The following is a 67,965-nucleotide window of genomic DNA, read 5'->3' as shown; positions in this document are numbered from 1 at the left end:
ATGTGGGGGAGGGGGATGGGGGGAGGGGGGATGGGGGGAGGGGGGTGCGGGGATGCGGGGGGGAGGGGGATGCGGGGGGAGGGGGATGCGGGGGGAGGGGGATGCGGGGGTAGGGGGATGCGGTGGGTAGGGGGGATGCGGGGGGGAGGGGGATGCGGGGGGAGGGGGGGTGCGGGGGGAGGGGGGGGTGCGGGGGGAGGGGGGAGGGGGATGCCGGGGGAGGGGGATGCGGAGGGAGGGGGATGCGGGGGGACGGGGGTGCGGGGGAGGGGGGTGCGGGGGGAGGGGGTGCGGGGGGAGGGGTGTGTGGGGGAGGGGTGTGCGGGGGAAGGGGGGTGCGGGGGGAGGGGGTGCGGATGCGGGGGGAGGGGGATGCGGGTGGAGGGGGATGCGGGTGGAGGGGATGCGGGGGGAGGGGGATGCGGGGGGAGGGGGATGCGGGGGGAGGGGGATGCGGGGGGAAGGGGGATGCGGGGGACGGGGGTGCGGGGGGAGGGGGGTGCGGGGAGGGGGTGCGGGGGGGGGAGGGGGGTGCGGGGGGAGGGGGGGGTGCGGGGGGAGGGGTGTGTGGGGGAGGGGGGTGCGGGGGGAGGGGGGTGCGGGGGGAGGGGTGCGGGATGCGGGGGAGGGGGATGCGGGTGGAGGGGGATGCGGGTGGAGGGGGATGCGGGTGGAGGGGGATGCGGGTGGAGGGGGATGCGGGGGGAGGGGGGATGCGGGGGAGGGGGATGCGGAGGGAGGGGGATGCGGAGTGAGGGGGATGCGGAGGGAGGGGGATGCGGAGGGAGGGGGATGCGGAGGGAGGGGGATGCGGAGGGAGGGGGATGCGGAGGGAGGGGGATGCGGAGGGAGGGGGATGCGGAGGGAGGGGGATGCGGAGGGAGGGGGATGCGGAGGAGGGGGATGCGGAGGGAGGGAGGTGGCGGGGGGAGGGGGGTGCGGGGGCAGGGGGGTGTGGCGGAGGGGGGTGTGGCGGAGGGGGGTGTGGCGGAGGGGGATGCGTGGGGAGGGGGATGCGTGGGGAGGGGTATGTGGGGGAGGGGTATGTGGGGGAGGGGATGTGGGGGAGGGGGATGTGGGGGAGGGGGATGTGGGGGAGGGGGATGTGGGGGAGGGGGATGTGGGGGAGGGGGATGTGGGGGAGGGGGATGTGGAGAGAGGGGGATGTGGAGAGAGGGGGATGTGGAGAGAGGGGGATGTGGAGAGAGGGGGATGTGGAGAGAGGGGGGATGTGGAGAGAGGGGGTGTGGAGAGAGGGGGTGTGGAGGAGAGGGGGTGTGGGGGGAGGGGGGTGTGGGGGGAGGGGGGTGTGGGGGAGGGGGGGGTGGGGGAGGGGGGTGTGGGGGGAGGGGGGTGTGGGGGGAGGGGGGTGTGGGGGAGGGGTGTGTGGGGGGAGGGGGCTGTGGGGGGAGGGGGCTGTGGGGGGAGGGGGATGTGGAGAGAGGGGGATGTGGAGAGGGGTGGATGTGGGGGGAGGGGGATGTGGGGGAGGGGGATGTGGGGGAGGGGGATGTGGGGGAGGGGGATGTGGGGGGAGGGGGATGTGGGGGGAGGGGGATGTGGGGGGAGGGGGATGTGGGGGGAGGGGGATGTGGGGGAGGGGGATGTGGGGGAGGGGGATGTGGGGGTGGGGGATGTGGAGAGAGGAGGGTGTGGGGAGAGGGGGGGGTGTGGGAGAGGGGGGGTGTGGGGAGAGGGGGGTGTGGAGAGAGGGGGGTGTGGAGAGAGGGGGGCGTGGAGAGAGGGGGGTGTGGAGGGAGGGGGGTGTGGAGGGAGGGGTGTGTGGGGGGAGGGGGGTGTGGGGGGAGGGGGGTGTGGGGGGAGGGGGGTGTGGGGGGAGGGGGGTGTGGGGTGTGGGGGGTGTGGGGGAGGGGGGTGTGGGGGAGGGGGGTGTGGGGGAGGGGGGTGCGGGGGGAGGGGGTGCGGGGGGAGGGGGTGCGGGGGGAGGGGGTGCGGGGGGTGCGGGGGAGGGGGGTGCGGGGGGAGGGGGGTGCGGGGGGAGGGGTGTGCGGGGGGAGGGGGTGCGGGGGGCGGGGGGAGGGGGGTGCGGGGGGAGGGGGGTGCGGGGTGTGCGGGGGGAGGGGGGGAGGGGGGGGTGGGTGGGAGGGGGGAGGGGGGGTGCGGGGGGAGGGGGGGTGCGGGGGGAGGGGGGGTGCGGGGGGAGGGGGGTGCGGGGGGTGCGGGGGGAGGGGGTGCGGGGGTGCGGGGGGAGGGGGGTGCGGGGGGGGAGGGGGATGCGGGGGGAGGGGGATGCGGGGGGAGGGGGATGCGGGGGGAGGGGGACGCGGGGAGGGGGACGCGGGGGGAGGGGGACGTGGAGAGAGGGGGACGTGGAGAGAGGGGGACGTGGAGAGAGGGGGACGTGGAGAGAGGGGGATGTGGAGAGAGGGGGATGTGGGGGGGGGGTTGTGGAGACAGGGGGATGTGGAGAGAGGGGGATTAGAGGGGGATGTGGGGGGAGGGGGATGTGGGGGAGGGGGACGTGGGGGGAGGGGGACGTGGAGAGAGGGGGACGTGGAGAGAGGGGGGACGTGGAGAGAGGGGGACGTGGGGGGAGGGGGACGTGGGAGAGGGGGACGTGGGGGGAGGGGGATGTGAGGGAGGGGGATGTGGGGGAGGGGGGATGTGGGGGGAGGGGGATGTGGGGGAGTGGGATGTGGGGGAGGGGGATGTGGGGGAGGGGGATGTGGAGAGAGGGGGATGTGGGGAGAGGGGGATGTGGGGAGAGGGGGATGTGGAGAGAGGGGGGCGTGGAGGGAGGGGGGTGCAGGGGAGGGGGGGTGCAGGGGGAGGGGGGTGCGGGGGGGGGGGGTGCGGGGGGAGGGGGGTGCGGGGGGAGCGGAGGGAGGGGGGTGCGGGGGGGAGGGGGGTGCGGGGGGAGGGGGTGCGGGGGGAGGGGGTGCGGGGGGAGGGGGTGCGGGGGGTGCGGGGGGAGGGGGATGCGGGGGAGGGGGATGCGGGGGGGAGGGGGGGTGCGGGGGGAGGAGGGGTGCGGGGGGAGGGGGGGTGCGGGGGGAGGGGGGGGTGCGGTGGAGGGGGGGTGCGGGGGGGTGCGGGGGGAGGGGGAGGGGGGGGGAGGGCGATGCGGGGGGGAGGGGGATGCGGGGGAGGGGGATGCGGGGGGAGGGGGATGCGGGGGAGGGGGATGCGGGGGAGGGGGATGCGGGGGGAGGGGGATGCGGGGGGAGGGGGATGCGGGGGAGGGGGATGCGGGGGGGAGGGAGGGGATGTGGGGAGGTGGGATGTGGGGAGGTGGGATGTGGGGAGGTGGGATGTGGGGAGGGGGATGTGGGGAGGGGGATGTGGGGTGCAGAGTAAACTCGAGTGGCAATAGGCTGGGTGGGATATTTAAAAAAAATATATTTCTATTCAAATTTTTTACATATTTTCAACAAACCCCCCTTACAGAAATAGGAAAAAGCAAACACATAAATAAACATCTTATCGCTCTGTCACGTATTCCCCCAATATACAAGCCCCCCATTAAACGATAATAAACACAGTAGTAAACACCAAGTACCCCCCCTCCCTGGGCTGCTGCTGCTGCTGACCTCCTCCTAACGCTCCGTGAGATAGTCTAGGAACGGTTGCCACCGCCTGAAGAACCCTTGCACAGACCCCCACAAGGCAAACTTTACCCTCTCCAGTTTAATGAACACTGGCATGTCATTGATCCAAGCTTCCACACTCGGGGGCCTCGCATCCTTCCAGAGTAGCAAAATCCTCTGCCGGGCTACCAGGGACGCAAAGGCCAGAATACCGGCCTCTTTCGCCTCCTGCACTCCCGGCTCGTCCGATACCCCAAATAGTGCCAGCCCCCAACTCGGCTTAACCCGGGTGTTCACCACCTTGGACACCGTCCTTGCAAAGCCCCTCCAGAACCCATCCAGCTCCGGGCACGCCCAGAACATATGGGTGTGATTTGCTCCTCCCACACCTGTCTTCCGCCTCAAAGAACCTGCTCAGCCTCGCCCCCGTCATATGCGCTCTGTGAAGAACCTTAAATTGTATCAGGCTAAGCCTGGCGCAAGAGGAAGAATTAACCCTACCCAGGGCGTCCGCCCACGTACCCTCGTCTATCTCCTCCCCAAGCTCCTCCTCCCATTTACCTTTCAGCCCCTCCACCGAGGTCTCCTCCTCCTCCTGCATCTCCTGGTAGATCGCCGAGACCCTGCCCCCTCCATTCCACACCCCCGAGAGCACCCTATCCTGGATCCTGAGTGCTGGAAGCAGCGGGAACTCCCTCACCTGCCGTCTTACAAACGCCCTTACCTGCATGTACCTGAAGGCATTTCCAGGGGGAAGCCCGAATTTTTCCTCCAGCGCCCCAAGGCTCGCATACGTCCCATCTCTAAACAGGTCCCCCAGCCTTCTAATTCCTGCCCTGTGCCAGCTCAGGAACCCTCCATCCATTCGGGACAAACCGATGGTTCTCCCGGATCGGGGACCACACCAAAGCCTCTGCCTCCCCCCTGTAGCATCTCCACTGCCCCCAGATTTTGAGGGTCGCCACCACCACTGGACTCGTGGTGAACCTTGTCGGCGGGAGCGGCAGCGATGCCGTCACCAGCGCTCTCAGGCTCGTGCCCACACAGGACGCCATCTCCAGCCTCTTCCACGCCGCGCCCTCCCCCTCCATTACCCACTTGCGTATTATCATCACATTGGCAGCCCAGTAGTACCCACACAGATTAGGCAAAGCTTACCCTCCTCTGTCCCTACTCCGCTCCTGAAACACCCTTCCCACCCTCGGGGTCTTTTTCGCCCATACAAATCCGATGATGCTCCCGCTGACCCGCTTAAAAAAGGCCTGAGGGATCAGGATGGGGAGGCACTGGAATATAAAAAGGAACCTCGGGAGCACCGTCATCTTCACCGACTGTACCCTACCCGCCAGGGAGAGTGGCAGCATATCCCACCTTTTAAACTCCTCCTCCATCTGCTCCACCAGCCTCGTCAAGTTGAGCTTGTGTAGGGCCCCCCAGCTCCTGGCCACCTGGATCCCCAGGTACCGAAAACTCCTTTCCGCCCTCTTCAGTGGAAGCTCGTCTATCCCCCTTCCCTGGTCCCCCGGGTGTATCACGAAGAGCTCACTCTTCCCCACGTTGAGCTTATATCCGGAAAAGTCTTCAAACTCCCTGAGGATCCGCACCACCTCCGGCATCCCCCCCACCACTGTGGGGGAGTGGGATTAGGCTGGGTGGGATATTAAAGGGTGCGGGGAGTGAGGGGGAGAGTGGGGTTAGGCTGGGTGGGATATTAAAGGGTGCGGGGAGTGAGGGGGAGAGTGGGATTAGACTGGGAGAGATATTAAAGGGTGCGGGGAGCGAGGGGGAGAGTGGGATTAGACTGGGTGGGATATTAAAGGGTGCGGGGAGTAAGGGGGAGAGTGGGGTTAGACTGGGTGGGATATTAAAGGGTGTGGGGTGTGAGGGGGAGAGTGAGATTAGACTGGGTGGGATATTAAAGGGTGCAGGGAGTGAGGGGGGAGAGTGGGATTAGACTGGGTGGGATATTAAAGGGTGTGGGGAGCGAGGGGGAGAGTGGGATTAGGCTTGGTGGGATATTAACGGGTGCGGGGAGTGAGGGGGGAGAGTGGGATGAGACTGGGTGGGATATTAAAGGGTGCGGGGAGTGAGGGGGAGAGTGGGATTAGACTGGGAGGGGGATATTAAAGGGTGCGGGGAGTGAGGGGGAGAGTGGGATTAGACTGGGTGAGATATTAAAGGGTGCGGGGAGTGAGGGGGAGAGTGGGATTTTAAAGGGTGCAGGGAGTGAGGGGGAGAGTGGGATTAGGCGGGGAGGGGGATATTAAAGGGTTTTGGGAGTGAGGGGGAGAGTGGGATTAGACTGGGTGGGATATTAAAGGTTGCGGGGAGTGAGGGGGAGAATGAGATTAGGCTTGGAGGGGGATATTAAAGGTCGCGGGGAGTGAGGGAGAGAGTGGGATTAGACTGGGTGGGATATTCAAGGGTTTTGGGAGTGAGGGGAGAGTGGGATTAGACTGGGAGTGATATTAAAGGGTTTTGGGAGTGAGGGGGAGAGTGGGATTAGGCTGGGAGGGGGATATTAAAGGGTGCGGGCAGTGAGGGGAGAGTGGGATTAGACTGGGTGGGATGTTAAAGGGTGTGGGGAGCGAGGGGGAGAGTGGGATTAGACTGGGAGGGGGATATTAAAGGGTGCGGGGTGTGAGGGGTAGAGTGGGGTTAGGCAGGGAGGGGGATATTAAAGGGTGTGGGGAGTGAGGGGGAGAGTGGGGTTAGACTGGGTGGGATATTACAGGGTGTGGGGAGTGAGGGGGAGAGTGGGGTTAGGTTGGGAGGGGGATATTAAAGGGTTTTGGGAGTGAGGGGGAGAGTGGGGTTAGGCTGGGTGGGATATTAAAGGGTGTGGGGAGTGAGGGGGAGAGTGGGGTTAGGCTGGGTGGGATATTAAAGGGTGTGGGGAGTGAGGGGGAGAGTGGGATTAGGCTGGGAGGGGGATTTTAAAGGGTTTTGGGAGTGAGGGGGAGAGTGGGGTTAGGCTGGGAGGGGGATTTTAAAGGGTTTTGGGAGTGAGGGGGAGAGTGGGGTTAGGCTGGGAGGGGGATATTAAAGGGTTTTGGGAGTGAGGGGGAGAGTGGGGTTAGGCTGGGTGGGATATTAAAGGGTGCGGGGAGTGAGGGGGAGAGTGGGGTTAGGCTGGGTGGGATATTAAAGGGTGTGGGGAGTGAGGGGGAGAGTGGGGTTAGGCTGGGAGGGGGATATTAAAGGGAGCGGGGCGTGAGGGGGAGAGTGGTGTTAGGCTGGGTGGGATATTAAAGGGTGCGGGGAGTGAGGGGGAGAGTGGGGTTAGGCTGGGTGGGATATTAAAGAGTGTGGGGAGTGAGGGGGAGAGTGGGATTAGACTGGGTGGGATATTAAAGGGTGCGGGGAGTGAGGGGGAGAGTGGGATTAGACTGGGTGGGATATTAAAGGGTGCGGGGAGCGAGGGGGAGAGTGGGGTTAGGCTGGGAGGGGGATATTAAAGGGTGCGGGGAGTGAGGGGGAGAGTGGGATTAGACTGGGAGGGGGATATTAAAGGGTGCGGGGAGTGAGGGGGAGAGTGGGGTTAGGCTGGGAGGGGGATATTAAAGGGTGTGGGGAGTGAGGGGGAGAGTGGGGTTAGGCTGGGAGGGGGATATTAAAGGGTGTGGGGAGTGAGGGGGAGAGTGGGGTTAGGCTGGGTGGGATATTAAAGGGTGTGGGGAGTGAGGGGGAGAGTGGGGTTAGGCTGGGTGGGATATTAAAGGGAGCGGGGAGTGAGGGGAGAGTGGGATTAGACTGGGTGGGATATTAAAGGATGCGGGGAGCGAGGGGGAGAGTGGGATTAGACTGGGAGGGGGATATTAAAGGGTGCGGGGAGTGAGGGGGAGAGTGGGATTAGACTGGGTGGGATATTAAAGGGTGCGGGGAGCGAGGGGGAGAGTGGGATTAGACTGGGAGGGGGATATTAAAGGGTGCGTGGAGTGAGGGGGAGAGTGGGGTTAGGCTGGGAGGGGGATATTAAAGGGTGCGGGGAGTGAGGGGGAGAGTGGGGTTAGACTGGGAGGGGGATATTAAAGGGTGCGGGGAGTGAGGGGGAGAGTGGGGTTAGGCTGGGAGGGGGATATTAAAGGGTGCGGGGAGTGAGTGGGGTTAGGCTGGGAGGGGGATATTAAAGGGTGCGGGGAGTGAGGGGGAGAGTGGGGTTAGGCTGGGAGGGGGATATTAAAGGGTGTGGGGAGTGAGGGGGAGAGTGGGGTTAGGCTGGGAGGGGGATATTAAAGGGTGCGGGGAGTGAGGGGGAGAGTGGGATTAGGCTGGGAGGGGGATATTAAAGGGTGCGGGGAGTGAGGGGGAGAGTGGGATTAGGCTGGGAGGGGGATATTAAAGGGTGCGGGGAGTGAGGGGGAGAGTGGGGTTAGGCTGGGAGGTGGATATTAATGGGTGCGGGGAGTGAGGGGGAGAGTGGGGTTAGACTGGGAGGGGGATATTAAAGGGTGCGGGGAGTGAGGGGGAGAGTGGGGTTAGGCTGGGAGGGGGATATTAAAGGGTGCGGGGAGTGAGGGGGAGAGTGGGGTTAGGCTGGGAGGGATATTAAAGGGTGCGGGGTGTGAGGGGTAGAGTGGGGTTAGACTGGGAGGGGGATATTAAAGGGTGCGGGGAGTGAGGGGGGAGAGTGGGGTTAGGCTGGGTGGGATATTAAAGGGTGTGGGGAGTGAGGGGGAGAGTGGGGTTAGGCTGGGAGGGGGATATTAAAGGGTGCGGGGAGCGAGGGGGAGAGTGGGATTAGGCTGGGAGGGGGATATTAAAGGGTGCGGGGAGTGAGGGGGAGAGTGGGGTTAGGCTGGGAGGGGGATATTAAAGGGTGTGGGGAGTGAGGGGGGAGAGTGGGGTTAGGCTGGGTGGGATATTAAAGGGTGTGGGGAGTGAGGGGGAGAGTGGGGTTAGGCTGGGAGGGGGATATTAAAGGGTTTTGGGAGTGAGGGGGAGAGTGGGGTTAGGCTGGGAGGGGGATATTAAAGGGTTTTGGGAGTGAGGGGGAGAGTGGGGTTAGGCTGGGAGGATGATATTAAAGGGTGTGGGGAGTGAGGGGGAGAGTGGGGTTAGACTGGGTGGGATATTAAAGGGTGCGGGGAGTGAGGGGGAGAGTGGGGTTAGGCTGGGTGGGATATTAAAGGGTGTGGGGAGTGAGGGGGGAGAGTGGGGTTAGGCTGGGTGGGATATTAAAGGGTGCGGGGAGCGAGGGGGAGAGTGGGGTTAGGCTGGGAGGGGGATATTAAAGGGTTTTGGGAGTGAGGGGGAGAATGGGATTAGACTGGGTGGGATATTAAAGGGTTTTGGGAGTGAGAGGGAGAGTGGGGTTAGGCTGGGAGGGGGATATTAAAGGGTGCGGGGAGTGAGGGGGAGAGTGGGGTTAGGCTGGGAGGGGGATATTAAAGGGTGTGGGGAGTGAGGGGGAGAGTGGGATTAGACTGGGTGGGATATTAAAGGGTGCGGGGAGTGAGGGGGAGAGTGGGGTTAGGCTGGGAGGGGGATATTAAAGGGTGTGGGGAGTGAGGGGGAGAGTGGGGTTAGACTGGGTGGGATATTAAAGGGTGCGGGGAGTGAGGGGGAGAGTGGGGTTAGGCTGGGAGGGGGATTTTAAAGGGTGTGGGGAGTGAGGGGGAGAGTGGGGTTAGACTGGGTGGGATATTAAAGGGTGCGGGGAGTGAGGGGGAGAGTGGGGTTAGGCTGGGAGGGGGATATTAAAGGGTTTTGGGAGTGAGGGGGAGAGTGGGGTTAGGCCGGGAGGGGGATATTAAAGGGTGCGGGGAGTGAGGGGGAGAGTGGGGTTAGGCTGGGAGGGGGATATTAAAGGGTGTGGGGAGTGAGGGGGAGAGTGGGGTTAGGCTGGGAGGGGGATATTAAAGGGTGCGGGGAGTGAGGGGGAGAGTGGGGTTAGACTGGGTGGGATATTAAAGGGTGCGGGGAGTGAGGGGGAGAGTGGGGTTAGGCTGGGAGGGGGATATTAAAGGGTTTTGGGAGTGAGGGGGAGAGTGGGGTTAGGCTGGGAGGGGGATATTAAAGGGTGCGGGGAGTGAGGGGGAGAGTGGGGTTAGGCTGGGAGGGGGATATTAAAGGGTGCGGGGAGTGAGGGGGAGAGTGGGGTTAGGCTGGGAGGGGGATATTAAAGGGTGCGGGGAGTGAGGGGGAGAGTGGGGTTAGGCTGGGAGGGGGATATTAAAGGGTGCGGGGAGTGAGGGGGAGAGTGGGGTTAGACTGGGTGGGATATTAAAGGGGGTGGGGAGTGTGGTGGGAGAGTGGAGTTAGGCTGGGTGGGATATTAAAGGGTGTGGGGAGTGAGGGGGAGAGTGGGGTTAGGCTGGGAGGGGGATTTTAAATGGTTTTGGGAGTGAGGGGGAGAGTGGGGTTAGGCTGGGAGGGGGATTTTAAAGGGTTTTGGGAGTGAGGGGGAGTGTGGGGTTAGGCTGGGAGGGGGATATTAAAGGGTTTTGGGAGTGAGGGGAGAGTGGGATTAGACTGTGTGGGATATTAAAGGGTTTTGGGAGTGAGGGGGGGAGTGGGGTTAGGATGGGAGGGGGATATTAAAGGGTTTTGGGAGTGAGGGGGAGAGTGGGGTTAGGCTGGGAGGGGGATATTAAAGGGTGCGGGGAGTGAGGGGGAGAGTGGGATTAGACTGGGTGGGATATTAAAGGGTGCGGGGAGCGAGGGGGAGAGTGAGATTAGACTGGGAGGGGGATATTAAAGGGTGTGGGGAGTGAGGGGGAGAGTGGGGTTAGACTGGGAGGGGGATATTAAAGGGTGCGGGGAGTGAGGGGGGAGAGTGGGGTTAGGCTGGGTGGGATATTAAAGGGTGTGGGGAGTGAGGGGGAGAGTGGGGTTAGGCTGGGAGGGGGATATTAAAGGGTGCGGGGAGTGAGGGGGAGAGTGGGGTTAGACTGGGTGGGATATTAAAGGGTGCGGGGAGCGAGGGGGAGAGTGGGATTAGACTGGGAGGGGGATATTAAAGGGTGCGGGGAGTGAGGGGGAGAGTGGGGTTAGGCTGGGAGGGGGATATTAAAGGGTGTGGGGAGTGAGGGGGAGAGTGGGGTTAGGCTGGGTGGGATATTAAAGGGTGTGGGGAGTGAGGGGGAGAGTGGGGTTAGGCTGGGAGGGGGATTTTAAATGGTTTTGGGAGTGAGGGGGAGAGTGGGGTTAGGCTGGGAGGGGGATATTAAAGGGTTTTGGGAGTGAGGGGGAGAGTGGGATTAGACTGGGTGGGATATTAAAGGGTTTTGGGAGTGAGGGGGAGAGTGGGGTTAGGCTGGGAGGGGGATATTAAAGAGTTTTGGGAGTGAGGGGGAGAGTGGGGTTAGACTGGGTGGGATATTAAAGGGTGCGGGGAGTGAGGGGGAGAGTGGGGTTAGGCTGGGAGCGCGATATTAAAGGGTGCAGGGAGTGAGGGGGAGAGTGGGGTTAGGCTGGGAGGGGGATATTAAAGGGTGTGTGGAGTGAGGGGGAGAGTGGGGTTAGGCTGGGAGGGGGATATTAAAGGGTGTGGGGAGTGAGGGGGAGAGTGGGATTAGACTGGGTGGGATATTAAAGGGTGCGGGGAGTGAGGGGGAGAGTGGGGTTAGGCTGGGAGCGCGATATTAAAGGGTGCAGGGAGTGAGGGGGAGAGTGGGGTTAGGCTGGGAGGGGGATATTAAAGGGTGTGGGGAGCGAGGGGGAGAGTGGGGTTAGGCTGAGAGGGGGATATTAAAGGGTGTGGGGAGTGAGGGGGAGAGTGGGGTTAGACTGGGTGGGATATTAAAGGGTGCGGGGAGTGAAGGGGAGAGTGGGGTTAGGCTGGGAGGGGGATATTAAAGGGTGTGGGGAGTGAGGGGGAGAGTGGGGTTAGACTGGGTGGGATATTAAAGGGTGCGGGGAGTGAGGGGGAGAGTGGGGTTAGGCTGGGAGGGGGATATTAAAGGGTTTTGGGAGTGAGGGGGAGAGTGGGGTTAGGCTGGGAGGGGGATATTAAAGGGTGCGGGGAGTGAGGGGGAGAGTGGGGTTAGGCTGGGAGGGGGATATTAAAGGGTGCGGGGAGTGAGGGGGAGAGTGGGGTTAGGCTGGGAGGGGGATATTAAAGGGTGTGGGGAGTGAGGGGGAGAGTGGGGTTAGGCTGGGAGGGGGATATTAAAGGGTGCGGGGAGTGAGGGGGAGAGTGGGGTTAGACTGGGTGGGATATTAAAGGGTGTGGGGAGTGAGGGGGAGAGTGGGGTTAGGATGGGAGGGCGATATTAAAGGGTGCGGGGAGTGAGGGGGAGAGTGGGGTTAGGCTGGGAGGGGGATATTAAAGGGTGTGGGGAGTGAGGGGGAGAGTGGGGTTAGGCTGGGAGGGGGATTTAAAGGGTGCGGGGAGTGAGGGGGAGAGTGGGGTTAGACTGGGTGGGATATTAAAGGGTGTGGGGAGTGAGGGGGGAGAGTGGGGTTAGGCTGGGTGGGATATTAAAGGGTGCGGGGAGTGAGGGGGAGAGTGGGATTAGACTGGGTGGGATATTAAAGGGTGTGGGGAGTGAGGGGGAGAGTGGGATTAGACTGGGTGGGATATTAAAGGGTGTGGGGAGTGAGGGGGAGAGTGGGATTAGACTGGGTGGGATATTACAGGGTGCGGGGAGTGAGGGGGAGAGTGGGGTTAGGCTGAGAGGGGGATATTAAAGGGTGCGGGGAGTGAGGGGGAGAGTGGGGTTAGGCTGGGAGGGGGATATTAAAGGGTGCGGGGAGTGAGGGGGAGAGTGGGGTTAGGCTGGGAGGGGGATATTAAAGGCTGCGGGGAGTGAGGGGAGAGTGGGGTTAGGCTGGGAGGGGGATATTAAAGGGTGTGGGGAGTGAGGGGGAGAGTGGGGTTAGGCTGGGAGGGGGATATTAAAGGGTGCGGGGAGTGAGGGGGAGAGTGGGGTTAGGCTGGGAGGGGGATATTAAAGGGTGCGGGGAGTGAGGGGGAGAGTGGGGTTAGGCTGGGAGGGGGATATTAAAGGGTGTGGGGAGTGAGGGGGAGAGTGGGGTTAGGCTGGGAGGGGGATATTAAAGGGTGCGGGGAGTGAGGGGGAGAGTGGGGTTAGGCTGGGTGGGATATTAAAGGGTGCGGGGAGTGAGGGGGAGAGTGGGGTTAGGCTGGGAGGGGGATATTAAAGGGTGCGGGGAGTGAGGGGGAGAGTGGGATTAGACTGGGTGGGATATTGAAGGGTGCGGGGAGTGAGGGGGAGAGTGGGATTAGACTGGGTGGGATATTGAAGGGTGCGGGGAGTGAGGGGGAGAGTGGGGTTAGGCTGGGAGGGGGATATTAAAGGGTGCGGGGAGTGAGGGGGAGAGTGGGGTTAGGCTGGGAGGGGGATATTAAAGGGTGCGGGGAGTGAGGGGGAGAGTGGGATTAGACTGGGTGGGATATTAAAGGGTGCGGGGAGTGAGGGGGAGAGTGGGGTTAGGCTGGGAGGGGGATATTAAAGGGTGCGGGGAGTGAGGGGGAGAGTGGGGTTAGACTGGGTGTGATATTAAAGGGTGCGGGGAGTGAGGGGGAGAGTGGGATTAGGCTGGGAGGGGGATATTAAAGGGTGCGGGGAGTGAGGGGGAGAGTGGGGTTAGGCTGGGAGGGGGATATTAAAGGGTGTGGGGAGTGAGGGGGAGAGTGGGGTTAGACTGGGAGGGGGATATTAAAGGGTGCGGGGAGTGAGGCGGGTAAGTGGGATTAGACTGGGTGGGATATTAAAGGGTGTGGGGAGTGAGGGGGAGAGTGGGGTTAGACTGGGAGGGGGATATTAAAGGGTGTGGGGAGTGAGGGGGAGAGTGGGGTTAGGCTGGGAGGGGGATATTAAAGGGTGCGGGGAGTGAGGGGGAGAGTGGGGTTAGGCTGGGAGGGGGATATTAAAGGGTGCGGGGAGTGAGGGGGAGAGTGGGGTTAGGCTGGGAGGGGGATATTAAAGGGTGTGGGGAGTGAGGGGGAGAGTGGGGTTAGACTGGGAGGGGGATATTAAAGGGTGTGGGGAGTGAGGGGGAGAGTGGGGTTAGGCTGGGAGGGGGATATTAAAGGGTGTGGGGAGTGAGGGGGAGAGTGGGGTTAGACTGGGAGGGGGATATTAAAGGGTGCGGGGAGTGAGGGGGAGAGTGGGGTTAGGCTGGGAGGGGGATATTAAAGGGTGCGGGGAGTGAGGGGGAGAGTGGGGTTAGGCTGGGAGGGGGATATTAAAGGGTGTGGGGAGTGAGGGGGAGAGTGGGGTTAGACTGGGAGGGGGATATTAAAGGGTGTGGGGAGTGAGGGGGAGAGTGGGGTTAGGCTGGGAGGGGGATATTAAAGGGTGTGGGGAGTGAGGGGGAGAGTGGGGTTAGGCTGGGAGGGGGATATTAAAGGGTGTGGGGAGTGAGGGGGAGAGTGGGGTTAGGCTGGGAGGGGGATATTAAAGGGTGTGGGGAGTGAGGGGGAGAGTGGGGTTAGGCTGGGAGGGGGATATTAAAGGGTGTGGGGAGTGAGGGGGAGAGTGGGGTTAGACTGGGAGGGGGATATTAAAGGGTGCGGGGAGTGAGGGGGTGAGTGGGGTTAGGCTGGGAGGGGGATATTAAAGGGTGTGGGGAGTGAGGGGGAGAGTGGGGTTAGGCTGGGAGGGGGATATTAAAGGGTTGTAAAATGGTGCACTTCGGGAGAGTGAGCTGCCGTGTGAGAATTCTTGGTGACAGGCACATTGGGCGGGATTCTGCACTAACCGGCGGGGTGGGCGGTACCGGCGCGAGGTGTGGCGTGAACCACAGTCGGGCTGCCCGGAATGTGCGGAAACTGCTGCACCTTCAGGGGCGTGGCCGCGCCGGCGGTGTTGGCACCGCGCCAACCGGCGCTAACGGGCCTCCGCCAGCCGGCGTCATCACAGCGCTGGGGGGTTCTCCTCCACGCCGGCCATTACGGACAGGGAAAGAGGGAGGGAGCGCGGGCCAGGCCAGCGCGGGCCAGGCCACCGTGCCCCCCCCCAGTGATTCTCCAGCCTGGCGGGGGGTCGGAGAATCCCGCCCATTATTTTACAGTGAGTTTACACATCTGGCGAAGCAGTAAGAAACCCCGAACACCACCTACATGTGGAATGATTAGATCCTCTTTGATGTACATCAGCTGTTCGACTCCCGCTGACCTGCAGGAAGAACATGGAGACGGGTTTAGCGAGAGCTGCCTTTCCAGCACTGTAACCAAAGACACCTGATTCAGATTGTGACGACTCTACAGCCCCAGGGACTGGCCCTCTGGCCTTGTGTCGTTGTCCCTGTCCCCACGCCTGCTACTTCCCATCCCCTTCATCGATCAGGTTACCCCCTCTTCACTTCCCCTTCCTGCAGAAAAGAGTCTGTTCAATCTTTCCTGATAGTCACAACCTCTCTGTTCTGGGATCGTCCTTGCACGAGGGGCGGGATTCTCCGCAGTCGGCGCGATGTCCACCGACCGGCGCCAAAAACGTCGCAAATCAGTCCGGCATCGCGCCGCCCCAAAGGTACGGAATCCTCCGCATCTTGAGCGGCCGAGCCCTAACCTTGAGGGGCTAGGCCTGCGCCGGACTGATTTCCGCCCCGCCGGCTGGCGGGAAACTGACTTTGCCGGGCGGCGCATGCGCGGGAGCGTTAGCGGCCGCTCACGGCATCCCCGCGCATGCGCAGTGGAGGGGGTCTCTTCCGTCTCCGCCATGATGGAGACCGTGGCGAAGGCGGAAGGAAAGTGCCCCCACGGCACAGGCCCGCCCGCGGATCGGTGGGCCCCAATCGCGGGCCAGGCCACCGTGGGGGCACCCCCCAGGGCCAGATCGCCCCGCGCCCCCCCCCAGGACCCCGGAGCCCGCCCGCGCCGCCTTGTCCCGCCGGTAAGAGAGGTGGTTTAATCCACGCCGGTGGGACAGGCATTCCAGCAGCGGGACTTCGGCCCATACAGGCCGGAGAATTGCCGGGGGGGGCCCGCCAACCGGCGCGGCGTGATTCCCGCCCCCGCCGAATATTCGGTGCCAGAGAATTCGGCAACCGGCAGGGGCGGGATTCACACCAGCCCCCGGTGATTCTCCGACCTGGCGGGGGCGTCGGAGAATCTCGCCCGAGGTTTGTCAGGCGGATTAAGGGTCACTTAACGAAGGTGAGTAAAGTGGAATTGAGGTGCAGATGGGCAATGATTAACCAAATGATCCTCCTCCTGTTGCTGTGTAACAGGCTCGAGAGGGGCTGAATGGGCCTCCTCCTGTTCCTGTATAACAGGCCCAAGAGGGGCTGAATGGGGCCTCCTCCTGTTCCTGTGTAACAGGCTCGAGAGGGGCTGAATGGGGCCTCCTCCTGTTCAATGTGTAACAGGCTCGAGAGGGGCTGAATGGGGCCTTCTCCTGTTCCTGTGTAACAGGCTCGAGAGGGGCTGAATGGGCCTCCTCCTGTTCCTGTGTAACAGCCTCGAGAGGGGCTGAATGGGCCTCCTCCTGTTCCTGTGTAACAGGCTCGAGAGGGGCTGAATGGGCCTCCTCCTGTTCCTGTGCAACAGGCTCGAGAGGGGCTGAATGGCCTCTCCCTAATCTAAGGTAGCAGGTATGAAAAAGCTGAATGGAATAGTACCTAAATCTTCCCTGCAACTTTCCCAGTGCCTCTAAATCCTGTATCTGTGGTGCTGAGACTAGAACCGCGCTAGAACCAGTGTTCCAAGTGGGATACGGGGACCAAAATTGTGCCCAGTATGATGAATGTAGGATTTTCAGATATATTGTATTGTTTGTATTTGGTGCAGTCAGGGTTAAAATCCTGAGTTGGTGTGCGTATGTGTGACTGCTGCGGTCATGTTTTTATAAATCCTGGTTTGAAAGGCAGCTAGACCTTTTGGAAACGGAGGCGAAATTAAAGCATCATAAAAGTAAGTTCATAATTTATTCCAGCCAGGGATATTGTTTGCTGAAGACGGACTAATAGAATTTTGTTTATATAAAGAGTGTTCCTTGAGGAGTAAATAATTAGAGACAATGGACGCGAATCTATGGCTGCATTGGCTCTTCTGTGAGCGCAATGCGGCTGGGAATTCCAGGGGAGGCCTCCAGCGAGTCTCCGACAGGTTCAGCGACACCCTGGATGCTCCAATGTTCCATGAGAAGTAGGTTGTAAACCAACTTACAACCTACCTGCGTGGAATCCACTGGCGTACCCAGCAAGGCTGCATTCGGGCGCCTATCAGTGCTGGGTCCACACAAACACGGACCAGGCGGAATGGCATCCGGGGTCCCCCGGGCCAACGGAGACCCCAGGGTGATCAGGGTAAGTGCAGGGTCAATCCCTGACCCTCCCCCTGGAACAAGGGCACCTTTACACTGCCACCCTGGGATAGGGAGACTGGACTGCGCAGTATTCCAAGTGGGACACGGAGACCGGAACTGTGCACAGTATTCCGAGTGGGATAGGGAGAAAGGAACTGTGCACTGTATTCCGAGTGGGATACAGAGACCGGAACTGTGCACAGTATTCCAAGTAGGATAGGGAGGCGGGAACTGTGCACAGTATTCCAAGTGGGATAGGGAGACGGGAACTGTGCACAGTATTCCGAGTGGGATAGGGAGACGGGAACTGTGCACAGTATTCCAAGTGGGATAGGGAGGCGGGAACTGTGCACAGTATTCCGAGTGGAATAGGGAGACGGGAACTGTGCACAGCATTCTGAGTGGGATAGGGAGACCGGAATTGTGCACAGTATTCCGAGTGGGATAGGGAGAAAGGAACTGTGCACTGTATTCCGAGTGGGATAGGGAGACGGGAACTGTGCACAGTATTCCGAGTGGGATATGGAGACGGGAACTGTGCACAGTATTCCGAGTGGGATAGGGAGACGGGAACTGTGCACAGTATTCCGAGTGGGATACGGATACCGGAACTGTGCACAGTATTCCAAGTGGGATAGGGAGACCGGATCTGTGCACAGTATTCCAAGTGGGATAGGGAGACCGGAACTGTGCACAGTATTCCAAGTGGGATAGGGAGACCGGAACTGTGCACAGTATTCTGAGTGGGATAGGGAGACCGGAACTGTGCACAGTATTCCAAATGGGATAGGGAGATGGAAACTGTGCACAGTATTCCAAATGGGATACGGAGACAGGAACTGTGCACAGTATTCCAAGTGGGATAGGGAGACCGGAACTGTGCACAGTATTCCGAGTGGGATAGGGAGACCAGAACTGTGCACAGTATTCCAAATGGGATAGGGAGATGGGAACTGTGCAGAGTATCCCAAGTGGGATACGGATACCGGAACTGTGCACAGTAATCCGAGTGGGATAGGGAGACCGGAACTGTGCACAGTATTCCAAGTGGGATAGGGAGACGGGAACTGTGCACAGTATTCCAAGTGGGATAAGGAGACCAGAACTGTGCACAATATTCCAAGTGGAATGCGGGGACAGGAACTGTGCGCAGTATTCCGAGTGGGATAGGGAGATGGAAACTGTGCACAGTATTCCAAATGGGATACGGAGACAGGAACTGTGCACAGTATTCCAAGTGGGATAGGGAGACCGGAACTGTGCACAGTATTCCGAGTGGGATAGGGAGACCGGAACTGTGCACAGTATTCCAAATGGGATAGGGAGATGGGAACTGTGCAGAGTATCCCAAGTGGGATACGGATACCGGAACTGTGCACAGTAATCCGACTGGGATAGGGAGACCGGAACTGTGCACAGTATTCCAAGTGGGATAGGGAGACGGGAACTGTGCACAGTATTCCAAGTGGGATAAGGAGACCAGAACTGTGCACAGTATTCCAAGTGGAATGCGGGGACAGGAACTGTGCGCAGTATTCCGAGTGGGATAGGGAGACAGGAACTGTGCACAGTATTCCGAGTGGGATAGGAAGACGGGAACTGTGCACAGTATTCCGAGTGGGATAGGGAGACTGGAACTGTGCGTAGTATTCCAAGTGGGATAGGGAGACGGGAACTGTGCACAGTATTCCAAGTGGGATAAGGAGACCGTAACTGTGTACAGTATTCCAAGTGGGATAGGGAGACAGGAACTGTGCACAGTATTCCGAGTGGGATAGGAAGACGGGAACTGTGCACAGTATTCCAAGTGGGATAGGGAGACAGGAACTGTACACAGTATTCCGAGTGGGATATGGAGGCCGGAACTGTGCACAGTATTCCGAGTGGGATAGGGAGACTGGAACTGTACGCAGTATTCCAAGTGGGATAGGGAGACCGGAACTGTACGCAGTATTCCGAGTGGGATAGGGAGACTGGAACTGTGCACAGTATTCCAAGTGCGATAGGGAGACAGGAACTGTGCACAGTATTCTGAGTGGGATAGGGAGACAGGAATTGTGCACAGTATTCCAAGTGGGATAGGGAGACCGGAACTGTGCACAATATTCCGAGTGGGATAGGGAGACAGGAACTGTGCACAGTATTCCAAGTGGGATAGGGAGACCGTAACTGTGCACAGTATTCCAAGTGCGATAGGGAGACAGGAACTGTGCACTGTATTCCGAGTGGGATAGGGAGACAGGAACTGTGCACAGTATTCCAAGTGGGATAGGGAGACCGTAACTGTGCACAGTATTCCAAGTGGGATAGGGAGACAGGAACTGTGCACAGTATTCCAAGTGTGATATAGAGACTGGAACTGTGCACAGTATTCCAAGTGGGATAGGGAGACTGGAACTGTGCGCAGTATTCCGAGTGGTATAGGGAGACCGGAACTGTGCGCAGTATTCCGAGTGGGATAGGGAGACGGGAACTGTGCACAGTATTTTATGTGTGGTCTAACCAAGACTTATATTTCTAGAAGTTGTTTGTTTTTCAGTTTGAGCCGTGTTAAGTGAAGCTGAGTTTCCTGGTTTTATGGGTTGTTAACACGCCATTAGTTAAAATGTTTTGTTAATCCGGACTCCTCGATTGTCTACCCCGAAACACTAGATTTTGGTGTAGTACCTTAATTCACTGAAATCTTTGCGCAGGATCTCCAATCCTTTCTGGAGGAATTGTTGTATCGTGTTCCCTTTCTTCATCTGGGAGGGTTAAAAGGAGGGAGAGAGATTACAGCGTCGCTGGAGATGAGACGGTCATTAATCTTCAGAGAGAGAGAGAGAGAGATGGAGAGAGAGAGGGAGAGAGAGGTAGATGGAGAGGAAGAAAGATAGAGAGAGTGGAAGAGACAGAGTAAGAGACTGAGGTGGAGCGAGAGAGATAGAGGCGGAGAGAGAGAGAGAGAGACAAAGGCAGAGAGAGAGAAACAGGAGGAGAGAGAGAGAAAGAGCTGGAGAGAGAGAGATAAAGAGACGGAGAGTGAGAAACAGAGGCAAAGAAAGAAATAGCGGCGGAAAGAAAGACTGTGACGGAGGGAGAGAGACAGGCGGAGAGGGCGGCAGACAAGTGGAGAGGGCGACAGGCGGGCGGAGAGGGCGACAGGCGGGCGGAGAGGGCGACAGGCGGGCGGAGAGGGCGACAGGCGGGCGGAGAGGGCGACAGGCGGGCGGAGAGGGCGACAGACGGGCGGAGAGGGCGACAGACGGGAGGAGAAATGGTGAGTGTCACAGAGAATGCGAGAAAGTGTGTGGAGAGTGCGAGAGAGGCTGTGAGAGAGAGGGCGAGACAGAGAGGGTGAGAGAGAGAGGGTGAGAGGGAGAGGGCGAGAGAGAGAGGGCGAGAGAGAGAGGGCGAGAGAGAGAGGGCGAGAGAGGGAGGGTGAGAGGGGGAGGGTGAGAGGGGGAAAGAGAGAGTGCGAAAGAGAGAGGGCGAGAGAGAGAGGGAGAGAGAGGCTGTGAGACAGATAGTGTGAGAGAGAGAGAGGGTGAGAGACAGAGGGTGAGGGAGAGAGAGAGGGCGAGAGTGGGCGAGAGAGACAGAGGGTGAGAGAGAGAGAGAGGGCGAGAGAGAGGGCGAGAGAGAGAGAGACGGCGAGAGAGAGAGAGAGGGCGAGGGCGAGAGAGAGGGCGAGAGAGAGAGGGCGAGAGAGAGGGCGAGAGTGAGAGAGGGCGAGAGAGAGAGAGAGGGCGAGAGAGAGAGAGAGGGCGAGGGCGAGAGAGAGGGCGAGAGAGAGAGAGGGCGAGAGAGAGGGCGAGAGAGAGAGAGGGCGAGAGAGAGAGAGAGGGCGAGAGAGAGAGAGAGAGGGCGAGGGCGAGAGAGAGGGCGAGAGAGAGAGTGCGAGAGAGAGAGAGAGGGCGAGAGAGAGAGAGAGAGAGGGCGAGAGAGAGGGCGAGAGAGAGAGAGGGCGAGAGAGAGAGAGACGGCGAGAGAGAGAGGGCGAGGGCGAGAGAGAGGGCGAGAGAGAGAGAGGGCGAGAGAGAGGGCGAGAGAGAGGGCGAGAGAGGGAGGGTGAGAGGGGGAGGGTGAGAGGGGGAGGGTGAGAGGGGGAAAGAGAGAGTGCGAAAGAGAGAGGGCGAGAGAGAGAGGGAGAGAGAGGCTGTGAGACAGATAGTGTGAGAGAGAGAGAGGGTGAGAGACAGAGGGTGAGGGAGAGAGAGAGGGCGAGAGTGGGCGAGAGAGACAGAGGGTGAGAGAGAGAGAGAGGGCGAGAGAGAGGGCGAGAGAGAGAGAGACGGCGAGAGAGAGAGAGAGGGCGAGGGCGAGAGAGAGGGCGAGAGAGAGAGAGGGCGAGAGAGAGGGCGAGAGAGAGAGAGGGCGAGAGAGAGAGAGAGGGCGAGAGAGAGAGAGAGGGCGAGGGCGAGAGAGAGGGCGAGAGAGAGAGGGCGAGAGAGAGGGCGAGAGAGAGAGAGAGAGAGAGGGCGAGAGAGAGAGAGAGAGGGCGAGGGCGAGAGAGAGGGCGAGAGAGAGAGTGCGAGAGAGAGAGAGAGGGCGAGAGAGAGAGAGAGAGAGGGCGAGAGAGAGGGCGAGAGAGAGAGAGGGCGAGAGAGAGAGAGACGGCGAGAGAGAGAGGGCGAGGGCGAGAGAGAGGGCGAGAGAGAGAGAGGGCGAGAGAGAGGGCGAGAGAGAGAGAGGGCGAGAGAGAGGGCGAGAGAGAGAGAGAGGGCGAGGGCGAGAGAGAGGGCGAGAGAGAGAGTGCGAGAGAGAGAGAGAGGGCGAGAGAGAGAGAGAGAGGGCGAGAGAGAGAGAGAGGGCGAGGGCGAGAGAGAGAGAGAGGGCGAGGGCGAGAGAGAGGGCGAGAGAGAGAGAGAGGGCGAGGGCGAGAGAGAGGGCGAGAGAGAGAGAGAGGGCGAGGGCGAGAGAGAGAGTGCGAGAGAGAGAGAGAGGGCGAGAGAGAGAGAGAGGGCGAGAGAGAGAGAGAGGGCGAGAGAGAGAGAGAGAGAGGGCGAGAGGGACAGGAGACAGGGGAAATGACAGTGAGAGTGACGGAGATACAGAGCGAGAGAGAGGGAGTGACAGTGGGAGAGCTCACATGGGTGAAACAGTAGCAGGAGGGAGGAAGATTTGACATTCCTCACCTTGACGGTTCGTCGATGTCCTGACCCATCCCAGTAACTGAAAGTGATTTCAATCTCCTCACCTAGAACCCAGAATGACAACTAATTACCCAACACAGTCCTTCAAATAACACAGCGACACCCTTCAACCTGGTCTGTGGACAGTGTAGAGGGAGCTTCACTCCGTATCGAACCCCGTGCTGTACCTGTCCTGGGAGTGTTTGATGGGGACAGTATAGAGGGAGCTTTACTCTGTATCTAACCCTGTGCTGTACCTGTCCTGGGAGTGTTTGATGGGGACAGTATAGAGGGAGCTTTACTCTGTATCTAACCCTGTGCTGTACCTGTCCTGGGAGTGTTTGATGGGGACAGTATAGAGGGAGCTTTACTCTGTATCTAACCCTGTGCTGTACCTGTCCTGGGAGTGTTTGATGGGGACAGTATAGAGGGAGCTTTACTCTGTATCTAACCCCGTGCGGTACCTGTCCTGGGAGTGTTTGATGGGGACAGTATAGAGGGAGCTTTACTCTGTATCTAACCCCGTGCTGTACCTGTCCTGGGAGTGTTTGATGGGGGACAGTGTAGAGGAGCTTTACTCTGTATCTAACCCCGCGCTGTACCTGTCCTGGGAGTGTTTGATGGGGACAGTGTAGAGGGAGCTTTACTCTGTATCTAACCCCGTGCTGTACCTGTCCTGGGAGTGTTTGATGGGGACAGTGTAGAGGGAGCTTTACTCTGTATCTAACCCCGTGCTGTACCTGTCCTGGGAGTGTTTGATGGGGACAGTGTAGAGGGAGCTTTACTCTGTATCTAACCCCGTGCTGTAGCTGTCCTGGGAGTGTTTGATGGGGACAGTGTAGAGGGAGCTTTACTCTGTATCTAACCCCGTGCTGTACCTGTCCTGGGAGTGTTTGATGGGGACAGTGTAGAGGGAGCTTTACTCTGTGTCTAACCCCGTGCTGTACCTGTCCTGGGAGTGTTTGATGGGGACAGTTTAGAGGGAGCTTTACTCTGTGTCTAACCCCGTGCTGTACCTGTCCTGGGAGTGTTTGATGGGGGACAGTGTAGAGGAGCTTTACTCTGTATCTAACCCCGCGCTGTACCTGTCCTGGGAGTGTTTGATGGGGACAGTGTAGAGGGAGCTTTACTCTGTATCTAACCCCGTGCTGTACCTGTCCTGGGAGTGTTTGATGGGGACAGTGTAGAGGGAGCTTTACTCTGTATCTAACCCCGTGCTGTACCTGTCCTGGGAGTGTTTGATGGGGACAGTGTAGAGGGAGCTTTACTCTGTATCTAACCCCGTGCTGTAGCTGTCCTGGGAGTGTTTGATGGGGACAGTGTAGAGGGAGCTTTACTCTGTATCTAACCCCGTGCTGTACCTGTCCTGGGAGTGTTTGATGGGGACAGTGTAGAGGGAGCTTTACTCTGTGTCTAACCCCGTGCTGTACCTGTTCTGGGTGTGTTTGATGGGGACAGTGTAGAGGGAGCTTTACTCTGTATCTAACCCCGTGCTGTACCTGTCCTGGGAGTGTTTGATGGGGACAGTGTAGAGGGAGCTTTACTCTGTGTCTAACCCCGTGCTGTACCTGTCCTGGGAGTGTTTGATGGGGACAGTGTAGAGGGAGCTTTACTCTGTGTCTAACCCCGTGCTGTACCTGTCCTGGGAGTGTTTGATGGGGACAGTGTAGAGGGAGCTTTACTCTGTGTCTAACCCCGTGCTGTACCTGTTCTGGGTGTGTTTGATGGGGACAGTGGAGAGAGAACTTTACTCTGTATCTAACCCCGTGCTGTACCTGTCTTGGGAGTGTTTGATGGGGACAGTTTAGAGGGAGCTTTACTCTGTATCTAACCCCGTGCTGTACCTGTCCTGGGAGTGTTTGATGGGGACAGTGTAGAGGGAGCTTTACTCTGTATCTAACCCCGTGCTGTACCTGTCCTGGGAGTGTTTGATGGGGACAGTGTAGAGGGAGCTTTACTCTGTATCTAACCCCGTGCTGTAGCTGTCCTGGGAGTGTTTGATGGGGACAGTGTAGAGGGAGCTTTACTCTGTATCTAACCCCGTGCTGTACCTGTCCTGGGAGTGTTTGATGGGGACAGTGTAGAGGGAGCTTTACTCTGTGTCTAACCCCGTGCTGTACCTGTTCTGGGTGTGTTTGATGGGGACAGTGTAGAGGGAGCTTTACTCTGTATCTCACCCCGTGCTGTACCTGTTCTGGGTGTGTTTGATGGGGACAGTGTAGAGGGAGCTTTACTCTGTATCTAACCCAGTGCTGTACCTGTCCTGGGAGTGTTTGATGGGGACAGTGTCGAGGGAGCTTTTCTCTGTATCTAACCCAGTGCTGTACCTGTCCTGGGAGTGTTTGATGGGGACAGTGTAGAGGGAGCTTTACTCTGTATCTAACCCCGTGCTGTACCTATCCTGGGAGTGTTTGATGGGGACAGTGTAGAGGGAGCTTTACTCTGTATCTAACCCCGTGCTGTACCTGTCCTGGGAGTGTTTGATGGGGACAGTGTAGAGGGAGCTTTACTCTGTATCTAATCCCGTGCTGTACCTATCCTGGGAGTGTTTGATGGGGACAGTGTAGAGGGAGCTTTACTCTGTATCTAACCCCGTGCTGTACCTGTCCTGGGAGTGTTTGATGGGGACAGTGTCGAGGGAGCTTTACTCTGTATCTAACCCCGTGCTGTACCTGTCCTGGGAGTGTTTGATGGGGACAGTGTCGAGGGAGCTTTACTCTGTATCTAACCCCGTGCTGTACCTGTCCTGGGAGTGTTTGATGGGGACAGTGTAGAGGGAGCTTTACTCTGTATCTAACCCCGTGCTGTACCTGTCCTGGGAGTGTTTGATGGGGACAGTGTAGAGGGAGCTTTACTCTGTATCTAACCCCGTGCTGTACCTGTCCTGGGAGTGTTTGATGGGGACAGTGTAGAGGGAGCTTTACTCTGTATCTAACCCCGTGCTGTACCTGTCCTGGGCGTGTTTGATGGGGACAGTGTCGAGGGAGCTTTACTCTGTATCTAACCCCGTGCTGGACGTGTCCTGGGAGTGTTTGATGGGGACAGTGTCGAGGGAACTTTACTCTGTATCTAACCCCGTGTTGTGACTGTCCTGGGAGTGTTTGATGGGGACAGTGTGGAGGGAGCTTTACTCTGTATCTAACCCCGTGCTGTACCTGTCCTGGGAGTCTTTGATGGGGACAGTGTAGAGGGAGCTTTACTCTGTATCTAATCCCGTGCTGTACCTATCCTGGGAGTGTTTGATGGGGACAGTGTAGAGGGAGCTTTACTCTGTATCTAACCCTGTGCTGTACCTGTCCTGGGAGTGTTTGATGGGGACAGTGTAGAGGGAGCTTTACTCTGTGTCTAACCCCGTGCTGTACCTGTCCTGGGAGTGTTTGATGGGGACAGTGTAGAGGGAGCTTTACTCTGTATCTAACCCCGTGCTGTACCTGTCCTGGGAGTGTTTGATGGGGACAGTGTAGAGGGAGCTTTACTCTGTATCTAACCCCGTGCTGTACCTGTCCTGGGAGTGTTTGATGGGGACAGTGTCGAGGGAGCTTTACTCTGTATCTAACCCCGTGCTGTACCTGTCCTGGCAGTGTTTGATGGGGACAGTGTCGAGGGAGCTTTACTCTGTATCTTACCCCGTGCTGTACCTGTCCTGGGAGTGTTTGATGGGGACAGTGTAGAGGGAGCTTTACTCTGTCTCTAAAGCCGTGCTGTACCTGTCCTGGGAGTGTTTGATGGGGACAGTGTAGAGGGAGCTTTACTCTGTATCTAACCCCGTGCTGTACCTGTCCTGGGAGTGTTTGATGGGGACAGTGTAGAGGGAGCTTTACTCTGTATCTAACCCCGTGCTGTACCTGTCCTGGGCGTGTTTGATGGGGACAGTGTCGAGGGAGCTTTACTCTGTATCTAACCCCGTGCTGGACGTGTCCTGGGAGTGTTTGATGGGGACAGTGTCGAGGGAACTTTACTCTGTATCTAACCCCGTGTTGTGACTGTCCTGGGAGTGTTTGATGGGGACAGTGTGGAGGGAGCTTTACTCTGTATCTAACCCCGTGCTGTACCTGTCCTGGGAGTCTTTGATGGGGACAGAGTAGAGGGAGCTTTACTCTGTATCTAATACCGTGCTGTACCTATCCTGGGAGTGTTTGATGGGGACAGTGTAGAGGGAGCTTTACTCTGTATCTAACCCCGTGCTGTACCTGTCCTGGGAGTGTTTGATGGGGACAGTGTAGAGGGAGCTTTACTCTGTATCTAACCCCGTGCTGTACCTGTCCTGGGAGTGTTTGATGGGGCCAGTGTAGAGGGAGCTTTACTCTGTATCTAACCCCGTGCTGTACCTGTCCTGGGAGTGTTTGATGGGGACAGTGTAGAGGGAGCTTTACTCTGTATCTAACCCTGTGCTGTACCTGTCCTGGGAGTGTTTGATGGGGACAGTGTAGAGGGAGCTTTACACTGTATCTAACCCCGTGCTGTACCTGTCCTGGGAGTGTTTGATGGGGACAGTGTAGAGGGAGCTTTACTCTGTATCTAACCCCGTGCTGTACCTGTCCTGGGAGTGTTTGATGGGGACAGTGTAGAGGGAGCTTTACTCTGTATCTAACCCCGTGCTGTACATGCCTGGGAGTGTTTGATGGGGACAGTGTAGAGGGAGCTTTACTCTGTATCTAACCCCGTGCTGTACCTGTCCTGGGAGTGTTTGATGGGGACAGTGTCGAGGGAGCTTTACTCTGTATCTAACCCCGTGCTGTACCTGTCCTGGGAGTGTTTGATGGGGACAGTGTAGAGGGAGCTTTACTCTGTATCTCACCCCGTGCTGTACCTGTCCTGGGAGTGTTTGATGGGGACAGTGTGGAGGGAGCTTTACTCTGTATCTAACCCCGTGCTGTACCTGTCCTGGGAGTGTTTGATGGGGACAGTGTAGAGGGAGGTTTACTCTGTATCGAACCGCGTGCTGTCCCTGTCCTGGGAGTGTTTGATGGGGACAGTGTAGAGGGAGGTTTACTCTGTATCGAACCCCGTGCTGTCCCTGTCCTGGGAGAGTTGGATGGGGACAGTGTAGAGGGAGCTTTACTCTGTATCTAACCCCGTGCTGTACCTGTCCTGGGAGTGTTTGATGGGGACAGTGTAGAGGGAGCTTTACTCTGTATCTAACCCCGTGCTGTTCCTGTCCTGGGAGTGTTTGATGGGGACAGTGTCGAGGGAGCTTTACTCTGTATCTAACCCCGTGCTGTACCTGTCCTGGGAGTGTTTGATGGGGACAGTGTAGAGGGAGCTTTACTCTGTATCTCACCCCGTGCTGTACCTGTCCTGGGAGTGTTTGATGGGGACAGTGTGGAGGGAGCTTTACTCTGTATCTAACCCCGTGCTGTACCTGTCCTGGGAGTGTTTGATGGGGACAGTGTAGAGGGAGGTTTACTCTGTATCGAACCGCATGCTGTCCCTGTCCTGGGAGTGTTTGATGGGGACAGTGTAGAGGGAGGTTTACTCTGTATCGAACCCCGTGCTGTCCCTGTCCTGGGAGAGTTGGATGGGGACAGTGTAGAGGGAGCTTTACTCTGTATCTAACCCCGTGCTGTACCTGTCCTGGGAGTGTTTGATGGGGACAGTGTAGAGGGAGCTTTACTCTGTATCTAACCCCGTGCTGTTCCTGTCCTGGGAGTGTTTGATGGGGACAGTGTAGAGGGAGCTTTACTCTGTATCTAACCCCGTGCTGTACCTGTCCTGGGAGTGTTTGATGGGGACAGTGTAGAGGGAGCTTTACTCTGTATCTAACCCCGTGCTGTACCTGCCTGGGAGTGTTTGATGGGGACAGTGTAGAGGGAGCTTTACTCTGTATCTAACCCCGTGCTGTACCTGTCCTGGGAGTGTTTGATGGGGACAGTGTAGAGGGAGCTTTACTCTGTATCTAACCCCGTGCTGTACCTGTCCTGGGAGTGTTTGATGGGGACAGTGTAGAGGGAGGTTTACTCTGTATCGAACCCCGTGCTGTCCCTGTCCTGGGAGTGTTTGATGGGGACAGTGTAGAGGGAGGTTTACTCTGTATCGAACCCCGTGCTGTCCCTGTCCTGGGAGTGTTTGATGGGGACAGTGTAGAGGGAGGTTTACTCTGTATCGAACCCCGTGCTGTCCCTGTCCTGGGAGAGTTTGATGGGGACAGTGTAGAGGGAGCTTTACTCTGTATCTAACCCCGTGCTGTACCTGTCCTGGGAGTGTTTGATGGGGACAGTGTAGAGGGAGCTTTACTCTGTATCTAACCCCGTGCTGTCCCTGTCCTGGGAGTGTTTGATGGGGACAGTGTAGAGGGAGCTTTACTCTGTATCTAACCCCGTGCTGTTCCTGTCCGGGGAGTGTTTGATGGGCACAGTGTAGAGGGAGCTTTACTCTGTATCTAACCCCGTGCTGTACCTGTCCTGGGAGTGTTTGATGGGGACAGTGTAGAGGGAGCTTTACTCTGTATCTAACCCCGTGCTGTTCCTGTCCTGGGAGTGTTTGATGGGGACAGTGTAGAGGGAGCTTTACTCTGTATCTAACCCCGTGCTGTACCTGTCCTGGGAGTGTTTGATGGGGACAGTGTAGAGGGAGCTTTACTCTGTATCTAACCCCGTGCTGTACCTGCCTGGGAGTGTTTGATGGGGACAGTGTAGAGGGAGCTTTACTCTGTATCTAACCCCGTGCTGTACCTGTCCTGGGAGTGTTTGATGGGGACAGTGTAGAGGGAGCTTTACTCTGTATCTAACCCCGTGCTGTACCTGTCCTGGGAGTGTTTGATGGGGACAGTGTAGAGGGAGCTTTACTCTGTATCTCACCCCGTGCTGTACCTGTCCTGGGAGTGTTTGATGGGGACAGTGTAGAGGGAGCTTTACTCTGTATCTAACCCCGTGCTGTACCTGTCCTGGGAGGGTTTGATGGGGACCGTGTAGAGGGAGATTTCCTGCGTCTATCTGGTGAGTGCTGGCACAATGAAAATTTCTCCTAAGTGGACGGCACAGGAAATGTTCCCTTTGTAAAACCAAGAGAATGTAGCAGCAGTAAACGGAAAAACATCAAGTGCAGCGAAAACCTGACTGCTCAGTGCTCAGGCCGTTTTAAGTTGGCTGGGAGGAAGCCTGAGTCAGCGGCCAGCTGGTACAGATTAGGAGCGGAGGTTAAAAATAAAAGCTCCCAAGTCGCGCCTTTCAAAGTGCTGAGTTTGGAGACTTGAAGACGCACGCAAAAGAAAAAAGGTATCTCTCTCTCTGACTGTGGAACTTGGGTCCTTACCATTCCCGGCCTGCTCGTAAAGGTGGATCAAAGAGAGACAGCAATTTAACGGGGGCTGCACCCCTGCCCCCTCCTCCCCCAGTCCCCCACCGCCCGGGGCAATTGGGTGCTATTTTTGCCCCACCCTCGGTGAGAGACAATGACGGCCCTTTCCTGCTGCAGCTGGGTTTTTTTGCAAAACGCGGGGTGTGTGGGCCGACCCCCCGCCGGGCTACAGTCGCCCCATTTTCAATGACCCTCGCCGCTGACAGCATTATGCACCCCCGGCGGGCTTTAATCCTTTCCCCTTGCAAATCGGGACCCTGGAAATGAAGCTCTTTGATCCGACAAGAGTTCCACATTGTAATGTTTGACACTGCTTTCTTCAACAAAAAATAAACCGCAGCAAATTCAAAACAGATTTTCCTGTGGTTTCCCCGCAACAGCTTTCAGATGTCAACGGGGTAGCGGCAGGGAGTGTGTCAGCATTGACTGGGGGTCCCCCGGCAGTGTGTCAGTATTTACAGGGGGGTCCCCGGGGAGTGTGTCAGCATTGACTGGGGGTCCCCCGGCAGTGTGTCAGTATTTACAGGGGGGTCCCCGGGGAGTGTGTCAGCATTGACTGGGGGGTCCCCGGGGAGTGTGTCAGCATTGACTGGGGGGTCCCGGGGAGTGTGTCAGCATTGACTGGGGGGTCCCGGGGAGTGTGTCAGCATTGACTGGGGGGTCCCGGGGAGTGTGTCAGTATTTACAGGGGGGTCCCCGGGGAGTGTGTCAGTATATACAGGGGGGTCCCCGGGGAGTGTGTCAGCATTGACTGGGGGGTCCCGGGGAGTGTGTCAGTATTTACAGGGGGGTCCCCGGGGAGTGTGTCAGTATTTACAGGGGGGTCCCCGGGGAGTATGTCAGTATTTACAGGTGGTTCCCCCGGGAGTGTGTCAGTATTTACAGGGGGTCCCCGGGGAGTGTGTCAGTATTTACAGGTGGGTCCCCCGGGAGTGTGTCAGTATTTACAGGGGGTTCCCGGGGAGTGTGTCAGTATTTACAGGGGGTCCCGGGGAGTGTGTCAGTATTTACAGGGGGTTCCCGGGGAGTGTGTCAGTATTTACAGGGGTGTCCCCGGGGAGTGTGTCAGTATTTACAGGGGTCCCCGGGGAGTGTGTCAGTATTTACAGGGGGTTCCTGGGGAGTGTGTCAGTGTTTACAGGGGGTGTCCCCGGGGAGTGTGTCAGTATTTACAGGGGTCCCCGGGGAGTGCGTCAGTATTTACAGGGGGTTCCTGGGGAGTGTGTCAGTGTTTACAGGGGGGTCCCCGGGGAGTGTGTCAGTGTTTACAGGGGTCCCCGGGGAGTGCGTCAGTATTTACAGGGGGTTCCCGGGGAGTGTGTCAGTATTTACAGGGAGTTCCTGGAGAGTGCGTCAGTATTTACAGGGGGTCCCGGGGACTGTGTCAGTATTTACAGGGGGTTCCCGGGGAGTGTGTCAGTATTTACAGGGGGTTCCCGGGGAGTGTGTCAGTATTTACAGGGGGTTCCCGGGGAGTGTGTCAGTATTTACAGGGGGTTCCCGGGGAGTGTGTCAGTATTTACAGGGGGTCCCCGGGGAGTGTGTCAGTATTTACAGGGGTGGCCCCGGGGAGTGTGTCAGTATTTACAGAGGGGTGTCCCGGGGAGTGTGTCAGTATTTACAGGGGGTCCCCGGGGTGTGTGTCAGTATTTACAGGGGGGATCCCGGGGAGTGTGTCAGTATTTACAGGGGGGTCCCCGGGGAGTGTGTCAGTATTTACTGGGGGGTTTCCGTGGAGTGTGTCAGTATTTACAGGCGGGTCCCCGGGGAGTGTGTCAGTATTTACAGAGGGGTGTCCCGGGGAGTGTGTCAGTATTTACAGGGGGTCCCCGGGGAGTGTGTCAGTATTTACAGGGGGTCCCGGGGAGTGTGTCAGTATTTACAGGGGGGGTCCCCGGGGAGTGTGTCAGTATTTACTGGGGGGTTTCCGGGGAGGGTGTCAGTATTTACAGGGGGTCCCGGGGAGTGTGTCAGTATTTACAGGGGGTCCCCGGGGAGTGTGTCAGTATTTACAGGGGGGTCCCCGGGGAGTGTGTCAGTATTTACTGGGGGGTCCCCGGGGAGTGTGTCAGTATTTACTGGGGGGTTTCCGGGGAGTGTGTCAGTATTTACAGGGGGTCCGGGGGAGTGTGTCAGTATTTACAGGGGGGTCCCCGGGGAGTGTGTCAGTATTTACTGGGGAGTTTCCGGGGAGTGTGTCAGTATTTACAGTGGGGTTCCCGGGGAGTGTGTCAGTATTTACAGGGGGTTGCCGGAGAGTGTGTCAGTATTTACAGGGGGTCCGGGGGAGTGTGTCAGTATTTACAGGGGGGGTCCCCGGGGAGTGTGTCAGTATTTACAGTGGGTCCGGGGGAGTGTGTCAGTATTTACAGGGGGGTCCCCGGGGAGTGTGTCAGTATTTACTGGGGAGTTTCCGGGGAGTGTGTCAGTATTTACAGTGGGGTTCCCGGGGAGTGTGTCAGTATTTACAGGGGGTCCCTGGGGAGTGTGTCAGTATTTACAGGGGTGGCCCCGGGGAGTGTGTCAGTGTTTACAGAGGGGTGTCCCGGGGAGTGTGTCAGTATTTACAGGGGGGTTCCCGGGGAGTGTGTCAGTATTTACAGGGGGTCCCGGGGAGTGTGTCAGTATTTACAGGGGGTTTCCGGGGAGTGTGTCAGTATTTACAGGGGATCCCGGGGAGTGTGTCAGTATTTACAGGGGGTCCCCGGGGAGTGTGTCAGTATTTACAGGGGGGGGTCCCCGGGGAGTGTGTCAGTATTTACTGGGGGGTTTCCGGGGAGTGTGTCAGTATTTACAGGGGGTCCGGGGGAGTGTGTCAGTATTTACAGGAGGTTGCCGGAGAGTGTGTCAGTATTTACAGGGGGGGTCCCCGGGGAGTGTGTCAGTATTTACAGGGGGTCCGGGGGAGTGTGTCAGTATTTACAGGGGGGGTCCCCGGGGAGTGTGTCAGTATTTACAGTGGGTCCGGGGGAGTGTGTCAGTATTTACAGGGGGGTTCCCGGGGAGTGTGTCAGTATTTACAGGGGGTCCCGGGGAGTGTGTCAGTATTTACAGGGGGTCCCCGGGGAGTGTGTCAGTATTTACAGGGGGTCCCCGGGGAGTGTGTCAGTATTTACTGGGGGGTTTCCGGGGAGTGTGTCAGTATTTACAGGGGATCCCGGGGAGTGTGTCAGTATTTACAGGGGGTCCCCGGGGAGTGTGTCAGTATTTACAGGGGGTCCCGGGGAGTGTGTCAGTATTTACAGGGGGTCCCCGGGGAGTGTGTCAGTATTTACAGGGGGTTCCCGGGGAGTGTGTCAGTATTTACAGGGGGTCCCGGGGAGTGTGTCAGTATTTACAGGGGGTCCCCGGGGAGTGTGTCAGTATTTACAGGGGGTCCCCGGGGAGTGTGTCAGTATTTACAGGGGGTCCCCGGGGAGTGTGTCAGTATTTACAGGGGTCCCGGGGAGTGTGTCAGTATTTACAGGGGGTCCCCGGGGAGTGTGTCAGTATTTACTGGGGGTCCCCGGGGAGTGTGTCAGTATTTACAGGGGGGGTTTCTGGGGAGTGTGTCAATAATTACAGGGGGTCCCCGGGGAGTGTGTCAGTATTTATAGGGGGTCCCCGAGGAGTGTGTCAGTATTTACAGGGGGGGTTTCCGGGGAGTGTGTCAGTATTTACAGGGGGTTTCCGGGGAGGTTGTCAGTATTTACAGGGGGTCCCCGGGTGTGTGTCAGTATTTACAGGGGGTTCCCGGGGAGTGTGTCAGTATTTACAGTGAATTCCCGGGGAGTGTGTCAGTATTTACAGGGGGTTCCCGGGGAGTGTGTCAGTATTTACAGGGGGTCGGGGGAGTGTGTCAGTATTTACAGGGGGGATCCCCGGGGAGTGTGTCAGTATTTACAGGGGGGTCCCCGGGGAGTGTGTCAGTATTTACAGGGGTGGCCCCGGGGAGTGTGTCAGTATTTACAGAGGGGTGTCCCGGGGAGTGTGTCAGTATTTACAGGGGGTCCCCGGGGAGTGCGTCAGTATTTACAGGGGGGCCCCCAGGAGTGTGTCAGTATTTACAGGGGGTTCCCGGGGAGTGTGTCAGTAATTACAGGGGGTTCCCGGGGAGTGTGTCAGTATTTACATGGGGTTCCCGGGGAGTGTGTCAGTATTTACAGGGGGTTCCCGGGGAGTGAGTCAGTATTTACAGGGGGTCCGCGGGAGTGTGTCAGTATTTACAGGGGGTTCCCGGGGAGTGTGTCAGTATTTACAGGGGGTCCCCGGGGAGTGTGTCAGTATTTACAGGGGGTTCCCCGGGGAGTGCGTCAGTATTTACAGGGGGTCCCGGGGAGTGTGTCAGTATTTACAGGGGGTCCCGGGGAGTGTGTCAGTATTTACAGGGGGTCCCCGGGGAGTGTGTCAGTATTTACAGGGGGTCCGGGGGAGTGTGTCAGTATTTACTGGGGGGTTTCCAGGGAGTGTGTCAGTATTTACAGGGGGGGTTTCCGGGTAGTGTGTCAGTATTTACAGTGGGTCCCCGGGGAGTGTGTCAGTATTTACAGGGTGGTCCCCGGGGAGTGTGTCAGTATTTACAGGGGGTCCCGGGGAGTGTGTCAGTATTTACAGGGGGTCCCCGGGAAGTGTGTCAGTATTTACAGAGGGTCCCCGGGGAGTGTGTCAGTATTTACAGGGGAGTTTCCGGGGAGTGTGTCAGTATTTGCAGGGGGTTCCCCGGGGAGTGTGGTGAGTGAACGGGGTTCAGTATAAAATGAGATGTGGGGGTAGCAAAGTGGGGGACCATGTGCAGTTCACATGGGAGGTGGCTGGCAGGCTGTGGAGGGGGTGGGGGTGGGGGGTGGGGGTCGGATGGATGGCAGCAACGGAGAGGGCCTGGGGGTCGGAGTCATTTCCATTGGCTCCTGGTGCGTGCGGTCGGGGTGGCGTCCAGCTCAGATTATTGACGGGGCTGTGGGTTCGCCGCACGTGATCCCGCCAGCCTCGTCAAGGGGCCTGACTGCGCCCCACCTCACTTTTGATCTTCTCTTGCTTGTTGGCCCACTCCTGCCGCAGCTCCTCCCGCAGGCGGTTCTCTTCTTCCTGGGGAGACAAGACAAAAGGGGGTGAGGTCTCGTTATAGTCGCAACGCTGTCTCCCCAGATCCCATGGAGAGTGTCGGCTGAAGGGTAACACGGGGTGGGTGGCACGTGTGGCGCAGGGGTGGAGGTGCGTTGTCGCTGGTGTCCTGGGGGCGAATAATTGACACTCAGCCCGACATCACTGAAGAGGGATAAACCGGGTCATTTCGCAGGGGAGCTACTTGTGGGATCTTGCTGTGCAACCCCCCCCCCCCCCTCACGTTTCTTACATTACGACAGCGAGCCGGGCTTCAAACCCAAAATGTGTCTGTGGCTGTGAGGTGGTTGGAGACATCCTGAGGCAGTGAGAAATGCGGGATCAACACGAGATTTTATTTCAGTGCGTTGAACAGCGGAAGCCATTTTGTGCCCAGCAAGCTGCCATCAATAGCCATGTGAGCGATGGCTAGCTCAAAAGTGATGTTACTTGAGGGACGGATATTGGCGACAGGACAACGGGGAGAATTCCACACCCATTATTCTTCCAATCGTGGATCTGGGATCTTTTAATTATCTCCGGTTTATTATTTCATCATGAACGATGGTGTCTTCGACAGTGCGGCGTTCCCTCAGCACTGACCCTCCCACAATGCGGTGCTCCCTCATCACTGACCCTCCGACAGTGCGGTGCTCCCTCAGCACTGACCCTCCGACAGTGCGGCGCTCCCTCAGCACTAACCCTCCCACAATGCGGTGCTCCCTCAGCACTGACCCTCCGACAGTGCGGCGCACCCTCAGCACTGACCCTCCGACAGTGCGGCGCTCCCTCAGCACTAACCCTCCCACAATGCGGTGCTCCCTCAGCACTGACCCTCCGACAGTGCGCCGCTCCCTCAGCACTGACCCTCCGACAGTGCGGCGCTCCCTCATCACTGACCCTCCCACAATGCGGTGCTCCCTCAGCACTGACCCTCAGACAGTGCGGCGTTCCCTCAGCACTAACCCTCCCACAATGCGGTGCTCCCTCAGCACTGACCCTCCGACAGTGCGGCGCTCCCTCAGCACTGACCCTCCCACAATGCGGTGCTCCCTCAGCACTGACCCTCAGACAGTGCGGCGTTCCCTCAGCACTAACCCTCCCACAATGCGGTGCTCCCTCAGCACTGACCCTCCGACAGTGCGGCGCTCCCTCAGCACTGACCCCCCCGACAGTGCGGCGCTCCCGCTGCACTGACCCTCCGACAATATAGCGCTCCCTCAGCATTGACCCTCTGACACTGTGGCACTCCCTCAGCACTGACCCTCCGACAGTGCGGTGCTCCCTCAGCACTGACCTTCCGACAGTGCAGCGCTCCCTCAGCACTGACCCTCCGACAGTGCGGCGCTCCCTCAGCACTGACCCTGCGACAGTGCAGTGCTCCCTCAGCACTGACTGACAGTGCGGCGCTCCCTCAGCACTGACCCTGCGACGGTGCAGTGCTCCCTCAGCACTGACTGACAGTGCGGCGCTCCCTCAGCACTGACTGACAGTGCGGCGCCCCCTCAGCACTGACCCTCGGACAGTGCGGTGCTCCCTCGGACAGTGCAGCGCTCCCCCAGCACTGACCCTCCGACAATATAGCGCTCCCTCAGCATTGACCCTCTGACACTGTGGCACTCCCTCAGCACTGACCCTCCGACAGTGCGGTGCTCCCTCAGCACTGATCCTCCGACAGTGCGGCGCTCCCTCAGCACTGACCCTCCGACAGTGCGGCGCTCCCTCAGCACTGACCCTCCGACAGTGCGGCGCTCCCTCATCACTGACCCTCCCACAATGCGGTGCTCCCTCAGCACTGACCCTCAGACAGTGCGGCGTTCCCTCAGCACTAACCCTCCCACAATGCGGTGCTCCCTCAGCACTGACCCTCCGACAGTGCGGCGCTCCCTCAGCACTGACCCTCCCACAATGCGGTGCTCCCTCAGCACTGACCCTCAGACAGTGCGGCGTTCCCTCAGCCCTAACCCTCCCACAATGCGGTGCTCCCTCAGCACTGACCCTCCGACAGTGCGGCGCTCCCTCAGCACTGACCCCCCCGACAGTGCGGCGCTCCCGCTGCACTGACCCTCCGACAATATAGCGCTCCCTCAGCATTGACCCTCTGACACTGTGGCACTCCCTCAGCACTGACCCTCCGACAGTGCGGTGCTCCCTCAGCACTGACCTTCCGACAGTGCAGCGCTCCCTCAGCACTGACCCTCCGACAGTGCGGCGCTCCCTCAGCACTGACCCTGCGACAGTGCAGTGCTCCCTCAGCACTGACTGACAGTGCGGCGCTCCCTCAGCACTGACTGACAGTGCGGCGCTCCCTCAGCACTGACCCTGCGACGGTGCAGTGCTCCCTCAGCACTGACTGACAGTGCGGCGCTCCCTCAGCACTGACTGACAGTGCGGCGCCCCCTCAGCACTGACCCTCGGACAGTGCGGTGCTCCCTCGGACAGTGCAGCGCTCCCCCAGCACTGACCCTCCGACAATATAGCGCTCCCTCAGCATTGACCCTCTGACACTGTGGCACTCCCTCAGCACTGACCCTCCGACAGTGCGGTGCTCCCTCAGCACTGATCCTCCGACAGCACGGCGCTCCCTCAGCACTGACCCTCCGACAGTGCGGCGCTCCCTCAGCACTTACCCTCCGACAGTGCGGCGCTCCCTCAGCACTTACCCTCCCACAATGCGGTGCTCCCTCAGCACTGACCCTCCGACAGTGCGGCACTCCCTCAGCACTGACCCTCCAACAGGGCGGGGCTCACTCAGCACTGACCCTCCCACAATGCGGTGCTCACTCAGCACTGACCTTCTGACAGTGCGGCCCTCCCTCAGCACTGACCTTCCGACAGTGCAGCGCTCCCTCAGCACTGACCCTCCGACAGTGCGGCGCTCCCTCAGCACTGACCCTGCGACAGTGCAGCGCTCCGTCAGCACTGACTGACACTGCGGCGCTCCCTCAGCACTGACTGACAGTGCGGCGCTCCCTCAGCACTGACCCTCGGACAGTGCGGTGCTCCCGCGGACAGTGCAGCGCTCCCTCAGCACTGACCCTCCGACAATATAGCGCTCCCTCAGCATTGACCCTCTGACACTGTGGCACTCCCTCAGCACTGACCCTCCGACAGTGAGGCGCTCCCTCAGCACTGACCGTCCGACAGTGCGGTTCTCCCTCAGCACTGACCCTCCGACAGTGTGGCGCTCCCTCAGCACTGACCCTCCGACAATGTGGCGCTCCCTCAGCACTGACCCTCCGACAGTGTGGCGCTCTCTTAGCGCTGGCATCGGGCAAGGGGAGTATCATGGCCTGGATTGTGGGGGACCGAAAGCCACAACACTCTGACTGGGAGGCGAGTGGGAGCAGCGGAGATGCTGCTGACTGCTGGAACAATGCGGGAGGTTGTGGGCGATGCTGCTGGAATGGGGAGGTGCCAGTGGGTGCGGGTATGGGGGGTGAAAGGTTCTGATTAACGTCGAGAGGCCTGTATCGAATAATGTGACTAACGGGCGAGAGATTTGTCACTCGGTGCCGAGACTCTGCGTGATCTCAGACATGGAGAGGCAGCGTTAGGATCGATGCCACTGCCTGTACACCATCGCCACACAGAGGAACGAGAGAAGGAACTGGATGGGGAACAGTTTACTGCTCGCTGTTAAACATTACTGGCGACAGATCCTACACACAGGCAGATTTCAAGTTTAACTTGTCCAGACTCTCCTCGTCCCTGATTAGACACGGTTCTGGTAGCCGTGTTCTGTAATTGGAAACGGTGGTGCTTGATTAAAGAGAGTGCAGTTTGTAGCCCGCCCGCCTGCACACAACTCCCCCCCCCACTCCCCCGTTGCACACATCTGCTGAACATCTGCCGGCTGCAGAATGCTTTCCAGATGGAAGGTGGCCTGGATGGGTTGTCGGCTGCGTTGAATATTGCCACCAGGCGCTCGGCTAACCTGATGGGTGAAGCTGTACCTTGGCGCGTATCAGCACAGCGGGCGCCTTCCTTTGTAACCCTGACCACTGCTTCCCATCCCCTGGAGACTGTAACGCTGACCGCGTGAGAGTGGGGGAGAAACGGGAAGAAAGAGTGAGAGAGAGTGAGCGAGAGGGAGGGAGAGAGCAAGAGACAGCGAGAGAGCAAGCGAGAGCGAGAGAGAGAGAGCGAGAGAGTAAGAGTAAGAGAGAGTGAGAGAGTAAGAGAAAGCAAGAGAGAGCAAGAGAGAGCAAGATAGCGAGAGAGCAAGAGAGAGCGAGAGAGCGAGAGAGTGAGAGAGCGAGAGAGTGAGAGAGCAAGAGAGTAAGAGGGAGCGAGAGAGTAAGAGAGAGTGAGAGAGCAAGAGAGCGAGAGAGAGCAAGAGAGAGCAAGATAGCGAGAGAGCAAGAGAGAGCGAGAGAGTGAGAGAGCAAGAGAGCGAGAGAGTAAGAGGGAGCGAGAGAGTAAGAGAGAGTAAGAGAGAGCGAGAGAGGAAGAGAGAGCAAGATAGCGAGAGAGCAAGAGAGAGCGAGAGAGGAAGAGAGGAAGAGAGAGCGAGAGAGCAAGAGAGAGCGAGAGAGCAAGAGAGAGCGAGAGAGCAAGAGAGAGCGAGAGAGCAAGAGAGAGCGAGAGAGCAAGAGAGAGCAAGAGAGCAAGAGAGCGAGAGAGAGCGAGAGAGCAAGAGAGAGCGAGAGAGTAAGAGAGAGCGAGAGAATAAGAGAGAGCGAGAGAATAAGAGAGAGCGAGAGAGCAAGAGAGCACGAGAGAGAGCGAGAGAGTCAGAACCAGTGAGGGAGACATGAGTGAGGTAGAGAAAGAGAACCGCGATCTGAAAGAGCAGTTAGCAGCAAGGGACAGAGAGGTGGATGATGCCAAGAGGACACATCAGTCTTGTCTCGCGCATTTGAACAGTTTTCAGACGCAATACGATAAGGCCTACCAGGGCACGCAACGTGCGGTCTTGGTAAGACAAGAGACAGAACAGCAAGTCAAGAAATTGCAGAAACAATGCAATGATCTAAAAGCAGCCCGACGAGCACTCCATACTTCCACGATGGAACAAAGGCAGAGCTCAGTAGACCACGCAAAATGCCGGAAGCAAATTGCAGAATTGCAATCTCTGCTGTCTGTTCAAAATGGATTTCAGAGTACATTCGGACCCCAATTAGATCAAGAAAACTGCCCCGATTGGCAGGAATTGAACGAGACTGCCCATAGATACGTGCATGGGACATGTACGCAGGAAAAACCCCAGAAAAGGAAAGCGCCCCAACCCCCAACCGAACAGGCAGAACACACCCCCATGAACCCTGTAACCACACACCGCAGGGCTGCAGGAGAAGGAGAAGCAGATTTCCTTTACACAACCCCGTTAACCGTGACCCAATTACGGGACGCGTGTGGAAAAATTACACCGTTCCTTCCCACATCAGACCCCCACCAATTTTTCACGAAAGTCAAACAGCAGGCAACCATGTACGGCCTGGACGAAAAGGAGCAAGTGAAGCTCACAGTTTTAAGCCTCGACCCTTCAGTCGTAGCAGCCCTTCCCGACCCACAGAATGTAGGAGGAGGCACACTCCAAGAGATGCACACAGCGATCCTTGATGCGATCGGCTTTAACAGAGGAGACCCTGTAGAAGGCCTAAATAAGTGTAGGCAGAAGAAGACAGAGCACCCCACAGCGTTTGCTGGACGTTTGTGGATTCACTTTACCGCAGATTTTGGAGAGATAGCCCTTGCCCATTTGTCCCCAGATAATATGGCCAAATGGACCCGAATTCTAGTCTCCCACGCCACAGAAGCAGGACAAAAAGCTTGCGCAAATTATGACACCTCAGGGACTTCCGGTGGCTTGGCCGAGCAGGGCGGCCGCAGCAACAAGAGCTCCCACCGGTGACCGCGATTCGCGGCGATTTCGGGGAAATCCCCGCGTCTTCGCGCACCCCCCCGACTATCGTCGGCCTTTGGGGCCGCCACGAGCAGCCATCGGGGCCAGTTTAAAAACCGGCGAAGAACCCCGCGCGGGTGTCGGACGGCGGGGGCTGAGGCGCTGGGCCCAGCGCGGCAGGTCAGAGCAGCGGGGACGGAGCTACGAGGAGGCCGAGGCGGCAGGCCCGAGGCCAGGGCACCATGTAGGGAGGGTGCTCCACGTCGGATGGCTCCCACCTAGGAGGGAGAAAGAAGGCTGAAGCCTGGTCCCAGGGGAGCTCTGGGTGAATGCAGAGGAGAAAGAAAGAAGGTTTAAGGAAGTTTGGTAAAAGTTTTTTTTTCTCTCCCTTTTATTTTCAAAAAATTTTCAGATTGATGAAGGGCAGGAGGGTGAAGGGGGAGAGAGGAGAAAAGAAAGAAGATAAAAAACAATAAGCCGCTAAAGGATGCGAAGAGCAGCGTCGAAGAAAGGAGGAAACGCGGGTTCGCCGCTGAAGGAGAAGACGAGTAAAAGTGTTGACAGGATGGCGGACGCCGAGCTGCAAGGCGGGGCCGCACTACGTACGGTGGAGAAGATGACCGAGGTGATGGAGGCCTTGAGGAAGGAGACGGCGGTCGTGTTGAGGTCATGGGTTGGAGGAGGCAATCGGCCCGATGAGGGTGGAGGTGGCAAAGGCATCGGCCGAGGTGAGAGAGCAGGGCGAGAAGATGAAGGAGGTGGAGGAGGCCGTGACACGACACAGCGACCAGGTCACCTCGATGGGGAACGAGCTGCGGAGGGTGGTGGAGGTTAACAGAGGACTCCGAGCAAAGCTGGAAGACTTGGAAAACCGCTCAAGGCGGCACAATTTGAGAATTGTGGGCTTGCCCGAAGGGACAGAGGGCCCAAGGCCAATGCAATACTTCGCTGAGAAGTTGGCGGAGCTGATAGGGGAGGGTGAGAGCCCCACTCTGTACGAGCTAGACCGAGCTCATCGGTCATTAAGGCCGAAGCCCAAAGTGAACGAGCCACCAAGGGTAGTAATTATCTGCTTCCATACGTTTTGCATGAAGGAGAAGGTATTAAGCTGGGCGAAGCAGGAGCGCGAGGTGCTGTGGGATGGTTCTGCGGTTCGGATCTACCAGGACTTGACGGCGGAGTTGGCAAAAAGACGAGCGGCGTTTGGGCGAGTGAAGGCGGCTTTGTACAAGGGGGTGCGGTTTGGTGTGGTGTACCCGGCGAAGTTGCGAGTAACATATAACGCCAAAGACTTTTATTTTGAGACAGCGGAGGCGGCTGAGCCGTTGGTGAGGGCAGAAGGCTTGGGACAGACGTGAGGAGCGGAACTGGAAGAGAGACTGTGGACTGTGTTTGAGCAGCTGGAAAATGTATAAATGTTACAACTTTCTTTTTACTGATTTGTATTGCAATTTACTTCTCTTTGCATTGTTACAGAGTTCAAGTTAATGGCGTTCTGTGTTGCGACGGTTAAATGTTATGTTAGTGAATTGTAGGGGTTGGATTGTTGGGTGTGTCTTTCTCTGGGACTGGGTGGAAGGGGGCGAGAGGTCTTGGCGGGGGGAGCCACCCGCGCTAACTAAAGTCAGCTAGTGAACGGAGGGGAGGTGAGAGGAGGGCTGCGGACATTGGAGCCTGGATAGCAGGCTTCAATGGGCCTACGAGGCGAGCAAGAGGGGGGGGAAGGGATGGATGTTGGGGGATGTTTTTGTAGGGGGGGTTCTTGGGAGGGGAGGAAGGGGTTTGATGTTAACAATGGACAGGGGCGGGTCAGGCTCATGGGGCAGGGCCCGGTGGTATGGTGATGGTGGATAAGAAAGTTGGGGGGGAGGGAGTGAGAGACCCCCAGTAAGGATAGTCACGTGGAACGTGAGAGGGTTAGGAGGTCCGGTCAAGAGGTCAAGGGTGCTTGCGCATCTTAAAAGTTTGAAAGCCGATGTAGCAATGCTGCAGGAGACTCACTTGAGGGTGAAGGACCAGGTGAGACTTAAAAAGGGCTGGGTTAGCCAAGTGTTTCACTCCGGATTTGATGGAAGGGCTCGAGGGGTAACGGTGTTGGTCAGCAAAAGGGTACGCTTCCAGATGGAGAAGGTGGTGGCAGATCAGATATGTGATTGTGGCAGGGGCGATGGAGGGGAGGTGAGTGGCGCTGTTAAGTGTATGCGGTCCCAATTGGGGCGATGTGGGATTCGCGAGGAAGGTGTTTGGGGCTATTCCCGACTTGGACACACATGAGCTGATTGTGGGTGGGGGGGGGGGACTGGAACTTGGTGCAGGAGCCAAGGTTGGACAGGTCACGGCCGTGCTCGCTTGTCCCATCAGGGGGGGCGAAGGCGCTGGCTGGGCTAATGGTGGAAATGGGAGGGGTGGACCCTTGGAGGTTCCTGCACCCAAGGGAACGGGAGTATTCATTTTTCACAACGGTCCAGAAGGTATACTCGCGGATCGGCTTTTTCATGTGGGGAAGGCTTTGCTGGCTGGAGTCAAGGGGTCGGAATACTCTGCAATTGCAGTGTCAGATCACACTCCACATTGGGTGGATATGGTGCTGGAGAAGGGGGCAGTGCAGAGACCGGGGTGGAAACTGGATGTGGGGCTTTTGGGGAACCAAGTGTTCTGTGAGAAAATTGAAAAGGTAATTAAGGAATATGTAGGTTTCAAATGTACGGGTGAGGTGTCGAATGCAGTTGTCTGGGAGGCTCTAAAGGCGGTGGTGAGGGATGAGGTAATTTTGTTTAAGGCCAGGGTGGACAAAGAGGAGAGGTTGGAGCGGCAGAGGGTAATAGATGAGATGTTGGAGGTAGATAGGAGGTATGCAGAAGATGGGGACCCAGCAAAGCTGGAAAAGAGGAAGGAGCTACAGGCGAGCTTCGACCGACTGTCCACCAGGAAGGCGGTGCGCCAACTGAGACGAGCAAGGGGTGCAGTTTATGAACATGGAGATAAGTATGTTAGCAGGTCAGCTCCGGAGGGAGGCAGCGGCAAGGGAAATTCCTCAGGTGAGGGATAGGGCAGGGAAATTGGTGGTGGCTCCAGTGCTGATTAACAAGGTTTTTGAGGAGTTTTATGAGAGGTTGTACAAGTCAGAGCCACCCGGGGGAGACCGAGAGATGCAGGAATTTCTAGATGGGTTGGAGTACCCGAGGCGAGGGGAGGGGGACAGGGCTACATAAGAAGGAGCAATAGTGGAGCAGGAGATAAAGGATGCGATTGGGAGGATGCAGTCGGGGAAGGTGGCCAGGCCGGATGGGTTTCCGGTGGAATATTATAAAAAATTCAAGGATAGGTTGGCACCCCTGATGGTGGGGATGTCTGAGGAGGCGATAGGGAAGGGGGTGTTGCCGCAAACCTTGGGGCAGGCATCGTTTTCCCTGTTGCTAAAAAAAGATAAGGATCCGACGGAGTGTGGGCCGTATCGGCCCATATCACTTCTGAATGTGGCCGCAAAAATATTGGCGAAGGTACTGGTGGGTAGGCTGGAGGAGTGCCTCCCGAAGGTGATAGGGGAGGATCAGACGGGGTTCATGAAAGGGAGGCAGCTGTTTTCGAACATTAGGAGGGTTTTGAACGTTGTTATGGCACCGGCGGAAGGGAAGGAAACAGAGGTAGTTGTGGCATTGGACGCTGAGAAGGCGTTTGATCGGGTAGAATGGGGGGACCTGATGGCAGTGCTGGAGCGGTTTGGGATTGGACCAAGGTTTGTGAACTGGGTAAAACTATTATATAAGGAGCTGAAGGTGAGTGTCCGCACAAACAATATCAGTTTGAGATACTTTTCTCCCCACCGTGGGACGAGACAAGGATGTCCTATGCCCCCCCCCCCCTGCTGTTTGCACTTGCGATTGAGCCATTGGCCATCTCATTGAGAAGTTCGGGAGCATGGAAAGGAATAGTCCGGGGGGGGGATAGAACATAGGGTGTCCTTATATGCCGATGACTTGCTGCTGTATGTGTCGGAGCCGAGTGCGTCGATAGGAGGAATATTGGAGCTACTGCGGGTATTTGGGTCGTTCTCGGGGTACAAGCTGAACCTGGACAAGAGTGAGTACTTTGTGGTGTCTCGGCCGGGGGTGGGGGCAGGGGTGGGAGGGCTGCCATTCAGAAGGGCAGGGACTCACTTTAGGTATCTGGGGGTGCAGGTTGCCCGGGTGTGGGGGAGGCTTTGCAGGTACAACATCACTAGTTTGGTGGGGAGAGTGAAAGCTGATCTGGCAAGGTGGGATGGTCTCCCTCTGTCACTGGCAGGTTGGGTACAGGCGGTTAAAATGAACGTGTTGCCGCGATTCCGGTTTATTTTTCAATGCCTGCCGATTTTCCTGCCGAAGTCTTTTTTCAGGGAGATTGAGGGGAGGATTACCTCATTCATATGGGGAGGGAAGGTGGCCAGAGTTATAAAGGTGCTGCTACAGAGGGGAAGACAGGCAGGGGGTTTGGGTCTCCCGAACCTGTTGTACTACTACTGGGCGGCGAATGTGTTCTGGGGATGCCCAGCGCTGGAGGAATTTTGGAAGGGCGTAGCGAGGACGGTGTCGAGGGTGGTAGGATCCAGGGTCAAACCGGGCTGGGGGCTCGCAATATTTGGGGTGGCAGAGGAGCCGGGAGTGCAGGAGGCGAAAGAGGCCGGTATTCTGGCCTTTGTGTCCCTGATAGCTCGGCGAAGGATTCTCCTTCAGTGGAAAGATGCGAGGCCCCCAAGCGTGGAACCCTGGATCAGCGATATGGCGGGGTTCATCAAATTGGAGAGGGTGAAATTCGATTTGAGACGGTCGGTACAAGGGTTCTTTAGGCGGTGGCAACCGTTCTTGGATTTCCTGGCAGAATGGTAGACATTGGTCAAAGGCAGCAGCAGCTCGGGGGGTGGGGGGGTTTACTTTATTTTTGTTTTTGTTATTTACACTGGAAGGGTCTGAGGGGGTGTATATACCAGTTGTGTGGGTGCTAATGTTAATTTATTATTTACGTACAGGGGCGGGGGGGGGGGTAGCTTTTCTAGATTGTGTTTTGGAGTTAACCCTGTTGGTTTCTTTTTTCATTTTGTTATTGATATTTTATGAAAACCTTTAATAAAAATAATTTTTTAAAAAAAGAACCCAACCATCACTGAAGCAGTGCGGCGCTCCCTCAGCACTGACCGTCCGACAGTGAGGCGCTCCCTCAGTACTGACCCTCCCACAGTGTGGCGCTCCCTCAGCACTGACCCTGCGACAGTGCGGCGCTCCCTCGGCACTGACCCTCCGACAGTGCGGCGCTCCCTCAGCACTGACCCTCCGACAGTGCGGCGCTCCCTCAGCACTGACCCTCCGACAGTGCGGCGCTCCCTCAGCACTGACCCTCCGACAGTGCGGCGCTCCCTCAGCACTGACCGTCCGACAGTGAGGCGCTCCCTCAGTACTGACCCTCCCACAGTGTGGCGCTCCCTCAGCACTGACCCTGCGACAGTGCGGCGCTCCCCTCGGCACTGACCCTCCGACAGTGCGGCGCTCCCTCAGCACTGACCCTCCGACAGTGCGGCGCTCCCTCAGCACTGACCCTCCGACAGTGCGGCGCTCCCTCAGCACTGACCCTCCGACAGTGTGGCGCTCCCTCAGCACTGACCCTCCGACAGTGCGGCGCTCCCTCAGCACTGACCCTCCGACAGTGCGGCGCTCCCTCAGCACTGACCCTCCGACAGTGCGGCGCCCGCTCAGCACTGACCCTCCGACAGTGCGGCGCTCCCTCAGCACTGATCCTCCGACAGTGCGGCGCTCCCTCAGCACTGATCCTCCGACAGTGCGGCGCTCCCTCAGCACTGACCCTCCGACAGTGCGGCGCTCCCTCAGCACTGACCCTCCGACAGTGCGGCGCTCCCTCAGCACTGACCCTCCGACAGTGCAACGCTCCCTCAGCACTGACCCTCCGACAGTGCGGCGCTCCCTCTGCACCGACCCTCCGACAGTGCGGCGCTACCTCAGCACTGATCCTCCGACAGTGCGGCGCTCCCTCAGCACTGACCCTCTGACAGTGCGGCACTCCCTCAGTACTGATCCTCCGACAGTGCGGCGCTCCCTCAGCACTGACCCTCCGACAGTGCGGCAATCCCTCTGCACCGACCCTCCGACAGTGCGGCGCTCCCTCAGCACTGATCCTCCGACAGTGCGGCGCTCCCTCAGCACTGACCCTCCGACAGTGCGGCGCTCCCTCAGCAATGACCCTCCGACAGTGCGGCGCTCCCTCAGCACTGACCCTCCGACAGTGCGTCGCTGCCTTAGCACTGACCCTCCGACAGTGCGGCGTTCCCTCAGAACTGACCCTCCGACAGTGCGGCGCTCCCTCAGCACTGACCCTCCGACAGTGCGACGCTCCCTCAGCACTGACCCTCCGACAGTGCGGCGCTCCCTCAGCACTGACCCTCCGACAGTGCGTCGCTGCCTTAGCACTGACCCTCCAACAGTGCGGCGCTCCCTCAGCACTGACCCTCCGACAGTGCGGCGCTCCCTCAGCACTGATCCTCCGACAGTGCGGCGCTCCCTCAGTACTGACCCTCCGACAGTGCGGCGCTCCCTCAGCAATGACCCTCCGACAGTGCGGCGCTCCCTCAGCACTGACCCTCCGACAGTGCGGCGTTCCCTCAGAACTGACCCTCCGACAGTGCGGCGCTCCCTCAGCACTGACCCTCCGACAGTGCGACGCTCCCTCAGCACTGACCCTCCGACAGTGCGGCGTTCCCTCAGAACTGACCCTCTGACAGTGCGGCGCTCCCTCAGCACTGACCCTCCGACAGTGCGACGCTCCCTCAGCACTGACCCTCCGACAGTGCGGCGCTCCCTCAGCACTGACCCTCTGACAGTGCGGCGCTCCCGCAGCACTGACCTTCCGACAGTGCGGCGCTCCCTCAGCACTGACCCTCTGACAGTGCGGCACTCCCTCAGTACTGATCCTCCGACAGTGCGGCGCTCCCTCAGCACTGACCCTCCGACAGTGCGGCAATCCCTCTGCACCGACCCTCCGACAGTGCGGCGCTCCCTCAGCACTGATCCTCCGACAGTGCGGCGCTCCCTCTGCACCGACCCTCCGACAGTGCGGCGCTCCCTCAGCACTGATCCTCCGACAGTGCGGCGCTCCCTCAGCACTGACCCTCCGACAGTGCGGCGCTCCCTCAGCACTGATCCTCCGACAGTGCGGCGCTCCCTCAGCACTGACCCTCTGACAGTGCGGCACTCCCTCAGTACTGATCCTCCGACAGTGCGGCGCTCCCTCAGCACTGACCCTCCGACAGTGCGGCAATCCCTCTGCACCGACCCTCCGACAGTGCGGCGCTCCCTCAGCACTGATCCTCCGACAGTGCGGCGCTCCCTCAGCACTGACCCTCCGACAGTGCGGCGCTCCCTCAGCAATGACCCTCCGACAGTGCGGCGCTCCCTCAGCACTGACCCTCCGACAGTGCGTCGCTGCCTTAGCACTGACCCTCCGACAGTGCGGCGTTCCCTCAGAACTGACCCTCCGACAGTGCGGCACTCCCTCAGCACTGACCCTCCGACAGTGCGACGCTCCCTCAGCACTGACCCTCCGACAGTGCGGCGCTCCCTCAGCACTGACCCTCCGACAGTGCGTCGCTGCCTTAGCACTGACCCTCCAACAGTGCGGCGCTCCCTCAGCACTGACCCTCCGACAGTGCGGCGCTCCCTCAGCACTGATCCTCCGACAGTGCGGCGCTCCCTCAGTACTGACCCTCCGACAGTGCGGCGCTCCCTCAGCAATGACCCTCCGACAGTGCGGCGCTCCCTCAGCACTGACCCTCCGACAGTGCGGCGTTCCCTCAGAACTGACCCTCCGACAGTGCGGCGCTCCCTCAGCACTGACCCTCCGACAGTGCGGCGCTCCCTCAGCACTGACCCTCCGACAGTGCGGCGTTCCCTCAGAACTGACCCTCTGACAGTGCGGCGCTCCCTCAGCACTGACCCTCCGACAGTGCGACGCTCCCTCAGCACTGACCCTCCGACAGTGCGGCGCTCCCTCAGCACTGACCCTCTGACAGTGCGGCGCTCCCGCAGCACTGACCTTCCGACAGTGCGGCGCTCCCTCAGCACTGACCCTCTGACAGTGCGTCGCTGCCTTAGCACTGACCCTCCAACAGTGCGGCGTTCCCTCAGAACTGACCCTCCGACAGTGCGGCGCTCCCCCAGCATTTGAAATATAGCACACACGTTTACGGGATCAAGCGCTGGAAAATGGGAATTCCATTGATCAGTGCTGGATGGGCCAGCACAGGCCTGAAGAGCCGAAGGGCCTCTTCCGCGCGGTTCAACTGTCAAAAATAAACAGATGACTCCGGTTCGCGGTAGCGGTGCACAAACTGGCCTTTCCCACTGAGCAAGAATGACCACGGGTCATCGGGTGTGAGGACTTTGGGATGTCTGGAAGTGGGCAAGTGGCGGATCTTCTGCTTCATTCTACCGACGCCAGGCCAGAGGCTGGGATTATGCCAATCCGACTGCCCATCACCCCGCCACCTCCCCCCCGCCAGGCCCCCGCTCAGGGTGACCGGGAGGACCCGTGGGCGCCCCGCGCTGAGGACCCGACGATCACTGCTCGATCGGATGTGACCGGGATTGAAGGCGGCCGAGATTACCTCCCTCTCCCTGTCCGGCAGGAAGCTGGTGTCCACATCCGGATTTTTACCCAGTTTTCGCTTCTTGGCGGGAATGTCTGGAAACGGAAAGAGGAAAACAATTTTTCAAAATAAAAATTTTACGGAACAACAGAAGGAGCCCAGACCCCCGGAGCCCGCCAGACCCCGCCCAGACCCCCGGAGCCCGCCCAGACCCCGCCCAGACCCCCGGAGCCCGCCCGGACCCCCGGAGCCCGCCCAGACCCCGCCCAGACCCCCGGAGCCCGCCCAGACCCCCGGAGCCCGCCCAGACCCCGCCCAGACCCCCGGAGCCCGCCCAGACCCCCGGAGCCCGCCCAGACCCCGCCCAGACCCCCGGAGCCCGCCCAGACCCCGCCCAGACCCCCAGAGCCCGCCCAGACCCCGCCCAGACCCCCGGAGCCCGCACAGACCCCCAGAGCCCGCCCAGACCCCCGGAGCCCGCCCAGACACCCGGAGCCCGCCCAGACCCCGCCCAGACCCCAGAGCCCGCCCAGGACCCCGCCCAGACCCCCGGAGCCCGCCCAGACCCCCGGAGCCTGCCCAGACCCCGCCCAGACCCCCGGAGCCCGCCCAGACCCCCGGAGCCCGCCCAGACCCCCGGAGCCCGCCCGGACCCCCGGACCCCGCCCAGACCCCCGGACCCCGCCCAGACCCCCGGAGCCCGCCCAGACCCCCAGAGCCCGCCCAGACCCCCAGAGCCCGCCCAGACCCCCAGAGCCCGCCCAGACCCCCGGAGCCCGCCCAGACACCCGGAGCCCGCCCAGACCCCCGGAGCCCGCCCAGACCCCCGGAGCCCGCCCAGACACCCGGAGCCCGCCCAGACCCCCGGACCCCGCCCAGACCCCCGGAGCCCGCCCAGACCCCCGGAGCCTGCCCAGACCCCCAGAGCCCGCCCAGACCCCGCCCAGACCCCCGGACCCCGCCCAGACCCCCGGAGCCCGCCCAGACCCCCGGAGCCCGCCCAGACCCCCGGAGCCCGCCCAGACCCCCGGAGCCCGCCCAGACCCCGCCCAGACCCCCGGAGCCCGCCCAGACCCCCGGAGTCCGCCCAGACCCCGCCCAGACCCCCGGAGCCCGCCCAGACCCCCGGAGCCCGCCCAGACCCCCGGAGCCCGCCCAGACACCCGGAGCCCGGCCAGACCCCCGGAGCCCGGCCAGACCCCCGGACCCCGCCCAGACACCCGGAGCCCGCCCAGACCCCGCCCAGACCCCCGGAGCCCGCCCAGACCCCCAGACCCCGCCCAGACCCCCGGAGCCCGCCCAGACCCCCGGAGCCCGCCCAGACCCCCGGAGCCCGCCCAGACCCCCGGACCCCGCCCAGACACCCGGACCCCGCCCAGACACCCGGAGCCCGCCCAGACACCCGGAGCCCGCCCAGACCCCGCCCAGACCCCCGGAGCTGCCCAGACCCCCAGAGCCCGCCCAGACCCCCGGAGCCCACCCAGACCCCCGGAGCCCGCCCAGACCCCAGAGCCCGCCCAGACCCCCAGAGCCCGCCCAGACCCCCGGAGCCCACCCAGACCCCCGGACCCCGCCCAGACACCCGGAGCCCGCCCAGACCCCGCCCAGACCCCCGGAGCCCGCCCAGACCCCCAGAGCCCGCCCAGACCCCCGGAGCCCGCCCAGACACCCGGAGCCCTCCCAGACCCCCGGAGCACGCCCAGACCAAGCCCAGACCCCTGGAGCCCGCCCAGACCCCCGGAGCCCGCCCAGACCCCCGGAGCCCGCCCAGACCCCGCCCAGACCCCCGGAGCCCGCCCAGACCCCCGGAGCCCGCCCAGACCCCCGGAGCCCGCCCAGACCCCCGGAGCCCGCCCAGACCCCCGGAGCCCGCCCAGACCCCGGAGCCCGCCCAGACCCCCGGAGCCCGCCCAGACCCCCGGAGCCCGCCCAGACCCCCGGAGCCCGCCCAGACCCCCGGAGCCCGCCCAGACCCCCGGAGCCCGCCCAGACCGCCGGAGCCCGCCCAGACCCCCGGAGCCCGCCCAGACACCCGGAGCCCGCCCAGACACCCGGAGCCCGCCCAGACCCCCGGAGCCCGCCCAGACACCCGGAGCCCGCCCAGACCCCCGGAGCCCGCCCAGACCCCGCCCAGACCCCCGGAGCCCGCCCAGACCCCCGGAGCCCGCCCAGACCCCCGGAGCCCGCCCGGACCCCCGGAGCCCGCCCAGACCCCCGGAGCCCGCCCAGACCCCCGGAGCCCGCCCAGACCCCCGGAGCCCGCCCAGGACCCCCGGAGCCCGCCCAGACCGCCGGAGCCCGCCCAGACCCCCGGAGCCCGCCCAGACACCCGGAGCCCGCCCAGACACCCGGAGCCCGCCCAGACCCCCGGAGCCCGCCCAGACACCCGGAGCCCGCCCAGACCCCCGGAGCCCGCCCAGACCCCGCCCAGACCCCCGGAGCCCGCCCAGACCCCCGGAGCCCGCCCAGACCCCCGGAGCCCGCCCGGACCCCCGGAGCCCGCCCAGACCGCCGGAGCCCGCCCAGACCCCCGGAGCCCGCCCAGACCCCCGGAGCCCGCCCAGACCCCCGGAGCCCGCCCAGACCCCCGGAGCCCGCCCAGACCCACGGAGCCCGCCCAGACCCCCAGACCCCGCCCAGACCCCCGGAGCCCGTCCAGACACCCGGAGCCCGCCCACCCCGGAGCCCGCCCAGACACCCGGACCCCGCCCAGACTCCCGGAGCCAGCCCAGACACCCGGAGCCCGCCCAGACCCCCGGAGCCCGCCCAGACCCCGCCCAGACCCCCGGAGCCTGCCTAGACCCCCGGAGCCTGCCTAGACCCCCGGAGCCTGCCCAGACCCCGCCCAGACCCCCGGAGCCCGCCCAGACCCCGCCCAGACACCCGGAGCCCGCCCAGACCCCCGGAGCCCGCCCAGACCCCCGGAGACCGCCCAGACACCCGGAGCCCGCCCAGACTCCCAGACCCCGCCCAGACCCCCGGAGCCCGCCCAGACCGCCGGAGCCCGCCCAGACCCCCGGAGCCTGCCCAGACCCCCGGAGCCCGCCCAGACCCCGCCCAGACCCCCGGGAGCCCGCCCAGACCACCGGAGCCCGCCCAGAACCCCCGGAGCCTGCCCAGACCCCCGGAGCCCGCCCAGACCCCGCCCAGACCCCCGGAGCCTGCCCAGACCCCCGGAGCCCGCCCAGACCCCGCCCAGACCCCCGGAGCCCGCCCAGACCACCGGAGCCCGCCCAGACCCCCAGAGCCCGCCCAGACCCCCGGAGCCCGCCCAGACCCCCGGACCCCGCCCAGACCCCCGGACCCGCCCAGACCCCCGGACCCCCGCCCAGACCCCCGGAGCCCGCCCAGACCCCCGGAGCCCGCCCAGACCCCCGGAGCCCGCCCAGACCCCCGGAGCCCGCCCAGACCCCCCGGAGCCCGCCCAGACCCCCCGGAGCCCGCCCAGAACCCCAGAGCCCGCCCAGACCCCCGGAGCCCGCCCAGACCCCCGGAGCCCGCCCAGACCCCCGGAGCCCGCCCAGACCCCCGGAGACCGCCCAGACCCCCGGAGACCGCCCAGACCCCCGGAGACCGCCCAGACCCCCGGAGACCGCCCAGACACCCGGAGCCCGCCCAGACCCCCGGAGCCCGCCCAGACCCCCGGAGCCCGCCCAGGCACCCGGAGCCCGCCCAGACCCCCGGAGCCCGCCCAGGGCACCCGGAGCCCGCCCAGACCCCCGGAGCCCGCCCAGACCCCGCCCAGACCCCCGGAGCCAGCCCAGACCCCCGGAGCCCGCCCAGACCCCCAGAACCCGCCCAGACTCCCGGAGCCCGCCCAGACCCCCAGACCCCGCCAGACCCCCGGAGCCCGCACAGACCGCCGGAGCCCGCCCAGACCCCCGCCCAGACCCCGGAGCCTGCCCAGACCCCCGGAGCCCGCCCAGACCCCGCCCAGACCCCCGGAGCCCGCCCAGACCCCCGGAGCCCGCCCAGACCCCCAGAGCCCGCCCAGACCCCCCGGACCCCGCCCAGACCCCCGGAGCCCGCCGAGACCCCCAGAGCCCGCCCAGACCCCCGGACCCCGCCCAGACCCCTGGAGCCCGCCCAGACCCCCGGAGCCCACCCAGACCCCCGGAGCCCGCCCAGACCCCGCCCAGACCCCCGGAGCCCGCCCAGACCCCCGGACCCCGCCCAGACCCCTGGAGCCCGCCCAGGACACCCGGAACCCGCCCAGACCCCGCCCAGACCCCCGGAGCCCGCCCAGACCCCCGGAGCCCGCCCAGACCCCCGGAGCCCGCCCAGACCCCCGGAGCCCGCCCAGACCCCCGGAGCCCGCCCAGACCCCCGGAGCCTGCCCAGACCCCCGGAGCCCGCCCAGACCCCCGGAGCCCGCCCAGACGAAGCCCAGACCCCCGGAGCCCGCCCAGACCCCCGGAGCCCGCCCAGACCCCCGGAGCCCGCCCAGACCCCCGGAGCCCGCCAGACGAAGCCCAGACCCCGGAGCCCGCCCAGACGCCGCCCAGACCCCCGGAGCCCGCCCAGACCCCCGGAGCCCGCCCAGACCCCTGGAGCCCGCCCAGACCCCGCCCAGACCCCCGGAGCCCGCCCAGACCCCTGGAGCCCGCACAGACCCCGCCCAGACCCCTGGAGCCCGCCCAGACCCCGCCCAGACCCCTGGAGCCCCGCCCAGACCCCTGGAGCCCGCCCAGACCCCCGCACAGACCCCCGGAGCCCGCCCAGAACCCCGGAGCCCGCCCAGACCCCCGGAGCCCGACCAGACCCCCGGAGCCCGCCCAGACCCCCGGAGCGCACCCAGACCCCCGGAGCCCGACCAGACCCCCGGAGCCCGACCAGACCCCCCGGAGCCCGACCAGACCCCCGGAGCCCGCCCAGACCCCCGGAGCCCGCCCAGACCCCCGGAGCCCGCCCAGACCCCCGGAGCCCGCCCAGACCCCCCGGAGCCCGCCCAGACCCCCGGAGCCCGCCCAGACCCCCGGAGCCCGCCCAGACCCCCGGACCCCGCCCAGACACCCGGACCCCGCCCAGACACCCGGAACCCGCCCAGACCCCCGGAGCCCGCCCAGACCCCCGGAGCCCGCCCAGACCCCCGGGGCCCGCCCAGACCCCGCCCAGACCCCCGGAGCCCGCCCAGACCCCGCCCAGACCCCCGGAGCCCACTCAGACCCCCAGACCCCGGCCAGACCCCCGGAGCCCGCCCAGACCCCCGGAGCCCGCCCAGACCCCCGGAACCTGCACAGACCCCCGGAGCCCGCCCCAGACCCCCGGAGTCCGCCCAGACCCCTGGAGCCCCGCCCAGACCCCCGGACCCCGCCCAGACCCCGCCCAGACCCCCGGAGTCCGCCCAGACCCCGCCCAGACCCCCGGAGCCCCGCCCAGACCCCCGGAGCCCGCCCAGACCCCCGGAGCCCGCCCAGACCCCCGGAGCCCGCCCAGACCCCCGGACCCCGCCCAGACCCCCGGACCCCGCCCAGACCCCCGGAGCCCGCCCAGACCCCCGGACCCCGCCCAGACCCCCGAGTGTGTGGGACTCGCTCCCACGGGGAGTGGGGAGAATGTGGAACTCGCTCCCCCGGGGAGTGGGGAGAATGTGGGACTCGCTCCCCGGGGAGTGGGGAGAATGTGGGACTCGCTCCCTTGGGGAGTGGGGAGAATGTGGGGCTCGCTCCCACAGGGAGTGGGGAGAATGTGGAACTCGCTCCCACGGGGAGTGGGGCGAGTGTGGGACTCGCTCCCACGGGGAGTGGGGAGAATGTGGAACTCGCTCCCCCGGGGAGTGGGGAGAATGTGGGACTCGCTCCCACGGGGAGTGGGGAGAATGTGGGACTCGCTCGCTCGGGGAGTGGGGAGAATGTGGGACTCGCTCCCACGGGGAGTGGGGAGAATGTGGAACTCGCTCCCCGGGGAGTGGGGAGAATGTGGGACTCGCTCCCACGGGGAGTGGGGAGAATGTGGGACTCGCTCCCACGGGGAGTGGGGAGAATGTGGAACTCGCTCCCCCGGGGAGTGGGGAGAATGTGGGACTCGCTCCCCACGGGGAGTGGGGAGAATGTGGAACTCGCTCCCCCGGGGGAGTGGGGAGAATGTGGGACTCGCTCCCACGGGGAGTGGGGAGAATGTGGGACTCGCTCCCACGGGGAGTGGGGAGAATGTGGGACTCGCTCCCTTGGGGAGTGGGGAGAAGTGTGGGGCTCGCTCCCACGGGGAGTGGGGGGAATGTGGGACTCGCTCCCTCGGTAGTGTGGAGAATGTGGGACTCGCTCCCACGGGGAGCGGGGAGAATGTGGGGCTCGCTCCCACGGGGAGTAGGGCGAATGTGGGACTCGCTCCCACGGGGAGTGGGGAGAATGTGGGACTCGCTCCCACGGGGAGTGGGGAGAATGCGGAACTCGCTCCCACGGGGAGTGGGGAGAATGTGGAACTCGCTCTCACGGGGAGTGGGGAGAGTGTGGGACTCGCTCCCACGGGGAGTGGGGAGAATGTGGAACTCGCTCCCACGGGGAGTGGGGAGAGTGTGGGACTCGCTCCCACGGGGAGTGGGGGAGGATGTGGGATTCGCTCCCACGGGGAGTGGGGAGAGTGTGGAACTCGCTCTCACGGGGAGTGGGGAGAATGTGGAACTCGCTCTCACGGGGAGTGGGGAGAATGTGGAACTCGCTCTCACGGGGAGTGGGGAGAATGTGGAACTCGCTCTCACGGGGAGTGGGGAGAGTGTGGGACTCGCTCCCACGGGGAGTGGGGAGAATGTGGGACTCGCTCCCACGGGGAGTGGGGAGAATGTGGAACTCGCTCCCACGGGGAGTGGGGAGAGTGTGGGATTCGCTCCCCACGGGGAGTGGGGAGAGTGTGGAACTCGCTCTCACGGGGAGTGGGGAGAATGTGGAACTCGCTCTCACGGAGATTGGGGAGAATGTGGGACTCGCTCCCACGGGGAGTGGGGAGAATGTGGAACTCGCTCCCACGGGGAGTGGGGGAATGTGGGACTCGCTCCCTCAAGGGAGTGGGGAGAATGTGGAACTCGCTCCCACGGGGAGTGGGGGGAATGTGGGACTCGCTCCCACGGGGAGTGGGGGGAATGTGGAACTCGCTCCCACGGGGAGTGGGGAGAATGTGGGACTCGCTCCCACGGGGAGTGGGGAGAATGTGGGACTCGATCCCACGGGGAGTGGGGAGAATGTGGTACTCGCTCCCACGGAGATTGGGGAGAATGTGGGACTCGCTCCACGGGGGAGCGGGGAGAATGTGGGACTCGCTCCCACGGGGAGCGGGGGAGAATGTGGGACTCGCTCCCACGGGGAGCGGGGAGAATGTGGGACTCGCTCCCTCGGGGAGTGGGAGAATGTGGGACTCGCTCCCACGGGGAGTGGGGAAAATGTGGGAATCGCTCCCACGGGGAGTGGGGAGAATGTGGGACTCGCTCCCACGGGGAGTGGGGAGAATGTGGGATTCGCTCCCACGGGGAGTGGGGAGAATGTGGGACTCGCTCCCACGGGGAGTGGGGGAGAATGTGGGACTCGCTCCCACGGGGAGTGGGGAGAGTGTGGGACTCGCTCCACGGGGAGTGGGGAGAGTGTGGGACTCGCTCCCATGGGGAGTGGGGGGGAGTGTGGAACTCGCTCCCACGGGGAGTGGGGAGAATGTGGAACTCGCTCCCACGGGGAGTGGGGAGAATGTGGGACTCGCTCCCACGGGGAGTGGGGGAATGTGGGACTCACTCCCACGGGGAGTGGGGAGAATGTGGGACTCGCTCCCACGGGGAGTTGGGAGAATGTGGGACTCGCTCCCTCGGGGAGTGGGGAGAATGTGGGACTCGCTCCCACGGGGAGAGGGGAGAATGTGGGACTCGCTCCCACGGGGAGTGGGGAGAGTGTGGGACTCGCTCCCACGGAGTGTGGGGGAAAATGTGGGACTCGCTCCCACGGGGAGGTGGGGAGAGTGTGGGACTCGCTCCCACGGGGAGTGGGGAGAATGTGGGACTCGCTCCCACGGGGAGTGGGGAGAGTGTGGGACTCGCTCCCACGGGGAGTGGGGAGAGTGTGGGACTCGCTCCCACGGGGAGTGGGGAGGATGTGGGATTCGCTCCCACGGGGAGTGGGGAGAATGTGGGACTCGCTCCCACGGGGAGTGGGGAGAATGTGGGACTCGCTCCACGGGGAGTGGGGAGAATGTGGGACTCGCTCCCACGGGGAGTGGGGAGAATGTGGGACTCGCTCCAACGGGGAGTGGGGAGAATGTGGGACTCGCTCCCACGGGGAGTGGGGAGAATGTGGGACTCGCTCCCTCGGTAGTGTGGAGAATGTGGGACTCGCTCCCTCGGGGAGTGGGGAGAGTGTGGGACTCGCTCCCTTGGGGAGTGGGGGGGGGGAGTGTGGAACTCGCTCCCACGGGGAATGGGGGAGTGTGGAACTCGCTCCCACGGGGAGTGGGGAGAATGTGGAACTCGCTCCCACGGGGCGTGGGGAGAATGTGGGACACGCTCCCACGGGGAGTGGGGAGAATGTGGAACTCGCTCCCACGGGGCGTGGGGAGAATGTGGGACTCGCTCCCGCGGGTAGTGGGGCGAATGTGGGACTCGCTCCCACGGGGAGTGGGGAGAATGTGGGACTCGCTCCCACGGGGAGTGGGGAGAATGTGGAACTCGCTCCCACGGGGAGTGGGGAGAATGTGGGACTCGCTCCACGGGGAGTGGGGATAATGTGGGACTCGTTCCCACGGGGAGTGGGGGGCGTGTGGAACTCGCTCCCACGGGGAGTGGGGAGAATGTGGGACTTGCTCCCACGGGGAGTGGGGAGAGTGTGGGACTCGCTCCCACGGGGAGTGGGGAGAGTGTGGGACTCGCTCCCACGGGGAGTGGGGAGAGTGTGGAACTCGCTCCCTCGGGGAGTGGGGAGAATGTGGGACTCGCTCCCACGGGGAGTGGAGAGACTGCGGGACTCGCTCCCACGGGGAGTGGGGAGAATGTGGAACTCGCTCCCACGGGGAGTGGGGAGAATGTGGGACTCGCTCCCACGGGGAGTGGGGAGAATGTGGGACTCGCTCCCACGGGGAGTGGGGAGAATGTGGGACTCGCTCCAACGGGGAGTGGGGAGAATGTGGGACTCGCTCCCACGGGGAGTGGGGAGAATGTGGGACTCGCTCCCTCGGTAGTGTGGAGAATGTGGGACTCGCTCCCTCGGGGAGTGGGGAGAGTGTGGGACTCGCTCCCTTGGGGAGTGGGGGGGGGGGAGTGTGGAACTCGCTCCCACGGGGGAATGGGGGAGTGTGGAACTCGCTCCCACGGGGAGTGGGGAGAATGTGGAACTCGCTCCCACGGGGCGTGGGGAGAATGTGGGACACGCTCCCACGGGGAGTGGGGAGAATGTGGAACTCGCTCCCACGGGGCGTGGGGAGAATGTGGGACTCGCTCCCGCGGGTAGTGGGGCGAATGTGGGACTCGCTCCCACGGGGAGTGGGGAGAATGTGGGACTCGCTCCCACGGGGAGTGGGGAGAATGTGGAACTCGCTCCCACGGGGAGTGGGGAGAATGTGGGACTCGCTCCCACGGGGAGTGGGGATAATGTGGGACTCGTTCCCACGGGGAGTGGGGGGCGTGTGGAACTCGCTCCCACGGGGAGTGGGGAGAATGTGGGACTTGCTCCCACGGGGAGTGGGGAGAGTGTGGGACTCGCTCCCACGGGGAGTGGGGAGAGTGTGGGACTCGCTCCCACGGGGAGTGGGGTGAGAGTGTGGAACTCGCTCCCTCGGGGAGTGGGGAGAATGTGGGACTCGCTCCCACGGGGAGTGGAGAGACTGCGGGACTCGCTCCCACGGGGAGTGGGGAGAGTGTGGGAACTCGCTCCCACGGGGAGTGGGGAGAGTGTGGAACTCGCTCCCTCGGGGAGTGGGGAGAATGTGGGACTCGCTCCCACGGGGAGTGGAGAGACTGTGGGACTCGCTCCCACGGGGAGTGGGGAGAATGTGGGACTCGCTCCCACGGGGAGTGGGGAGAATGTGGAACTTGCTCCCACGGGGAGTGGGGAGAGTGTGGAACTTGCTCCCACGGGGAGTGGGGAGAATGTGGGACTCGCTCCCACGGGGAGTGGGGAGAATGTGGGACTCGCTCCCACGGGGAGTGGGAGAATGTGGAACTTGCTCCCACGGGGAGTGGGGAGAGTGTGGGACTCGCTCCCACGGGGAGTGGGGAGAGTGTGGGACTCGCTCCCACGGGGAGTGGGGAGAGTGTGGAACTCGCTCCCTCGGGGAGTGGGGAGAATGTGGGACTCGCTCCCACGGGGAGTGGAGAGACTGCGGGACTCGCTCCCACGGGGAGTGGGGAGAGTGTGGGACTCGCTCCCACGGGGAGTGGGGAGAGTGTGGAACTCGCTCCCTCGGGGGAGTGGGGAGAATGTGGGACTCGCTCCCACGGGGAGTGGAGAGACTGTGGGACTCGCTCCCACGGGGAGTGGTTGAGGTGGATCATGCTGAAGGAGCGGGGGGTGAAGCTGTATAAACACACGAGCAGAGGGGCCGAATGGCGTGGTTCGGGGGGGACTGAAATCGAAGGTAGAAGTGGTTTGAAATGTGCGGTTGGAAGGGAGGAGGAGATTGAGGAACAGAGAGTCTGCGCCGTCGGTTTCCACGCCGCTCCAGCCTGACTTCCTGGCGCGCACTGGGGGGGCGGCGCCAACCCGCGCGTGTGCTGTGGCCTTACTGAACGCTACGGCCCCGACATGGCGCCGGGGTTCTCGCCCCGATCGCGGGCCAGTCCCCATCGGAGGCCTCCCCCCCCCCCGGGGATGGAGCCCGCCCCTCCCTCCCCCACAGGCCGCCCCCTCCGACCCTTCGCTCAGATTTCCCGCCGGCAGCGACCGGCGGCACTCTGCCTTTGCCACGCGGCCGCTCGGCCCCTCCGGGCCGGAGAAGCGGCGGCCCCCCGTCCGTGTGCAGCGGCCCGCGACCGGCGCCGCGCCAAACGTGCCGGCGCTTACCGCCGCCGATTCTCCGCACCCACGGGGCGCGGTTGCGGCGGTTCCCCGGCCCGGCGCAGGGCTGGGAGGATCGCGCCCCTCGTTTGAGAATCCACAGGTGTGTTACTGAGGTGAAAGATGTACAAGGGATGTCTGGAAGTCTCCGCATCACGAACCAGCTGTCTAGCCGACTGAGCTAAACCAGCTCCTATACCTTGCAAAAATCAAACCACTCCAGAGATAGGCAGCACAGTGGTTAGCACCACTGCCCCTCGCAGTGCCAGGGACCCGGGTTCAATTCCCCGTGGAGCGCTCGGGGGGGAAACCCACGCAGACACGGGGAGAACGTGCAACCTCCACACAGTCACCCAAGGCCGGAATCGAACCCGTATCCTGGCGCTGTGAGGCAGACCACTGTGCCGGGGGCGGCCATGTTGCACTGACAGAAGGATCCGGATAAGGGACACAGGGGAGCAGATAGGGACAAGATATTTCACCGTCTTTCGTACCCAATGCCAGCTCTTCGTCATCACTTTTAAATTCCTCTCCTGGGTCCTCCTCTTCCTCCTCTTCGTCCTCCTCCTCGTCATCCAGGGTGAAGGATAAACTGGCAATCTTCCTCTCTCCTCCTTCTTCCGCTCTCTCTCTTTCTGTTTCTCGAGCTTTCTGGAGGGCAAGAGGGGAGGACAATGTGAAACGCTCCCTCCTTTGTAGTGTGAGGATGGAGTCGAGACGGAGATGTGAGCGAGGGGGACAGGGAGAGAAGGGGGGGGGAACGAGGGGGGAGAGAGGGGGATGGGGAGAAAGAGAGAGAGGGATGGGGAGAGAGGGGGGAACAGGGGGAGAGAGAGGGGGATGGGGAGAAAGAGAGAGGGACAGGGCGAGGGGGGAAACGGGGGGGGGGAGAGAGGGGGAAACGGCGGGAGGTGGGTATGGGGAGAGACAGGGGGTGTCGGGGGGGGAGAGAGAGAGGGGGAACGGAAGATACAGAGGAACGGGGAAAGAGAGGGGGGGAATTAGGGAGGGCGAGAGAGAGGTACGGAAGGAGAGAGGGAGACGGGAAGAGAGAGAGGGGGACAGGGGAGAGAGAGAGGGGGACAGGGGAGAGAGAGAGGGAGGACAGGTAAGAGAGGGGGACGGGAAGAGAGAGAGGGGGACGGGAGAGAGAGAAGGGGACAGGGGAGAGAGAGAAGGGGACAGGGGAGAGAGAGAGGGGGGATGCAAAAAGAGAGAGAGGGACAGGGGAGAGAGAGGGACGAGGGGAGAGAGAGAGGTGGTAATGGGGGTGAAAGAGGGGAGAGAGGTGGTGATGGGGTGAAAGAGGGGGGAGAGAGAGGGGGATGGGAAGAGAGAGAAGGGGATGGGATGAGAGAGGGGGGACGGGGGAGAGATAGTGGGACGGGGAGAGATAGGGGGATGGGGTGAGAGAGAGGGGGACGGGGGAGAGAGAGGGGATGGGTGAGAGAGAGGGGACGGGGGAGAGAGAGGGGGACGGGGGAGAGAGAGGGGGACGGGGGAGAGAGAGGGGACGGGGGAGAGAGAGGGGACGGGGGGGAGAGAGAGGGGGACGGGGGAGAGAGAGGGGGACGGGGAGAGAGAGGGGGACGGGGGAGAGAGAGGGGGACGGGGGAGAGAGAGGGGGACGGGGGAGAGAGAGGGGGACGGGGGGAGAGAGAGGGGACGGGGGAGAGAGAGGGGGACGGGGAGAGAGAGGGGGACGGGGGAGAGAGAGGGGGACGGGGGAGAGAGAGGGGGACGGGGGAGAGAGAGGGGACGGGGGAGAGAGAGGGGGACGGGGGAGAGAGAGGGGGACGGGGGAGAGATCGGGGGACGGGGAGAGATCGGGGGACGGGGAGAGATCGGGGGACGGGGGAGAGATCGGGGGACGGGGGAGAGATCGGGGGACGGGGGAGAGATCGGGGACAGGGGAGAGATCGGGGGACAGGGGGAGGAGATCGGGGGACGGGGGAGAGATCGGGGGACGGGGAAGAGATCGGGGGACGGGGAAGAGATCGGGGGACGGGGAAGAGATCGGGGGACGGGGAAGAGATCGGGGGACGGGGAAGAGATCGGGGACGGGGGAGAGATCGGGGGACGGGGGAGAGATCGGGGGACGGGGGAGAGATAGGGGGAGAGATAGAGGGATGGGGGGAGAGAGGGAGACGGTGAGAGAGAGAGAGAGGGGGGATGGGGTGAGAGAGGGGACGAGGGAGAGATAGGGGATGGGAGAGAGTGGGACGGGGAGAGGGGGGGGTTGAGAGAGGGGGAAGGGGGACAGCGAGAGGGGGACAGGAGGGGAGACGAGAGAGGGGGACAGGGGGTAGAGAGGGGGGGGGGAGAGAGAGAGGGGGGACAGCGGGTAGAGAGGGGGGAGAGAGAGGGGGACAGCGGGTAGAGAGGGGGACGGGGGGTAGAGAGGGGGATGGAGAGAAAGGGGGGACAGAGAGAGAGAGGAGGACGGGGGAACAGAGAGGAGGACCGGGGGATAGAGAGGAGGACGGGGGTGGAGAGACGGCGGTGTTCCCCCCTCTTTTCTGTCTTCTTGTTTTTTATCCTCTGGGGGGGTTGTTGGGGGGTTTTGTGGGGGATGGGGGAGGGTCGTGGGTGAGTGCATTGGGCTCTGGGGGGTCATTGTTCTTTGTTCTGTGGGGCCGGGTTTTTTTTTGTTCTGATATTGTTGTTTGCACCAAGATAATGTTTAAGCCGGGGATGGGGGGGGCATTGGATTTGAAGACGGGGGGTGGGGGAGTGGCTGTCTCGATAAATAAGCGGGCAGGGTTGGAAGCGGAGAACACAGTGGCAGTCTCCGGGAGGAGGTTCATTATGGTGAGTGGGATAGAGGAGGGGGAATGCCCGTGGTGTTGGTGAATGTTTAAGCCCCGAAGGGCCTGTACTGCGCTGTAATGTTCTATGTTCTATGATCTGCAACAATGTAGAGTCGGGAGCGTGCTGGGACAATCCCGGGACCTGGACCCGCACCGGTTCAACGACACGGGTGAGATTTTGCCCGCCACGTTGTGGGAGGCACTGAACGTAGTGGGTGAGGGGGGGAGTTTATTTCAATATGGGGGCGCATAGGGACAAGAGGGAGCGGGCGGAGATGGCGAAGTTGGTGGAGGAGATCCTGCAGGTAGATAGAAGGGATTCGGAGGGCCCCGGGGGTGGGGTTGTTGAGGGAGCGACAGAAACTTCAGATGGAGTGATATCCACGGGTAAGGCGGGCAGGGCAGTTGAGTCGGGTGAAGGGGGCGGGTTATAAATACGGGGAAAAGGCGAGTAGGATGATGGCACATCAACTGTGGAAGGGAGATCGGAAAGGTGAAGGATAGGACGGGGAACGCGGTCATGGACCCGGTGGGGGTGACTTGGGGGCAGCGGGGGTGAATGGGGCGGTGGGGGTGAAACGCCCCCTCCTTTGTGGTATGAGGTTACAGAAGGTTGTAGGAGTCGGAACCCCCTGGCCCGGGTGGAGGGAATGAAGCATTTTTTGGGCGTGTTGAAGTTCCCAAGGGTGGAGGATATGATTTGATTTGATTTATTGTCACACGTACCGAAGTGCAGTGAAAAGTAATTTTCTGCGGCCAAGGGAACGTACACAGCAGACAAAAGAATAATCGACAGAGAACATTGACAAATGGGACATCGACAGTGATTGGTTACAGTGCGGAGCAAGGGGCCAAAACAAATCAAATACATGAGCAAGAGCAGCATAGGGCGTCGTGTAATAGTGTTCTCACAGGGAACAGATCAGTTTGAGGGGGGGGTCGTTGAGGAGTTTAGTAGCTGTGGGGGGGTGGTAAGCAGGAGGACCTCGTGGAGGGATTGGGAGCCCATATTGGACTGGTGGAGGTGTTGGAGGGTTTAGGGACGGGACGGGAGCCCGGTGGAATTCTATAAAAACGTTTTTGAGGGACTTGGCGCCTCCTGCTGGTGAGGGCGGTGCAATGAGGCGAAGGAGCAGGGAGTGATCGCAGGCCTCAGGCTCCTTAATTTCAAATCGGGATAAGGATTCGGAACAGTGTGGATCTTCTCGGCCAATTTCATTTTTAAATGTGGACGCTAAGTTGCTGGCCAAGATCTTGGATTGAGGGCTGTGTGCCGGGGGTGATAGGGGAGGACCAGACGAGGTTTGTAAAGGGGAGGCATCTGTTGGCCAACATCAGGCGGTTGTTAAATGTTAGAATGATGCCCCGCGAGGGACGAAGTCTGGAGGTGGTGGTCGCCATGGATCTGGAGAAGGCCTTCGACTGGCTGGAGTGGGATTATTTGTGGGGGGGTGCTGGGGCGGTTTGGGTTTGGACAGGGGTTTGTGGACTGGGACCGGTTATTGTACCAGGCACCGGTGGCGAGAGTGCGGACAAACTGGGTGAGTTTGGAATATTTCCGGCTGCACAGGGGACGAGGCAGGGAAGTCCACTCTCTCCATTGCTCTTTGCCTTGGCACAGAGCCACTGGCAATGGCACTGAGAGCATCAAGGGACTGGCAGGGATAGTACGTGGGGTGTGGAGCATAGGGTCTCGCTGTTCGTGGACAATCTGCTGTTGTACATATCACATCCTTTGGAAGTTATTGAGGGCATTATGAGCATATTGGAGGAATCTGATCGATTCTCGGGGTACAAGTTGAATATGGGGAAGAGCGAGGGGGCTGGAGAAGAGGCTAGGTGGTGGGGGGGGGGGGGGGAGGGAACATCAGCACGTGGGCATTCAGGTGGCGCGGGGGTGGGCGCAGCTGCACAAGCTGAATTAGGCTGGTGGGAACAGGTGAAGGCGGGTTTTTAGGAGGTGGGATGTGCTCCCGCTCTCGTTGGCGGGACGAGTGCAATCGGTGAAGATGACGATTCTCCCGAGGTTTTTATTTGTGTTCCAGAATCTCCCGATCTTCATTGCAAAAGGCGTTTTTAGGAGGGTGAATGCACTGATACCAGGGTTTGTTTGGGCAGGTAATGTCCCGTGGGTGAAGAAGGTGCTGCTGGAGCTGGGGTTGGATTGGATTTGTTTATTGTCACGTGTACCGAGGTACAGTGAAAAGTATTTTTCTGCGAGCAGCTCAACAGATCATTAAGTACATGGGAAGAAAAGGGAATAAAAGAAAATACATAATAGGGCAACACAACATATACAATGTAACTACATAAGCACTGGCATCGGATGCAGCATACAGGGTGTAGTGTTAATGAGGTCAGTCCATAAGAGGGTCATTTAGGAGTCTGGTGACAGTGGGGAAGAAGCTGTTTTTGAGTCTGTTCGTGCGTGTTCTCAGACTTCTGTATCTCCTGCCCGATGGAAGAAGTTGGAAGAATGAGTAAGCCGGGTGGGAGGGGTCTTTGATGATGCTGCCCGTTTCCCCCAGGCAGCGGGAGGTGTAGATGGAGTCAATGGATGGGAGGCAGGTTCGTGGGATGGACTGGGGCGGGGGAGAGAGAGCAGGGCGGGGGAGAGAGAGCAGGGCGGGGGAGAGAGAGCAGGGCGGGAAGAGAGAGCAGGGCGGGGGAGAGAGAGCGGGGCGGGGGTGAGAGAACGGGGCGGGGGAGAGAGCGATGCGGGGGAGAGAGAGCGGGACGGGGGAGAGAGAGCGGGGCGGGGAGAGAGAGCCGTGCGGGGAAGAGAGAGCGGGGCGGGGGAGAGAGAGGGGGAAGGGGGGAAGAGGGGGGGACGGGGGAGGGAGAGAGAGAGAACGATGGGGGGAGAGAGGGGGATGGGAGAGAGAGGGGGGATGGGGAGAGAGAGCGGGGCGGGGGAGAGAGAGCGGGGCGGGGGGAGAGAGAGCGGGGCGGGGGAGAGAGAGCGGGGCGGGGGAGAGAGAGCGGGGCGGGGGAGAGAGAGCGGGGCGGGGGAGAGAGAGCGGGGCGGGGGGAGAGAGAGCGGCGGGTGTGAGGGAGCGGGGCGGGGGGGAGAGCGGGTCGGGGGAGAGAGCAGGTCGGGGGAGAGAGCGGGTCGGGGGAGAGAGGCGGGTCGGGGGAGAGAGAGCGATGCGGGGGAGAGAGAGCGGGGGCGGGGAGAGAGAGCGGGGCGGGAGAGAGAGCGGGCGGGGAGAGAGAGCGGGGCGGGGAGAGAGAGCGGGGCGGGGAGAGAGAGCGGGGCGGGGAGAGAGAGCGGGGCGGGGAGAGAGAGCGGGGCGGGGAGAGAGAGCGGGGCGGGGAGAGAGAGCGGGGCGGGGAGAGAGAGCGGGGCGGGGAGAGAGAGCGGGGCGGGGAGAGAGAGCGGGGCGGGGAGAGAGAGCGGGGCGGGGAGAGAGAGCGGGGCGGGGAGAGAGAGCGGGGCGGGGAGAGAGAGCGGGGCGGGGAGAGAGAGCGGGGCGGGGAGAGAGAGCGGGGCGGGGGGAGCGAGAGCGGGGGCGGGGGAGGAGCGGGAGCGAGGAGAGGAGAGAGAGCGGGGGCGGGGAGAGAGAGCGGGGCGGGGAGAGAGAGCGGGGCGGGGAGAGAGAGCGGGGCGGGGAGAGAGAGCGGGGCGGGGAGAGAGAGACGGGGCGGGAGAGAGAAAGCGGGGCGGGGAGGAGAAAGCGGGGCGGGGAGAGAAAGCGGGGCGGGGAGAGAGAACGGGGCGGGGAGAGAGAACGGGGCGGGGAGAGAGAGCGGGGCGGGGAGAGAGAGCGGGGCGGGGAGAGGAGAGCGGGGCGGGGAGAGAGAGCGTGGGCGGGGAGAGAGGAGCGGGCGGGAGAGAGTGCGGGGCGGGGGAGAGAGTGCGGGGCGGGGGAGAGAGTGCGGGGCGGGGAGAGAGTGCGGGGCGGGGAGAGAGTGCGGGGCGGGGGAGAGAGTGCGGGCGGGGGAGAGAGTGCGGGGCGGGGGAGAGAGTGCGGGGCGGGGGAGAGAGTGCGGGGCGGGGGAGAGAGTGCGGGGCGGGGGTGAGAGTGCGGGGCGGGGGTGAGAGTGCGGGGCGGGGGTGAGAGTGCGGGGCGGGGGAGAGAGTGCGGGGCGGGGGAGAGAGTGCGGGGCGGGGGGAGAGAGTGCGGGCGGGGGAGAGAGTGCGGGGCGGGGGAGAGAGTGCGGGGCGGGGGAGAGAGTGCGGGGCGGGGGAGAGAGTGCGGGGCGGGGGAGAGAGTGCGGGGCGGGGGGAGAGAGTGCGGGGCGGGGGAGAGAGTGCGGGGCGGGGGAGAGAGTGCGGGGCGGGGGAGAGAGAGTGCGGGGCCGGGGGAGAGAGTGCGGGGCGGGGGAGAGAGTGCGGGGCGGGGGGAGAGAGTGCGGGGCGGGGGAGAGAGTGCGGGGCGGGGGAGAGAGTGCGGGGCGGGGGAGAGAGTGCGGGGCGGGGGAGAGAGTGCGGGGCGGGGGAGAGAGTGCGGGCGGGGGAGAGAGTGCGGGGCGGGGGAGAGAGTGCGGGGCGGGGGAGAGAGTGCGGGCGGGGGAAGAGAGTGCGGGGCGGGAGAGAGAGTGCGGGGCGGGGGAGAGAGTGCGGGGCCGCGGGGAGAGAGTGCGGGGCGGGGGAGAGAGTGCGGGGCGGGTGGAGAGAGTGCGGGGCGGGGGAGAGAGTGCGGGGCGGGGGAGAGAGTGCGGGGCGGGGGAGAGAGTGCGGGCGGGGGAGAGAGTGCGGGGCGGGGAGAGAGTGCGGGGCGGGGGAGAGAGTGCGGGGCGGGGGAGAGAGTGCGGGGCGGGGGGGGGAGAGAGTGCGGGGCGGGGGAGAGAGTGCGGGGCGGGGGAGAGAGTGCGGGGCGGGGGAGAGAGTGCGGGGCGGGGGAGAGAGTGCGGGGCGGGGGAGAGAGTGCGGGGCGGGGAGAGAGTGCGGGGCGGGGGAGAGAGTGCGTGGACGGGGGAGAGTGCGGGGGCGGGGGAAGAGCGGGGGCGGGGGAGAGAGAGTGGGGCGGGGAACAGAGTGCGGTGCGGGTGAAGAGCGGGGGCGTGGGAGAGAGAAGTGGGGCGGGGGAGAGAGAGTGGGGCGGGGGAGGGGGGAGAGAGAGTGGGGCGGGGGAGAGAGAGTGGGGCGGGGGACAGAGAGTGGGGCGGGGGAAAGAGAGTGGGGCGGGGGAAAGAGAGTGGGGCGGGGGAGAGAGAGTGGGGCGGGGAGAGAGAGTAGGGCGGGGGAGAGAGAGTGGGGCGGGGGACAGAGAGTGGGGCGGAGGAAAGAGAGTGGGGCGGGGGAAAGAGAGTGGGGCGGGGGAAAGAGAGTGGGGCGGGGGAAAGAGAGTGGGGCGGGGAAAGAGAGTGGGGCGGGGGAAAGAGAGGTGGGGCGGGGGAAAGAGAGTGGGGCGGGGGAAAGAGAGTGGGGCGGGGGAAAGAGAGTGGGGGCGGGGGAAAGAGAGTGGGGCGGGGGGAAAGAGAGTGGGGCGGGGGAAAGAGAGTGGGCGGGGGAAAGAG

The 67,965-nt window shown here is 61.8% G+C and overlaps 1 protein-coding gene across 1 annotated transcript; it reads right to left on the bottom strand.

Moving 5' to 3' along the window:
• Positions 1-14,580: 14,580 nt before the first annotated feature.
• Positions 14,581-60,343, bottom strand: LOC140407019 (protein FAM50A-like; the record flags this gene model as incomplete). Its single annotated transcript, XM_072494805.1, has 6 exons — positions 14,581-14,635; positions 19,433-19,509; positions 21,883-21,944; positions 34,173-34,239; positions 48,750-48,826; positions 60,187-60,343. Coding segments are annotated over 6 exons (495 nt in total), but the record flags the coding sequence as incomplete, so codon positions are not given.
• Positions 60,344-67,965: the final 7,622 nt, after the last annotated feature.

The sequence above is a fragment of the Scyliorhinus torazame genome, unplaced genomic scaffold, assembly GCF_047496885.1.
Source record: "Scyliorhinus torazame isolate Kashiwa2021f unplaced genomic scaffold, sScyTor2.1 scaffold_1092, whole genome shotgun sequence".
Classification (NCBI taxonomy): domain Eukaryota; kingdom Metazoa; phylum Chordata; class Chondrichthyes; order Carcharhiniformes; family Scyliorhinidae; genus Scyliorhinus; species Scyliorhinus torazame.
Note: the sequence above shows the minus strand (reverse complement) of the source record. Positions and strands in the feature narration are given on the sequence as shown.